Below are 60,948 nucleotides of genomic sequence, written 5' to 3'. Positions count from 1 at the left end.
GCGTTTCACTGTAAGGTATTCGGCGGCATGTGACTAATACAATTTGATTTGATTTGATTATTATATTACCGTAATTACGTTCAGTCCAGAGAGCATCATACATTTGTGAAGGTTGCATCATGTAACATAATATACCCAAATGTATTTCTTCCTCCAAGACGTGTCGAACTCATTATGTACAGAATATTCCAGTTTAACTGGCTTCGGACAAATGTTAAGTACAGACAAGTTCCAATAGGAATTTAGTCATGTCCACAGATCAGTGTCAAAATGTAGTTTGATGCACTCGGTAGGCCTTCTGTTTTATAATACATAACTTTGGTAATAAAGATCTGCCTACTAGGTGCAACATGATAGCCCTTATTTTATGGTTGCCAACAGTAGCCAAGATATATGGCTCTGATTTAGCCTACTGTTGTAATGCAAAGACGACGGTTTGAGCTGAGGGGTCCCAGAATGAAGTGCGCATTTCGTAGAAGGTTTTTGACCAGGGTCTGTACGTGGCAGAGAAAAAAATCTCTGCAGATCACTAACTCGGGTGTCTACAATAGATTTGCACATACTGTTAAAGGTGTAGGGTTATTTTACAATCACAAGGGAACGAAAAGGTAAGCGTACATATGCATACTGTCAAATCTATTTTTAAATCTGTGTGTTGCACAGAGGAGCGTAGCATGTAATTCCTGTAACATGATGTGTAGGCCTATTGTTGTCAATAACAACTGACCCCTTTTTTGGGACATTCTTGTTGCTAAACCTGTGATTTCAGCAAAATAATTTAATGAACTCGTGAATTGGGTAGGCCTTATACTGGCGTGCTCTTATTTTGCGCATTCGCTTGCTTTACATGCCTTGTTGGCAACTGTAGCTGCAGCAACAACATATCAACACTGACAGAAAGTTTTGGAAGGTTTAGCCAACATTACAGAATTCCATTATAACCATAGGGTTTTGAGGGGTAGGTAGGCAATATGTATTTAGAACGTAACATTGGCAGTCACCTTTCTCTCAACTGTTTTAATGACATAATTTTTTTCAAAACTTTTTCACAAGAAAGACCCTGATGTGTTCAAACGGGGATTTATAGAATAGTCGCTGTCTTGGCTGACGTCTCAGGCATTGTAACCGAGTAAAGTACTGTAACAAGAACCCATGGTCGCAGACGTCAGTTCAACGTCTAGATTTGTTGTCAGCTAACGTGAATTCAATGTGAAAAAAAATATGAAATGCCCTTACATTGATTACTTTTTGCAAATCCAGTCAGTTTTCCATGTTGGTTCAATGACATCACATAGATCATTTTGGTTGAAAGACATGGACACAACGTTGATTCAACCAGTTTTTGCCCAGTGGGAAGACTGAGTGAAAAGGGTCAATACCTTTGGGATATTTTTATCAGTATATTTCTGACATTTTATTACACGAAAGGAGTAGACTACTCCAGATAAGCATGTCCTTAATTTCATAATACAGAGCTAGAATATTCTCTGTAATCTGGATTTGAATTATCCTTGCTACCATATGGATCCAGGGAGATTTGGAGTGATATAGGTTCAAGACACGCGCCTGATGCATATTAGTAGAATATTCTAACTCCGGAAAGGGTATGTGTCAACATGCTGACATGTCTAATCCTTTATACTCAGGCATGAACGAATCCACATATTTTCAGAAATGTATCAGATCTGTAATCATTACCTGACCTGATTTATTTCAATACATCTCCTTACATGATATGTGAATCAATGTGGATCATAGATATTTTAATGTTTCATCATTGTATGTCTGATCGAAAATAGGCTAAATCTGATTTTATGAAACGTAAAATAATGTGTGATGGACGTTGTTCAGGCACCGGAAATCAACGCACTTCTTGACATGAAGGTGACATCTGAGCATACATTGCATCATTTTCAGTAGTAGGCTATACAAGGCACAAAAAGGCAACCTATTTCATCCAAGTTGCTACTTCCAAAGCGCATCTGGTTTTTCTATTTAAATAAATGCAGCATAGCAAATCCAGAGTTCCAATCCCAACACTAGAAAAAAAATGCCTGGAACGTAAAATATCGTTATTAACTGGTTCCCATGCTTCTAAAATAACGGTTCTGTTTCGGAACAGTATGGATCCCTTTATTTTCAGTTTCAGTTTCAGTTCCTAGAAAAATAAAATAATTTTCCGGTTTTCGGTTCTGTTCCCTGAACCGGTACCAACCCCTGCTAGTTACCACTTAATTTAAGGTTAGGCATAAGCTTGACAGTGTGCTTTAGGTTAGGTTTAAAATCAGATTGTAAGAAGGGAAATTAAAGAAATAGCCGAGTTTAGAATTTTGTGGCTGGGGTAAACAGTGACAATTTTTATCCAGAGGGAATAAAACATTATAGTGTCTGAAAGATTTATATAGATTTAATATTTGTTAAATTATTGAGCATGTCCTCAACGCAAATAAACATCACATTGTCCTTATTTAGCATATCCAAATCATGAGACAATATGTTATGTAGGCCTACTGTTAGTACTTGTCAACATATAGAGAAAATAAGATGTCCACATAGGTCTATCTATCGAGTCCTTATCCGGCCATACCATGTATGATATCCGGAGGGAATTCAAAAATGATATGTTCATGAAATAAAAATATGGATTTCATATGTGAACTCAGAAATCATACTTATTTTCAGCCTATCAAAAATAATTGCAAGATCCAGATATGGACCTCAGCCAAGAGATGCATATCTTGACTCAATATAGCTTCTTATCTTGAATATACAGTGGATATGTGTCAACATGAAGAGGGAAAATAGGATGTTACACATCTCTGGATATCGAATGAGTCCATATCCGGCCATAGGAAAGTGACAGTTGGACTACTCTCCAAATTATATGTATTCCAAAATCAAGGGCATTATTTTGGAGTTGGCCTCCCACTTTGCTGCTATAACAGCTTCCACTCTTCTGGGAAGGCTTTCACTAGATGTTGGAACGTTGCTGTGCGGACTTGCTTCCATTCAGTTTCAAGAGCATTCGTGAGGTCGGGCACTAATGTACGGTGATCTGGCCTGGCTTGCAGTCGGCGTTCCAATTCATCCCCAAACGTGTTCGATGGGGTTGATTGAGGTCAGGGCTCTGTGCAGACCAGTCACATTCTTCCACACCGATCTTAACAAACCATTTATGTATGGACCTCGCTTTGGTTGATTGAGACTGTTGTCTCATGTATGTTTTGTAACAGTTATTGTGGCCTTTGTGCTTCTCTGATTGCACGGTCACGTTGGCAACGATAGATATTGTTGTCCTTGTTCAATAAAGCCATTGGTCTCGACGATGTTCCTATCTGCCAGGACATTGCAGGATATCTAGGTTTACTCACTTCCCCTGGCTTTGTAAAGACGGGAATTTGTACAGCCTGATGGGGCCCCTTCTTCCTTGTTCTCACCCTCGAATGCAGGCTATGTTACTGTGTACTGTCTATCCGAGATTGCTAAATAATTAGCTACAATGGCTGCTTCTGATGATTCCTCTTTCCAAGATAAGCTGGATGAGGAAACATTTTTAGATTGTCTTTCACATACAGACTAATTAATTTGAGCTGGAATAAACTGAAAAGGAGTTCAGACGGGCGAGGAAAAAGAATTGCGAGACCAGCAAGCAGAGGCACCAGCCTAGACCAGCTGGACCAGGAGTTGTTTTGCTGTCTGCAGCTAGCAATATAAGGTATCTTTTAAACTAAGCAGTGTTGTAGAGTACAATTTGGTGATTGTTTCGAACACAACGGGACATGCTAGTACCACTACAAACCAAGCTATTAACGTTAACCTAGTTAGCTAGCTGTGTTTGCTATACCTAAAATATACTGTAGTCTAACGGTATAGGTAACTAGCTAACTAACCTAGCTAGCCTCAGTGCCTCACATTAGGAGCAAAGCTCGAGTATATAGGTAGCTGTGTCCTGGACTGGTCTCGGAGTAATGGCTGTGTTGAAAGGAGTGGGTGTGTCAAAAAGTTTATTCCAACCCGCACCTGATATTAATAATTTTCTGGTTGTAACTAACCTGATACAGCTTATAACTGGGGTGGGATTGAAAACCTACAGGAGGGTAGCTTTCTGGGAACAGGGTTGGAGAGCTCTGGGTTAGACACTCATGACTGAACGGTGTTGTCTATGCCAATGAAAGTGTTTCCATTGGTCAACTTTTTACACATTTAACTGCAATACAGCCTTATTCTAGAATGAATGAGAAAAAAAGTGTGCATCAATCTACACACAGAACTCCATAATGACATAGTGAAACCGGCCATGGGGTTGAGCCAGTTCCTGGAGAGTTTTACCACTAGTGGTGTCATCAGCAGGCTTGTTTGCGCTATCAACATACCTCTAGTCATTGAATTCCAAAAGTTCCGACAAACACCTTATACCTATAGGAATCCGACTTCAGCCATGTCAGTATCGTGGTCGAATTACCCTAGTAGATGATCCTTTGGATTGGCAAGGTGACCTCTGCTTGCAAGGTGGAGGCCAACTGGGCACCAGAAAGGGCAGCGCTGAGTTCCAGCCTAGGCATTGACAACTGCTTCGTGGGTGTGACCCTGGCCATGACAAAGGAGACATGGGTCTGGCCAGCATCATCCTCCACTCAGAGATAGGAAACCACTCCATAATCCTGCTCTGAAGTGTCACAGAACACATGAAGTTCCTGGCTTGGACCTAGTTGGTCATCATAGGGTGGGACATAACACCTTGGCATCTGGACTTCGGAGAGCGCCGACAACTGTTTCTCAACATATCCATCTTTCTACTAGGTCAGCTGGGTGGATTGGTTGATCCCAGTCCCTGTTGGTCTGTCACAGATCCCGGACTAAGACTTTGGCCCGGTTTGTGTAAGGCAAGATATACCTGAAGGGATTTTAGTGCTCAGGGCTGAGTGGCACTTGTATCCGGTGTGCAGCTCCATCTCAGACCTAGAGTGGGCTCTTGTGGATTGGTGCCAGACTGTGACAGCCATAATTCAATGCTACTTGTCCTAGCTTGTGGCGGGAGGTGCTGGATAACCTCTGCTGTGTTACTTGCGCTCTGTCAGGCCTCGAATCCCCCTTTGGACAAGATATTCCAGACTTTGTTGAGGAGTGCTTTTGCTTCAGCAGTGGATGAGAGGCTCTGTAAGCAGTTATCCACATAGAAGGCATTGTCCACTGAGTCCCATACTTCTTTGTCACTGTCTGGGTGCTCCCAGGCGTGTCTCTGCAGAGTGTATATGGCACAGCAAGGACTGCATGTGGTGCCAAAAGTTAGCACTTGCCATTCTTAGATTGTGGGTTCTGCGTCTCGATCCATATCTCACCCTATTACCCGTAACAGTGCGGTGTCGGAAGGCAGCAGACAAATCAGATAAACATGGCTTTGATGTCTCCACTGATGGCTGTGGAGTCCTGCCAGAACCGGAGAAGGACACCGAGCAAGAAAGGACCAAAGGTTGGTCCAGGCAGCAGACAGTCATTTACGCTTTGATCAGCATCCTGGAATGAACAGTTGAAGACAAATCGGTACTTACCATATTATCCAACAATACCAATGGGGAGGGAGATACCAGGATTCACTGGGTGGGTTTCCCTCTTCATGAGCGGTCACTTTGGTGACATCCTGCCTTCACAAGGTTATGAATCTCCCATTCATGAACTTCAGCAAGCTCAGGGTTCTTCAGTAGTCACCATTCTGTCCCACGGAGTAGTGGAAGTACAGCCCGTGTTGTGATTGACAGAAGAGGATGGTTGGGCACCTCTGAACTGTTTGTTCCCCTCCAGGACGGATGAGGCTATTCGTGCCTCCTCCAATTCTGTTCTTGCTTGATGCTGCTGCTGTGCCAAGTCTTTGACAATTCCTGTTCCTGTATAGCTTTACGGGCCTGCACGTCCAATAGGTGACATTGTTCATCAGTCTGTAGTTCCTCCTCAATTTCCTCCAATGCTAGTAGTTTCATTCTCTCTTGTAGGACAGCGGTCTGTGAATCTAGTGAATGGAGGCTGGCAGGGCCACTTCCTAAGGGGGTATCCACTGGCCGAACTCTCACTCAGTCTTGAGTCACTCCATCTAGAGTGCCTCGATGATTTCCCATGACTTGAGGGTTGAGCGGACCCCACCTTGGAGAGCTGGTCGAACTGTGCTGTGGGAGTTACCTCTTCCATGGGTTCTCCCAGTATACCACCCGCCTGTTCCTAAGCAGTTTCCGGTCTTTAGCTTGAATGGGATGTTTTATGGCTGAAACATACAGTTTTATGCATCGCTGCTTTGAGCCTTCGTGATGAGATGGCAAGATGGTGCTGACAGATAGGGCAGCTCTGCTTCTAGCTCCTAAGAAACTTTGCAGTATTTAATTTTTGTATGTGTTAATTCTTACATTATTAGCCCAGGAAATGTTTTGTCTTATTACATACGGCTGGAAAGATCTTTTTTATTTTAGAGCGATGGTAACTCGCCAGCATTATGAACGGGAATACAACTTTCCCGAATTGGATCCTTTGTTCGTTCCCCCCAGGACAATTTAACTGTTTCCAGAGGCTGATCCAAAACACTGCTGGCGGCGGAGAAGAGGTATTCAGAATGGACTGCCAACCATATTACCTCCCAAAAGAATTCCTGTTTATTCCCTCTCAAGCCGATACCATAACGGCCCTCAAAAAACTTCACTGGACTTTCTGCAAACTGGAAACCACATAGCCTTAGGCCACATTTATTGTAGCTGGAACAGTTTTTTTCCCCACTAATATTTATATATTCCATACTTTTAGGTTTGTGTGTATTGTGTGAATTGTTAGATATTACTGCACTGTTGGAGCTAGAAACACAAGCATTTTGCTACACCCACAATAAAATCTGCTTATCATGTGAATGTAACCAATAACAGTTGATTTAGTGGGCTTACCCTTTGGTAGGAGAAACCTCACCACATAATCCTTCAAATAACCTGATAGTTGTCTGCTCGTTTGTTGCCTGGTTCTCCTGGTGATGCTGGTAGTTGAGGATGAGTCTTTCTTCGGTGCTTTAGGCTTAGCTCATGAATCTTTTTTTATTCTTTCCAGGACTTTAGCCTCAGCTGCTATTTCCTCATCTTTCCTCCCTTCCAGTGGAGACAATTCTTCCTTCTCCTCCTCCATTTCCTTTTCACCTGTCTTTTTTTCAGTCATCATCTAGCTAGGTGGACCATTGAAAGATTATTGGAATCTGTGTGTGTAGCCAGACAGGTGGGATGACTGACAATGGTGAAGGGGAACAGGTTGTCATGGGTCAGGTGACAGAGGAATGGAGGAGCCTGAGGCAGGAAATCCTTTAACCACAAAGTGGTATATTAACGATCACACCGGTGTGATTAGAACGCTTATTTAGAACGGCCAGTTTCGAATGACGCAACAATCAACACTTTTTTCAGAAACTATTTACACAGACACCGTCCTTACAAAGTTATGTCCAGAATGTGAGCAGTTTCGTTTTGGATGCAATGTTCAGACATTCACAGAAGTATCTAAAGCATAACACAATCATCCAAACCGGAAAAATGTAGGCTACATTTGTCCTAGCGCTAACTGAGGAAAGATTGACTAAACACAAGCTGGTCATATTTGTATAACTCTCAGCTGACAGACTACAAAATGAATTAGCTAATAGAAATGACTATTTATAATTAATCACATCACGGGTGAGCTCACCATTGATCGAAATAATTGAGTAAAACACTCTCTAGAAATCGAAAGTAATCCGATGATGGGTAGTTTCTACGCGCTGCCATGCTTTTTTTCTCTCACAGAAACCAAAGATCTGTTGGTCTATTTATGGTATGCATGTTGAAGGGGGTGTTTCGTTTACCTTCGTTCACATCCCACCATTCACTTTCTGAAGTTTTCAAAAAATTTGTGAACCCTTACTCACTTACCTCATTTATACCAATTTGTAAGTCGCTCTGGATAAGAGCGTCTGCTAAATGACTTAAATGTAAATGTAAATAACATCTTTGGTCCGACAACCCACAATGCATTGTATGTCAACAAACATGGCTTCACACACAGCTGGAATCAGCTTAGTTCATCATAATCCGTACAACCTTCAAAAATGTATTTTACACACATAATATGTAACCATTACAATCTATGCAAGAATCAGAATGAGTGATTTGTCACCGGTAATTGAAAACATGTGAATAAAACCGTAAATGTGTAAGTACAGTGGGGCAAAAAAGTAGTCAGCCACCAATTGTGCAAGTTCGCCCACTTAAAAAGATGAGAGGCCTGTAATTTTATTGTAGGTACACTTCAACTATGACAGACAAAATTAGAAAAAGAAATCCAGAAAATCACATTGTAGGATTTTTAATGAATTTATTTGCAAATTATGGTGGAAAATAAGTATTTGGTCAATAAACTTTTGTTATCTCAATACTTTGTTATATACCTTTGTTGGCAATGACAGAGGTCAAACATTTTCTGTAAGTCTTCACAAGGTTTTCACACACTGTTGCTGGTATTTTGGCCCATTCCTCCATGCAGATCTCCTGTAGAGCAGTGATGTTTTGGGGCTGTTGCTGGGCAACACAGAATTTCAACTCCCTCCAAAGATTTTCTATGGGGTTGAGATCTGGAGACTGGCTAGGCCACTCCAGGACCTTGTGTTTGGGATCATTGTCATGCTGAAAGACCCAGCCACGTTTTAATCTTCAATGCCCTTGCTGATGGAAGGAGATTTTCACTCAATCTCACGATACATGGCCCCATTCATTTTTCCTTTACACGGATCAGTCATCCTAGTCCCTTTGCAGAAAAACAGCCCCAAAGCATGATGTTTCCACCCCCATGCTTCACAGTAGGTATGGTGTTTTTTGGATGCAACTCAGATTTCTTTGTCCTCCAAACACGACGAGTTGAGTTTTTACCAAAATGTTATATTTTGGTTTCATCTGACCTTATGACATTCTCCCAATCTTCTTCTGGATCATCCAAATGCTCTCTAGCAAACTTCAGATGGGCCTGGACATGTACTGACTTAAGCAGGGGGACACATCTGGCACTGCCGGATTTGAATCCCTGGCGGCGTAGTGTGTTACTGATGGTAGGCTTTTACTTTGGTCACAGCTCTCTGCAGGTCATTCACTAGGTCCCCCCGTGGGGTTCTGGAATTTTTGCTCACCTTTCTTGTGATCATTTTGACCCCACGGGGTGAGATCTTGTGTGGAGCCCCAGATCGAGGGAGATTATCAGTGGTCTTGTGTGTTCCATTTCCTAATAATTGCTCCCACAGTTGATTTCTTCAAACCAAGCTGCCTAACTATTGCAGATTCAGTCTTCCCAGCCTGGTGCAGGTCTATAATTTTGTTTCTGGTGTCCTTTGACAGCTCTTTGGTCTTGGCCATAGTGGAGTGTGACTGTTTGAGGTTGTGGACAGGTGTCTGTTATACTGACAACAAGTTCAAACGGGTGCCATTAATACAGGTAACGAGTGGAGGACAGAGGAGCCTCTTAAAGAAGAAGTTACAGGTCTGTGAGAGCCAGAAATCTTGCTTGCTTGTTATTGACCAAATACTTATTTTCCACCATAATTTGCAAATAAATTCATTAAAAAATCCTACAATGTGATTTTCTGGATTTTCTTGTCTCATTTTGTCTGTTGAAGTGTGCCTATGATGAAAATTACAGGCCTCATCTTTTTAAGTGGGAGAACTTGCATCATTTGGTGGATGACTAAATACTTTTTTGCCCCACTGTAATTACCGCACAAAACATTTTCTGATAGTGATTTATCGATACAAGTGGTGCGTGCCGGGCAGTCAAACACGTAAGCTCTCACTCCTACTCTGAGCCATTCAATTTGGTTGTTTATGGATGTAGCTAGTGAGCTAAGCTGTAGCATTAGCAATCTCATTCAAAAGGAGACGACTCACAAATGTGGATATTCTGGATCTTTTTTTAAATTATGACAATGAGTCTGAGTATGAAACTCAGGACTCAGATTCTGACAGTGAGGAGCTGCCTCCCCAACCTTGTAGTCATTGAGAACCCTGAATCTGAGGACTCCTTGTCCACTGATGAAGTCCCAGGTCCCTTTGAAGTTGCTGGTGGTGATGGAGGGAGACCGACAGTGGATGAAGTACAGGAGTTCTGTGGTCGCTGGAAGCTCGCCAGCCATTTCACCCCTCCTGGCCCTGCTGTTTGCTTTGAGTCCCAGTCTGGAGTGCAACGTCCCTTGCCATTTCCATCTGCGGCAGAGTGCTTCAAGTTGATTCTGACAGAGGAGCTGGTGGGAGACAGTTGAGGAGACCAATCGCTATGCCTTGGAGCTACAGGAGAAGAGGGAGCAAGGAATGAGGGGGAAACTTGCTGAATGGGTGACAACCACAATTAGTGAAATGTATACTTTCCTGGTGACAGTCCTTCTCATAGGGATAGTAAAGAAGAACTCCCTAAGAGAATACTGAAGCACAGATCCTATCTTTGCAACTCCCTTCTTTGCCTCCCTCTATTCCCAAGAACGCTTCCTAGTTCTGCTGCGATGCCTGCATTTCGTCAACAATGCTACTTCCATCCTAAATGACCCATTATCAAAAATAAGAAATGTTCTTACCAGCCTGACATCAGTATTTGGTCAGGTCTTTGTACCATACAAGAACCTATGCATTAATGAGAACCTGATTGTTAGGGAAAGGTAGGCTGGCGATCCGTAAATATATTCCCTCCAAAAGGCACAGGTTTGGGGTCAAGTTCTTTCTCATGTGCGAAGTGAAGACGGGATTTGTCCAGGATATTATAGCTTACACAGGGTCCACCACTGACATCCAACATTATGAGGGGCTTGGGGAGTCTGGGTCCGTGGTGATGACCACGCTGGCTCCTCATCTCAGCAATGGACACACTTTGTATGTGGACAATTGTTACAGCAGTCCCACACTCTTCCAGCATCTGCTCTTCAACAGCACAGGGGCCTGTGGCACAGTCAGGTCGAACAGGAAGGGGATGCCAATGGCCACATAGTTCACCGCCAACTAGCAGGTGAGATGATTACTGAACATGGTATTTTTTTGTAAAGAGATATACAGTTCACATTCAAATCACATACAGAAACTATTACCGCAATAAGTCACTTACTTTGACAGAAACGCAGCCTGAATTTGAACCAGGGTGTTTGTAGGGACGCCTCTAGCACTGAGATGCTGTGCCTTACACCACTGTACTACTTGGGAGCCAAGGCCAGGGTAGCTTTAAAATACAACGCAAGCAAATACTTCTCTGATGCTATTAGCATTGCTTTACAGAGCTAATAGAATAATGTAGCTAGCTACATAAGCACGATTGAAAATAACACCATAAAGGTTATGAAATTAGTAACGTTACCTCGCCTGTCCGTGGTTATAAGGAATATACACAAATATATTATGCTCCATACATACAGTGAGCTACAGTAGAAATGACAAACTATTATAATAGTTTTTATTATATTATAATAATGTAATTAGGCACTTACTTTGATAGAAACGTACACATTTCCAAAGTTGTTATTGGTAACGAAAACAATGACTGCGATGCAGGCAACAAACGGAACATTTGAACACGTGTTCCGATCCTATTCAGATGGGACATGTGCAAGTGTCTGCAGACTTGAACTGCGCAAACAATTTGCACAGTTCAATGTGATTAAATGTACTGTTGCGTAACAATTACATTCTGGAAAGGAGAGAATGTTCTAACATCACGTGCATAAAAAAACTCACACTGGGGAGACCGTTGGAGATATTTGGAACATGAAAGGTTAAGATTTATTTCACTTGCTTTGGCAAAGTAAACATATGTTTCCCATGCCAATGAAGCCCATTGAATTGAGGGGATAAAGGAAGAGGAGAGTGAAGAGGGAGACGAGAGTGGAGGAAGTGGAGGGAGAGGTAGAGCACATCCAAGAGGGGAGCCTACATTTCATGGATTGTCTCTGCACCAAGTTCCAGCATTCACCCTTGTACCACACCGCCTGGGCCTAAAGTGACAGAGACAGAAGTTTCGGAGTTGTTCTTAAAAGTGGTAGTAATTTATATCTGTTCCTGTGCTTGTAATGGATTACAACAGGAAAATGGGTGGGGTTGACCAACTGAGGAGCTATTTACAAGGATGCACAGGCGGAAAATGGTGGAAGTATGTGTTTTGGGGGAGGCTCAACATGGCCATCGTAAATGTCCACGTTGTGTGGGAAACCCCTGCAAAGGCCCTCTACCAGAAACCGCAGGCGCTGGTCCCTGAAGGCATTCAAATGCAGCTTGTGCATTCACTTTCTGATGTGGCAGAAAGAGGGGAAGCAAAAGTGTGGTACCAGGGTGTGTGGACCGAGTTGTAGCTCATTTGAAAGCAGGTGAAGTTTTGTAAAGGGTTGCGTCAATCGAATCTGGTATCAGGATCAATATTACACTGAGTCACCGATTGTATACTATGTTTTTTTATTAGCTAATCAATAAATGGTCAATGCAATTTTTGTATATACGGGTCTGCTATAACACCACGCAGGGTAGAACAGAGAACTGGCCAACACCCTAAAGATATCTTCTTTAAATACTCTGACAGTAGTAGTTCCTGCTTCCGATCTGGCCTGTCAGAGTAGAGATCAAGTGTGGTTTAAACTTACTCAACCTATGTTGATTGTTGGCGCCCAGGCTGGTCCCAGCCCCCGGGCACTCCCATTGACAGGTGTAGTTGTTGCTGGGCAGAATATCTATGCACTCATACCCGAAATACCGTTATCTCACATCTGGTTCTTGTTACTGCTAAGTTTGAGTTCTAACAAAAGACAGTCTGTTTAACTGCCTACGTTCTGTACGTGTCTCCCACAACTCATGATGGCTGCCTACACCTCAAGGCCAGACACAGCCCTTCCGCTAGTCACACCATATATTGCAAAATGTTGCTTTTAACATACACAGACACCCTCATGATAGGCCAAGCATATTTTCAATCCTCACAGTTTGAAGGGTGCAAGAGAGGGTGTGTGGTGTGCATTCGGAGTGGACGCAGGGCAAAGACTGGGAGATGTGTAGAAACCTTTGTGCACTCTATGTGTTCTGTGCCACTTTACAGGATGGGGCCGTGCTTCCAGAAGTTCCATGACATGTTGTCGGCTAAATGCAAACACTAAAGTGACTGTGTGAAATATGAATTTGTCCTACAAATATTTGGTCTCTGACCAGATGTTGTGTTTTGTATCTTCTCTCTTTATTCGGTCTCTATCTAATACTCTTTGCATTCACTGAATTGTTGTCAAAGCAGGCTATTATTATAACATTTTGTGTAAGGCCTAGTCTGTACTAAATCTTATTGAGAGAGGTTACCTACATTTTTAAATAGTATTTAGCATTTTTACATTAAGAATGGTTGTCAATCAAATAGCCTGCATTGTGTGGGTTTTGAAATACTTTCTGAATATTGTCCTTTGGTCACATTAAACATTTATAAATAATAATATATTCTACTTGGTACATTTTGAGTGAGTAATAGTCAAATTTACTAATTTTTAATACACTAGGGTTTTTTGTTGTTGCGTGTTAATAATTTTTCAATCGTGAGTGAATACAAAATGGAAGACAGAATTACTGTTATTCCTATTGACATGAATGTGGTGTTCATGAGATTTTGGCTCCATTAAATTGATTTACATATGGTGTTTCTATTCAAAGAAAAAAGTAATATTTTCAGTAGCCAATATATTGCCTGCCTAAAACATAATGTAATACATTTTAAGTCCTTCAAAATATAAACTACATATATTGATGGTAGAATATAAACTTAGACATTGGCTACTGTGGGTGGGGTCACAGTAATTCAAAGAATAGTGACAAAGGAAATAAAAATGCTAGGCAGAGCATGCCCAAAGGGAAATTGGAGCAGAAGAGACCATTTAAAAAAAAAATCTGCTGAAATTATGTTCTGCTCCTCGCTCCACACTCGCCCACCTACATGCTCTGGCATTCAAAAGCAGCCAACTCATGTCAATGAATAGAATCAGTGAATGAATGGCTGCAGCAACCATTACAAGGTCTGACAAGCCGCATAACAAAAGATGCCTAATATAGACAAAACAACAATTATGTCATTCAAACAAGATAAGTCATTCAAACGTAGTATCTTGAACAATTTAGTTTAAAAAAATATTTTTACTAAGTTGCTCAAACCAGATACTAACTAAATAATTCCTAGAGTCTAAGTGACTTATTTTTTTGCCTTGGGCTTCCATAAGAAAGTTCAGTGAATCCTCCTCTTTTAACAGTGGCCATCAAAAAAGCTTTCAAAGGTGTTTTTTCTCTCGACTGCATTCATAATGTTATAGGCTACAATAACTGGGCATGCACATTTCTCTCCCTATTTGGCACTCGCAATTTGAATACACCTCGAGGAATATTATGTTCTCGCACAGAATGTGACAGGCTGAACAATTGAATAGGTCAACTATTCTACTATGGAGTTTTCTCACTCCGCTGTTGCTTACTCGTGTTGTTGGCTGTGGAAAATTTTGTGTGGACAACATTTAAAATGTTTTTAGCTCTGCCTGGCTCTCAATTTGGATCATACGTACCAGGTCCTGGACGAATTTAACCCCTGGGGCTTACTGGATCTCAGCTCATAATAAATACTGGAAAGGTCACTCACTACCCTATCCTGCTCTGGAATGGTTCAGAGCTGTGTTCTTGTCAACTCAAGTAACACCAAGAAAATGTGAAAAAATATGACAAATTTGACCAGTGTGCTGCAGAGATGGAAGGGAGAAATCAGTCGGGCCTCCCTGTTGGGACCTCCTTAGGTGAAAGGGGTTGTGGGATGTATGTTCTAGCAGTGTGTTGTGAGGAATGAGTTAACATTAGGCTATGACAGAAATCTGGAAAGGTGAAGTCTGAGGCTTGGGTGGGTTGTCTCTGCATTATCTCAGCCTGGGGAGGGCGGTGTGCTTTGTGTATGATCATGCCCTTTTATCCAGCTTCACTGATTCACTTAAGCTGATGATATATTTCTACACAACAGTTTCACTGTGTGTTCATCCCAGCCCGAGGACAATGTTAAGTTGAAAGAAATATGATACAGTATAAGCCTGTTTGTATTAATGCAAAATGTACTGTAGTATTTTCACTTGTATCAGTACACAAAGAGTACGGTAGTGTATTATTTACTCTCTAATTGGACTTGTGAATTGGAGATTTCCCCTACTGGAATCTGACTGGCCATAGACAACCATTGCTTGTACAAGCCAGATGCTCTTCCATGGAACTTCTTTCAGCTGAGCTCCAACAGCATTAGAACATGCCCCAGATGGAGGCATCTGCTGAGTAAACTTTTCCTGATTTCTCAGTCAGAAACTTTTTACTATGTCCTCCAAAGTAAGCTCCTACTGCACACGGTGTCCTCTGTCCTTTCAACACCAATGGTTGCAATAATGACATCATATTCTTTGTAGCGGTGGCAAGGCAACAGTTTAGCAGTAGCTGCTAAATGAATATAGGGGGAAACCCCGCCAATGGTCAGAACTGCAGGACTAACCCATGACTAGCAAAACTGTGAGTGGGAGGTCAGAAGAACTCGAGGCGTGGGATGATGGTGCTGAATTCACAGTGCACAGTATTCAGTTACTCAGCAATTCCACATCTACACACTAGTTCGGACATTTGGTAAATACCATTTAGTACTGGTAAGCTGCTCTCTAACCAAATATCTGCCTTTATCATGAATGTATCAAATTCCACAATTGCTTTAGCTTTTTGCATTTCTTTTAATCTGTTAAATTTGAAAGACTGCCACAGTCATCTACGTAGTGCCTTAGCTCGAAGTCACTTCTGTTCCTCCTCCTCTTCCCTTTCTCATAGCATCTGTCATTGTCCCGGAAGGATCTCTTTTTCTGGGAAGTGACTGTTTCCCTCCATTCCTCACAAAAAAATGTTGGACTCATCTGGAAAGGCTCAAGGGATTGGTTTTATTTAGATTTTAAAAAACTACGATTTGCCAAAACAGCATTTTCCACACATATAAATCTATCCATACATTCTGCTCTCCACGGTCAGTGTAAACAATTTGAAGCATAATGTAGGACTAGTGACAAATATTTAAGAATGTTTAAATCTATTGTCAAAACTTTGTAAAAGCCTGACATAATCACTTTGCAATTATGCTTCAAATGAGGTAGTTTTGACTGTTGGGTATCTAACATACTGTGTTTCAGCAGGTCGTTGGCGATAATCCAAAATTAGAGTTGGATTAAGGAGAAGCTAGGAGTACAGTGGTTCAGACAGAGTGTGAAGTGAGCTGTGCTTAATTAGACAGACCTGCGGGTAAACAGTCCTCACTGAGGAATGTTGTGGTGAAGCAGCTGGGGAGAGTTTAGACACTCTGTGCAATGCTGCTTCACGCCCTGTATAACCCCACTGTAAACTCCCTCTCTGAACTATGTCATGTGTGTCTATGTCAACAGTATTTGGGATTTTATACAGGAAAGAGAAAGCGGAAAAGGTTATTTTGTCTTTGGTCGAAAGACTACTTCTATCAATCAAGTACTGTAATTTCTCTGTATGTGTGAGCCAGACAGGTTTACAGACTTCTTAACCATTAAGGAAGCAGATGTGACTGCTTTCTAATAATACGCTCTGCCCTGTCCCCTAACCCATGACCCAGACATACAATAGTTGGTAACCAGACCTTTTCCATTGAACATTTTAAGTAATTTAGCAGACACTCTTATTCAGAGCGACTTACAGGTGCAATTAATGTTAAGTGCCTTGCTCAAGGGCACATTGACAGATTTTTAACCTAGTCGGCTCGGGGTTTGAACCACCGACTTTTCGCTTACTGGCCCAATGCTCTTAACCGCTAGGCTAGCCGCCGCCCTTTAGCAGGGAATTTGTGAGTCTTCACCCAATGCTCTGCTACAGATGTAAGATCTTAATTTGAGTCAGTTTGCTACAGCAGGAAAATCATCCTGCAGCAACAGGAAATGTGAATCATACGGATTATAATGAACAAAAATTGTTATAGGGGTTGACCGATTTTTCGTAAGGGGAAAATCAAGTCTTGAGATTTCGAAGTGGACCATTCCAACTCTTTTTAAACCTCATACACTGCAAGTTAAAAATGTCCTCCGCTGCAAGAAAGTTCTCCTGCAACAGGGTGAACAAATTAAGATCCTATGATCAATGAAAAGACTGATTTATAGACTCACCCTATGAGTCATCATTTCTCATCAGTCATGTGGCGGCCCAGCCCTCGGTTTTGCTTTTGCAGCCATTTTTAGACTCGGATGACAAACCACCAGACTGCACAGGGCCTCCAGCTGGTGGGTAATGGCTAACAGAATAGTAAAAAGCCTGTTGGAAACTATGAACACACAGCACCGCAAGCTTTTTCATAATGAAGACATTGCCTGTTTTTTAAAAATATAGTTTCAACATCACATCTCTGATAGTACAGTAGCCAGTGTGGATCATTAAAATGGATATGACCGACTGACGTGCCTGTCTTAATTGCCCATGAGAGGATACATAAAGTTGTAATTGAATTAAATATAATGACTTAACTGATGTGATTGTATGATGTCATTGCAGGTCTTATCTACCAGTACAATGAGGAAACACCTGTCTCTCAGAGCCCTGGCTCTGGTTTGCTACTGCTTCTGGGGCATTCAGGCTGAAGTCTACACCTCTATAGGTAAACCTACACTAACGATCAAAAGTTTGGGGTCACTTAGAAATGTCCTAGTTTTCCATGAAAACCTACATGAAATGAGTTGCATATTGAATAGGAAATATATTCAAGATGTTGACAAGGTTATAAATAATGATTTACATTTTTTTTTAAATAATAATTGTGTCCTTCAAACTGCTTTTGTCAAAGAATCCTCAATTTGTAGCAATTACAGCCTTGCAGACCTTTGGCATTCTCATTGTCAATTTGTTGAGGTAATCTGAAGAGATTTCACCCCGTGCTTCCTGAAGCCCCTCCCACAAGTTGGATTGGCTTGATAGGCAAACTGCTCCCACAACAGCTCAATAGGGTTTAGATCCGGTGACTGCTGGCCACTCCATTATAGACAGAATACCAGCTGACTGCTTCTTCCCTAAATAGTTCTTGCATAGTTTGGTACTATTCTTTGGGTCATGGTCCTGTTGTAGGAGGAAATTGGCTCCAATTAAGCGCCGTCCACAGGGTATGGCGTTGCAAAATGGAGTGATAGCCTTCCTTCTTCAAGATCCCTTTTACCCTGTACAAATCTCCCACTTTAACACCACCACTAAAGCACCCCCATTGCCTCCACCATGCTTGACAGATGGCATTAAGCACTCCTCCAGGATCTTTTAATTTTTCTGATGTTCTTTGTGATCCCGAACACCTCAAACTTAGATTTGTCTGTCCATAACACTTTTTTCCAATCTTCCTCTGTCCAGTGTCTGTGTTCTTTTGTCCGTCTTAATCTTGTTTTTTTTATTGGTCTGTCTGAGATACGGCTTTTTCTTTGCAACTCTGCCTAGAAGGCCAGCATCCTGGAGTCGCCTCTTCACTGTTGACGTTGAGACTGGTGTTTTGCGGGTACCATTTAATGAAGCTGCCAGTTGAGTACTTGTGAGGCGTCTTTCTCAAACTAGACACTCTAATGTACTTGTCATTTTGCTCAGTGGTGCACCGGGGCCTCCCACTTCTCTTTCTATTCTGGTTAGGGCCAGTTTGTGCTGTTCTGTGAAGGGAGTAGAACACAACGTTGTACGATATCTTCAGTTTCTTGGCAATTACCAAGTACCCTTTACCATTACACATCTATAAGTAGGCCTATACCATTACCCTTGTATATGTGACATGACACCAGTCAACCTTAGTTTCTGCATGACCTAATTCCTGTCATAAATCATCTCATTTAGAATTCTTAAGTCTATAGGATATTGAATTCAGGATTCCTGCTTTTCCATGCATGTTGATGACGCTGCATTTGCTGTGTCCAATATGCTATTGAGAAGAGAGAGCTTCTTTGTCTTAGAGTTGACTGACGTTCTTTCTCTCGCCAAACCTCCAGTGTTCAACAGGCTTCTAAAAAGTATCCGGAAAACAATTAGCTAAGTCTCTGAACTCACCTCACATCTGTCCAGCATAGCTATCAAATGAAGGAAACACCTGCTATAGACAAGGCTTAGGATAGTTTACAGGATAAGCAAGTCGCAGCAGTTCTTTTTTTCGTCCAATTTCTAAAATAACATGGTGAGCATAATTTCACTGAAAGTGGCACCATCAGCCTGCATAATGTGAGTTAAAGTAATCTGTGTAATTTATATACTTACGTTGGCTGCCACTACCCTAAGATATAAATATTGCGTGAAGCTGTTTCGCTTTCCTTCTGGCAACAGCATTGAGTTCACTCTTGACTGTTTAGTGTTGCTCTGGAATTGAATTCTGCAAACCGCAGCATTCCCACCCCCCTTACCCCAAGAACCATGGGTATTTGGAGTGGTGTTGTGGTTGGACACATACCGGTAATTCTATACAATCACATACAGGTTGAAACTTTTCACTTACTGAAGTCTGTGTGAGGAAACCTTTTATTTTCCGGACAATGAAACCAAAACATATTCTACGTCCTCCACTTTCCCTCCAGGAAATGATGATCATGGCAAAATACTTGATCTGGTTGCCGAACACATTTATTGCATAGATGCAGTAGTCTATAACACAGAACACAAAAGCTTCAGTGTATTTAATGAGTCATCTCCAGTTTCATATTCACCATGGCCCTTTTTTTTCTCTTTCCACTTTCCATTAGGTCAAATGACAGACCTGATATACACAGAGAAGGAGTTGGTTCAGTCCTTGAAAGAATATATTCAAGCAGAAGAGTCCAAGCTTGCTGCTGTGAAAAGGTGAACACGACACTCTGTAACCATAGTGCTAATAAAGGCCACTTTGATAGCCATGTATTCAATTATGTTAATTTGCCAAAATAAGACTAGACAGAATAAGCCCATTTTGAGGAATTATCAATAATCAGATTGTAGCACGATTAGAGATCATTGTGTACTGTACTGAACCTGACAGTTTTTCCCCCCTGTGCTGTGTTGTAGCTGGGCTAACAAGCTGGACGTACTGACGCTTGCCTCCACCTCAGACCCAGAGGTCTACCTGGCCCACCCCGTCAACGCCTACAAGCTGATGAAGAGACTCAACACCGAGTGGTCCGAGCTGGAGAGCCTTGTGCTGCAGGACCCCTCAGATGGTAAGATGGGGTCGGTGGGAGGGAGAGGTTACAGCTTCTATATAGCTCCTCTGTGTGTGGGTGTGAGGAGGCTTGTGGAAAAGAAGGTGTGAGGCCAATTCTGATCCATCATGCTCCTCCCCGACATCTGCAGAGTAGAGTTGGCGTGAGTAGAGTGGAGCTGAGAGAGAACACAGGCTGTCTTCTTTCATGTGCAGCTGCATCTTTCCTCTGTTGACATTGGCCACGTCTGCAGTGTATGAGACCGCATACCACTGGTATGACAAAACATTTATTTTTACTGTTCTAATTCCGTTGGTAACCAGTTTATAATAGCAATATGCACCTCAGAGTTTGTGGTATATCAAATCAAATGTATTTCTAATTGTATATGACCAATGTAACATGGCTAAGGGCTGTATCCAGGCCCTCCACGTTGCCATATACCACATCCCATCGTGCCTTATTGCTTAATTCAGCTAGAAGTGTGTCCCTGGAGAGCTCTTAGCCACTGCGTGACTAGCATCACAGTTTACTCATTCCAAAAAGTGTTGGGACACCGTAAAGTCCATGGAGAATAAGAGCACCAGCTGCCCACTGCACTGAGGCTTGGAAACACTGTCACCACAGATAAATCTACGATAATCGAGAATTTCAAGAAGCATTTTTCTACGTCTGGCCATGCTTTCCACATGGCTACCCCTACCCCGTACCTTCCCTACTATGCAATCTGGTTTCCGAGCTGGTCATGGGTGCACCTCAGCCACGCTCAAGGTCCTAAACGATATCGTAACCCCACAGTACTGTGCAGCCGTTTTCATCGACCTGGCCAAGACTTTCGACTCTTGTCAATCACCGCATTCTTATCGGCAGACTCAATAGCCTTGGTTTCTCAAATGACTGCCTCGCCTGGTTCACCAACTACTTCACAGATAAAGTTCAGTGTGTCAAATCGGATGGCCTGTTGTCCGGACCTCTGGCAGTCTCTATGGGGGTGCCACAGGATTCAATTCTCGGGCCGACTCTTTCTCTGTATATATTAATGATGTCACTCTTGCTGCTGGTGATTCTCTGATCCACCTCTACGCAGATGACACCATTCTGTATACATCTGGCCCTTCCTTGGACACTGTGTTAACAAACCTCCAAACAAGCTTCAATGCCATACAACACTCCTTCTGTGGTCTCCAACTGCTCTTTTAAAATAGTAAAACTAAATGTATGCTCTTCAACCGATTGCTGCCCGCACCTGCCCTTCCGTCTAGCATCACTACTCTGGATGGTTCTGACATAGAATATGTGGACAACTACAAATACCTTGGTATGTGGTTAGACTGTAAACTCTCCTTCCAGACTCACATTAAGCATCTCCAATCCAAAATGTACGTCTAGAATCGGCTTCATATTCTGCAACAACGCCTCCTTCACTCATGCTGGCAAACATACCCTCGTAAAACCGACTATCCTACCGATCCTTGACTTCGGCGATGTCTTTTACAAAATAGCCTCCAACACTCTTCCCAGCAAATTGGATGTAGTCTATCACGGTACCATCCGTTTTGTCACCAAAACCCCGTATACTACCCACCGTTGTATGCTCTCGTTGGCTGACCCTCGCTACATATTCGTCGCCAACCCCACTGGCTCCAGGTTATCTATAATTCTTTGCTAGGTATAGCCCCACCTTATCTCAGCTCACTGGTCGCCATAGCAACACACATCCGTAGCACACGCTCCAGCAGGTATATCTCACTGGTGATCCCTAAAGCCAACACCTACTTTGGCAGCCTTTCCTTCCAGTTCTCTGCAGCCAAAGACTGGAACGAATTGCAAAAATCACTGAAGCTGGAGACTCATAACTCCTTCACTAAATTTAAGCATCAGCTGTCAGAGCAGCTCACATATCACTGTACCTGTACACAGCCCATATGTAAATAGCACACCCGACTACACTATCCCCATACTGTTAATACATTTTTTGCACCCCAGTATCTCTACTTGCACATCATCATCTGCACATCTATCACTCCAGTGTTAATGCGAACTTGTCATTATTTTGCCACTATGGCCTATTTATTGCTTTACCTCCTTAACTTTACTACATCTGCACACACTGTACACAGATTGTTCTGCTGTGTTATTGGCTGTACGTTTGTTTGTCTGTAACTCTTGTGTAACTGTTGTTTTTGTCGCACTGCTTTGTTGTATCTTGGCCAGGTCGCAGTTGTACATGAGAACTTGTTCTCAACTAGCCTACCTGGTTAAATAAAGGTGAAATCAAAAAATTAAATAAACATTCTCTAGTTGTCTTGACCTCACACACTACATTATCACACATCATAGCAGTGCACACCAGGCAACTCCAATGCAGATGTTCTGTGCTGTGATGCCTTCGACTCATTGTTTGGTTCCCTATTCCCTATATAGTGCACTACTTTTGACCAAAGTCCCTATCAAAGCCCTGGTCAAAAGTAGTGGGTAGTGTGGTATTTGGGACCTTTTCACTGCTTCGCTCTGTGTCCTTATCACTGTGTTCCCTCCTCAGGGTTCATCTCCAACATGACTGTACACAGGCAGTACTTCCCTGACGAGGAGGATGAGAAAGGTGCTGCCAAGGCACTGATGCGTCTCCAGGACACGTACAAACTGGATTCAGAGAGTTTCTCCAAGGGCAAACTGCCTGGTGAGGCTCTATCATCTCTATCATCTGAACAGTCACTGAAACTCTGCCATGGAAGATTCCAGAATCCTCCAGGTGTGTTCAGCACAGTGGCTGCACAGTGGCTGCATCCCAAATAGCTCCCTATTCCCTACATAGTGCAATACGTTTGATCAGAACGCTGGTCAAAAGTAGTGCACTATGTAGGGAATAGGGTGCCATTTGGGATGTAGACGGTGTGTGAGCTGAGCATTTCTCAGCCTGCCCTTCCACCACTACCAGACTGCAGAGAACGGTTGCTCTTTTGTCCAGCCAGATGTTTACCCTCTCCAGAAATGCAAGCTCAAACAGAACAGTTTTGATACCGGGAGCAAATGCTGTTTCCACACATTCACTGTGTATATATTTTATGACAAATGTGCATCTTATCCTAATATTGCACAACCCACCATGTCCGGGAGGGGAGGTCTGTCAGAAAAAGGTTGCAAAAGCAAATTGTTTTGATATGACCCTCTTACTGCTGCTATAGCAACGTCCACTACAGTATCATAACACCATTGTGGATTTATGGAGCACTCTTATGTAGTAACCTCGTAAGCAGTTGATAAACTGCTCATAAACAGCTGTCTTATTAATGGATGTTATTATGACATGCTACCAGGAGACCTCAAACAGAGCAGAATGGTGCTGTATTGACAAAAGGGTGCATTATACTATGCTATACCATACCTGCAGGCGTGCACCACAACGCCATCCTGACAGTGGATGACTGTTACGACATGGGGAAGACGGCGTACAACGAGGCAGACTACTACCACGCGGTGCTGTGGATGCAGCAGGCCCTCAGGCAGATGGATGCAGGGGAGGAGCACGTGGTGTCCAAGGCCGACGTCCTGGACTATCTCAGTTACTCCGTCTACCAGATGGGAGACCTGCCCCGTGCCATCGAGCTGACACGCCGCCTAGTGGCCATCGGTAGGACTCACACGCCCTGTTTCCGCTGTTTCATGTGTTTGAGGTGTTTGACAACAGGAGAGATGTCTTACTCTCTCATAGCATCTTTCACACACATTCTCACTTTCTCAATCTCTTCTACTCTCACTCTCCCTCACACATTCTCTTTCATGCATTCACTCTCCCTCACATACTGTCATATTTTCACATAATCACCCTCTCAAAACCTCTCGTATTTGTCCAAAGTTACAGGGTGTAACTCTGAGTGCTCACGGTTTGCTAATTTGAGCTGCATCAGGAATGTTGTTGTTTGTTAATGGCTGCAATTATGGAGTTCTGGTTACTTTGCTTAAATGTGAAGTTGAATGAACCGAACCCAAGGTCAACAACTAGTAAGATCTACCAGCATATTTACCAAGTAAAGAATCAGATTTAAAATAATAACATTAGCTGCTGTAGTTAGCTAGAGCAACATATTGTTGGGTAGTTGTCTCTATTTTGGGTATCTTTTTTTACAGCTGTCTGTGACCCCCAATCCCCAGTGTGATTGTGGCAGGAAAAGTGCTACTTTTAACTCTTCAAAGCCTTTGAAGTTAACAAAGGGAAATACCGTACTAGGGAGATGGTATAACATTTTTGTTTTAGAGGTTCCTGTAGCTGAATGCCTTTTTGCTATACTGAATTAAATGCTTTATCATGTCTCTCATCTCATAACATGTAATGTTGAAACGACTGACTCCAAACACCACACCGCATCTTATTTCAGACATTCAATGTTAGTGTTTAGGCCTATTTCCCTTGATACTCAAAACGGATTCATTTTGTATGGTTGAAGTAGCATTGCACAGAGAGAGACAGTTCCTTCTCACTCAAACCATTGACGAGAGTTAAATGTTGTTGAATTGTGCCGTGCCTTGCCATCACACAATTCCCTCATATTCCCCCATGTCCTGTTAATCTGCCAAACTGCATTACCCATGGTGTCCTTACAGACTCTAGCCACCAGAGGGCAGGAGGGAACCTGCGCTACTTTGAGAAGCTGCTATCCAAGCAGCTGAAGGAGCTGAACCAAGAGGTCCAGGAGCCGGCCACAGAGGAGCCCATCCAGCTGGGGACCTACAAGAGACCCAAGGACTACCTACCTGAGAGGGAGATCTACGAGGGCCTATGTAGGGGAGAGGGAGTCAAAATGGTGAGACCGACTGACTCTTATAACGCACAGACAGTGTTTTTAAAAGTAAGGAGCATGAGATGTAGCCTGTTCCCAGTGTGTGATATCATGTCAACTCCTTGTCACTCGTTGTCATGGTGTGACAAGGAGTGACATGGAGTTGAGAAGAGAGCAGAAGCAGACGGGGAGCTAAATGAGATGGTGTCAAAAGGGTGATTTCTAAAAGAGACAGTTATTGTGAGGGAACTTTTAGAGCGGTGCGGTAATTTGACAGGGTTTTGGAGAGGAGCTGTGAGTTCCGGTCTAACTTCCCACACCCTCGACCCATCCCACCCCATCCAGACCAGTGCGAGGCGCAGCCGGCTGTACTGCCGCTACCATGACGGGAACAGGAACCCTCGCCTGCTGCTCCAGCCCATGAAGGAGGAGGACGAGTGGGACAGCCCACACATCGTCCGCTACCTCAACGCCCTTTCAGACTCAGAAATTGAGAAGATTAAGGAGCTGGCCAAACCCAGGGTGAGAAGAGCAGAGTAGCAGCAAACCGGACCAGCAGGGCCACTATTACCTCACAGATGATCTATATTTTTTAGATATAACACTGTACTGTATGTTTCAGTGGTAGTATTGAAACATTGTATCATAAGGTGGTGAATGTCCAAGGGAAAATGAGATGTTACAAGTGCTGTATGTCAATATTTATTCCTACTTGTCTGTAAATCTTTGTATAGCTTGCGAGAGCGACTGTTCGAGACCCCAAAACAGGCGTTCTGACCACGGCGAACTACAGGGTGTCAAAAAGGTGAGTCATTATGGGTAAAGCAGGGTTTTGTGGTGCCCTCTGTGGTTCATGTTTAGGTATGCTTCATGTCTGGGTGAATGAGTGGTGGTGGTGTTGTGTCGAGTCAGTGGATCTGTTGTCCTTCAGTGCCTGGCTGGAGGGGGAGGAGGACCCTGTTATTGAGCGTGTCAACCAGAGAATCGAGGACATCACAGGCCTGACGACTCAGACTGCCGAGTTACTCCAGGTACACACCACATACTATATAAGACTGTACATGCATTCTACCTGTTAAGACACGCATATTACCTAACACTGGATACTATTTTCTGGTGGCCTACTGCAAGAATACCCCTGTTCACTCTTTGAAACTATACTGACAATCTTAACAGACACCTGGTTTTGTGTGACTAGTCTTAAGCTTCAGATGTTGTTAAATAATTCAGCTTCTTCTCTCTTTTCACTGAACAGATTGCTAACTATGGGGTCGGAGGACAATATGAGCCACATTTTGATTTCTCCAGGGTAAGGGTAACCTCTAGACGGCCTACAATTGCTCTCTGTTGCATCTGAGAAGGGATGCAACAGGCACGCAATGGTTTATCCTGCTGGGTTCTATGGAGAAAGTATGTTTTTACCTTGTATGTTGACCTGTGCTAAAAAAAATGACTTCCGTAGCACACACGTTTACGGTGTTAGCAGTCAACATGCAAGACATTGTCTAAGACAAATGTAGACCTATAAAGTTTTGTCGGGGGTTCTCCATCTCATTGACCATCCACTGCTAGAATGGTGTGTAATCTAAGAGAGGCCCTGAATTCCTATATGGTAGATTGACAAACGAGACCTAGGTATTATCTCAAATGGCACCATATTCCCTATATAGTGCACTACTTTTGACCAGGGCTCTTGGACGCGGCCCTAGATGAAGGGTTGAGTCACAGTTCAACCACGTCCATAACCCCCGAGTGCATCTTCCTATAAGGAGAAGAGTCTCTAGTAATAATATACAAGTGTAATTTAGAAAATCATCATATTTTTGGACATGATCAAGTTTGTCCATGCATGCTGGCTTTGATATGTGGTGATTGAGTTATGGAATTCTTTAAAAACACATTCAATACACGGTCAGAAGTTGTTTTATTTTATGTTTCTGGCACACAAAAAATCACAGCAGGATGAAGATTGCATTTTTAAACTCGGGCACAGTTTAAGGTTTTATAGTGAGTAATGTGTGTAGGTTTCTTCTGTCTGGAAGGTTTCAGACTGTGTAACGCAAGATTCCCGGGGCCACCGCCCATTTATAGACAGTGCACAAAGTATCAATTAACTTCATATAAATATATCCATATTAATCAAATCTAATCATCTACATTATTCTATATTATATTCAATATGCTAAATATTCAGTAGTAGCTCATATTGTGTGAAATTGGTTAGGTCTCACAAATTTTTCAATGACTATGTTAAGTCAAACAGTTGTTAATAATCAATTTAGTTATAGATGATTGATTTAGTGCCCTAGTGGCGGGATCCAAGAGTTATTCATTTCAGTCTGGGTTAAAAGTTATAAACATTTGTTGCAGCGTCCTCAGGACATCATGGTCGATGGAAATAGACTTGCTACCTTCCTGAACTACGTAAGTACATGTCTCTGTGTTTTTTCCAATGTGTGTTTTACTCTCAAATTTTATCTTCATAGAAAGATGAACCTGATGCTTTCAAAACATTAGGCACTGGAAATCGTGTGGCTACTTTTTTAAATTACGTAAGTATGCGAATCCAGTTGCTGCCGTCAATTTACAGTAGCAGTTACTGATTTTAGATTTTGACTCTTCTTTTTTGGGTCTCCATTTTGCATAATTATTGTTTTTGGCAGATCCATGAACTCTATTTGAATATTGGACTTCAATTGATTGACATTTCCATGTTTCTCAACCATTTGACAATCCGTGTTACCGCATATTCATACCATCACTAACCTAGTAGATGGTTGTCGGGGAAAAAAGGTGATCAAAAACAGGACATTTTCCCCTTGGAGTCTGTCAGTCAATTTCAGTGCATATTGCGTCGTGTTGTACCCCCCCCCCCCCCCCACAACATGCTCCCTTGTTTCTTGGTCCATGCTTAATACTGTATGCGTGATGTGAGTGTAAATAGAAGAAGAATGCCACGCTTTGCAAAACTACAGTGCTTTTGGGTCACTTAGTTTTCTGCTGCACTTCTGTATAGTTGAATGACTGTCTGTTATGGACTTGGTGTTGCTGTATAATGGTGTGTAATAAACATTATGTTTAGTGTCATTGAACAATTTGCCATAGTTTCAAGACACTTCTTTAGATCGTCAGTGGCCTTTACGTTGCTACATGTTATTGTTTTATTTAGATCGTCAGTGGTCTTTACGTTGCTACATGTTATTGTTTTATTTAGATAGTCAGTGGTCTTTACGTTGCTACATGATATTGTTTTATTTAGATCGTCAGTGGTCTTTACGTTGCTACATGTTATTGTTTTATTTAGATCGTCAGTGGTCTTTGCGTTGCTACATGTTATTGTTTTATTTAGATCGTCAGTGGTCTTTGCGTTGCTACATGTTATTGTTTTATTTAGATCGTCAGTGGTCTTTGCGTTGCTACATGTTATTGTTTTATTTAGATCGTCAGTAGTCTTTACGTTGCTACATGTCATTTTTTTATTTAGATCGTCAGTGGTCTTTACGTTGCTACATGTTATTGTTTTATTTATTAGATCGTCAGTGGTCTTTACGTTGCTACATGTTATTTTTTTATTTAGGTCGTCAGTAGTCTTTACGTTGCTACATGTTATTTTTTTATTTAGATCGTCAGTAGTCTTTACGTTGCTACATGTTATTTTTTTATTTAGATCGTCAGTAGTCTTTACGTTGCTACATGTTATTTAAAAAAAATTAAGATCACTTTATTCGTCCATTGGTCACATGGTCCAATAGAAATGTCACTTTGCTTTATCCCAACCCCTCTGAAAGACACAAGTACACATGTACAGGTTGGAGCAGGGGACTGCCACACTGGGCGCCAGTAACTTGTATCATTACGCGCCTGTTAAAACAGTGTATCCTTTTAAAGGCAGTACACATTTCTTACAGTATAGTAAACTGTATATCAGTAAAGCCAGCTGACAGGGTTGTGTTTTCCCTGACAGATGAGTGATGTTGAAGCGGGAGGAGCAACTGTGTTCCCAGACTTTGGAGCAGCTATCTATCCCAAAAAGGTGAGAGAGAAACCATTCACCTACTCTTAGACAAGTACAGCCCTCATCACTATAGGGCCATGTCACCAGGTCATGAAAAACTCTAGATGAAAGGCTCTAGATTTTCCTGGTCAGGTCACATGGTCAGGGAAATCACCTAGCCCTTTTCATCAAATATATGTAACCCTGGGTTGAGATGGCACACACTATCTTATAGTGGGCCATCATGTCGATGCAGTGGTGACTTACATGTACTGAACAGGTATGTCTCCTCTATGTGTGTCCACAGGGAACTGCAGTCTTCTGGTACAACCTCTTTAGGAGTGGAGAGGGAGACTACAGGACCAGACACGCTGCCTGTCCTGTGTTAGTGGGATGTAAATGGGGTGAGTTGGATGAAGAGTTTAATCCAAACTCACAAGCAGCGTCTGGTGTCAGTCATTTGATGTGTTTCTTTGTCTACTTCCTGTTCGGTGCTCCTTGTATGTATCTCTCACATAGGCTGCAATCAAACCTTCATAGGAATGTTACCTCAGGGTCGTTCCACATCAAAAACACAAGAAAGGAGATTGACACCCACCATCTCAGATTGGTTTGAAATCGTTTCTGTAGTTAGAAACCTGTAGGATTTGCATTCCTGAAACATTAGGTCAAAATATAATTTAGTCTTTGAGAATTGAAGATAGTTGATTGCACCCAAATTGGCCATTTTAATTTATATGATTCATATAATATTCAATAGATATCTGTTTTGGACCTACATTCTTCCAAGCAATGAGAAAGCCATGAGGAATCCCCCAAAAATTACGAAAGCCATCCCCACACCTCACACCAATCCCACCCCAACAACCAGTGTTCAGTATCAGTTCTCTGTGTTTGACAAGTAGTATGCAGCTGCATCTTGGAGTATTGTTTATTCATACTATGTAATGTATGTTCCCTGTGAATCTGGTGACGGTTATTTCCCCCTGTTCAGAGAAATTAGTCAGTGAAGTCACTTATTTCCTGTTAAACTTTGTGAAAGTACCAGGTTTTGACCACTAGATGGTTCTGTTCCAGCTATACTGTCACACCTTTTTACCAATTTTGCTGGTCACTTGTATATATTAAATGGATCACAACATTTTCTTTGCACCTTTGGGTATAAAACGAATTGCTCATGGTAAAAATACTATAAATGATGTGGTCCTACAAGCCAAGACAGTTCTACATGAAATAGATGTTGTTGATATTCTCTTAGCAGCCATTTTTGGATTCCTCATGTCTTACTTATTGGTAAGAAGAAGTTTGGTCCAATTTGGAGGTTGGGTACTATATTTATTGAATAATATAGGAATTCTATCAAATAAAATGGCCAATTTATGTATAATCGGTTAGCTTAAATTCTCAAAGATCAAATTATCGGAATGCTTATCTTATCTGAGATGGTGGGTTTCATGGCTTGTGGAAATGACGTGGAATAACCTGCAGTGTTTGTTTTTTGAAAGTCTGCCTGCACATACACTTACAGTGCCTTCAGAAATGACTTTTTTGTGTTATAGCCTGATTACATTCAGATTTTCTTTGTCACTGTCCTATACACAATGCCCCATAATGTCAGTGGAATTACGTTTTTCAAATTTTTACAAGTTAATTAAAAATGAAAAGCTGAAATGTCTTGAGTCAATAAGTATTCAACTCCTTTGTTATGGCAAGCCTAAATACATTTGCTTAACAAGTCACATAATAAGTTGCATGGAGTCTGCAAAAAAAAATGTGGCAAAGCAATTAACCATTTGTCCTGAATACAAAGTGTTCACTGAACAAAATGTAAAAGCAACATGTAAACTTTGGTCCCATGTTTCATGATCTGAAATCAAAGATAGCAGAAATGATCCATATGCACAAAAAGCGTATTTCTCTCAAATGTTGTGCACACATTTGTTTACATCTCTGTTAGTGAGCATTTCTCCTTTGCCAAGATAATTCATTCACGTGACAGCTGTTCCATGTCAAGAAGCTAATTAAACAGCATGGTCATTACACAAGTGCACCTTGTGCTTGGGACAATAAAAGGCCACTCTAAAATGTGCAGCTTTGTCACACAACACAATGCCACAGATGACTTAAGTTTTGAGGTAGTGTTCAATTGGGGTGTTGACTGCAGGAATGTCCACCAGAGCTGTTGCCAAATAATTGAATGCTAATTTCTCTACCATAAACTGCCTCCAACGTTGTTTTAGAGAATTTGGCAGTACGTCCAAGCGGCTTCACAACCGCAGACCACGTGTAACCACGCCAGGACCTCGACATCCGGCTTCTTCACTTGACGGCTCTTCTGAGACCAGCCACCCGGACAGCTGACGAAACTGTGGGTTTGCACATCTGAAGAATTCCTGCACAAATGGTCAGAAACTGTCTCAGGGAAGCTCATCTGCATGCTCGTTGTCCTCGCCAGGGTCTTGACTTGACTGCAGTTTGGCGTCGTAACCGACTTCAGTGGGCAAATGCTCTCCTTCCATGGCCACTGGCACGCTGGAGAAGTGTGCTCTTCACGGATGAATCCCAGTTTCAACTGCACAGATAGCAGTGTATGGCGTAATGTGGGAGACCAGTTTGCTGAACGTTGTGAACAGAGTGCCCCGTGGTGGTGGGGATATGGTATGGGCAGGCATAACTTACGTACAACAAACACAATTGCATTTTATCGATGGCAAATTGAATGCACAGAGATACCATAACGAGATCCTGAGGCCCATTGTCGTGCCGTTCATCCGACGCCATCACCTCGTGTTTCATGTTTGTGATGCTCTGGATCGACGTGTACAATAGTATGTTCCAGTTCCCGCCAATATCCAGCAACTTCGCACAGCCATTGAAGAGGAGTGGGACAACATTCCAATGCCACAATCAACAGCCTGATCAACTCTACGCTGCATGAAGCAAATTACTGGTTTTCTGATCCCTACCTTTTTTTTAAGGTATCTGTGACCATCAGATGCATGTCTCTATTCCCAGTCATGTGAAATCCATAGATTAGGGCCTAATAAATGTATTTAAATTGATTTAATTATATGAACTGTAGCTTAGTAAAACCTTTGAAATTGTTGCGTTTTATATTTTTGTTCAGTATACTGAAAACTATTGTCTAGGATTGATCCACAATCAATTTGACAGAACTTGAAGAATTTTGAAAAGAATAATGGGCAAATGTTGTACAATCCAGGTGTGGAAAGCTCTTACAGACTTACTCAGAAAGACTCTCAGCTGTAGTTGCTGCCAAAAGTGCTTCCAAAAATATTAACTCAGGGGTGTGAATACTTATGTAAATAAGATATTTCATTTTCAATAACTTTGACATAATGTCTAAAACATGTTTTCAGGTTGTCATTATGGAGTGAGTATTGTGTAGATGGGTGAGATTTTTTTGTTGCCCATTTTGATTTTAGGCTATAACACAAGAGAATGTAGAATAAGTCAAGTGGTATGAATACTTTCTGAAGGCACTGTACTTCTGGAATAGGAAGCATCTACCTGTGAGTGGAGTCTTCCTGGTAGTTGTAGGTTTTAACAGAGCCCTAATCTCACACATTGGAGATACTTGAGACTTCCACTGAATTGAGACTGACATTGACATACTGTACTTTATTTTATCTGTTGCCAGTGTCCAACAAATGGATCCACGAACGAGGTCAGGAGTTCAGGAGGCCATGTGGCCTGACAGAAGTGGACTGAACTTGACCTCTCACCCCTGACCCCTGGCTGGAGGAGTACACTCCACCTGCAGTGCCTGAACTTTTGATTGAACACACACACACACACACACACACACACACACACACACACACACACACACACACACCTACTGTGGTATCCATTATGGCTTTTAACAATGATCTGAAGCTTGGGAGTCTGCAGAAACTATGCAGATAAAGAGAAATGGATATGTAGCGTTAAAGTCTCTGATTTCTTGTTTCGTTTACATGTTTGTTTAGCATTCAGATGTTTCATACAAAAATGACTTATGCATAACCACATACTGACTGCACAACCCTATCAGAACATACTGCTTCATCTTATTCCTGTTCATTTACATTTTGTATTTATAGACTTCTTAAATTATTACACTGTATGATTGTGACATTTTTAAAAGATGGAAAATGTGGAGCAGAATAAACGGTGTATTTGATTAAAAGTGCAGTAGGCCTACATTCACTATTGTGATGGCTGATCTCTTGACGGCTCTGTCAAATGTACGTTGTTATGAGGTTTTGCCCTAACCTATTTTATGATGACATTTTTCTAAATTAGCCTAAAATCGGCGAAGGCTCATGATTTAAATCGGACTGCCTGATAAATCCCATCAACGTTGCCTGCATGATCTAAGTGCAAGAAAAAAGGACTAGTCATCCGATATGAACCACTTCAGGAGTTATACACTAGAGGGTCAGTCTGTTTGTGCTATCCTGCCAACTCCTTGTCAGTCATTGTCAAACAGATATGAGACCAGGCTACATAAGGCCTATATTGTAATCTTGTGAACAAAGTTGTTTAACATTACTGTTTCATAATGTCATCACCTCCACCATTGAGAAAGGCTATTCATGTATGTAACCGGGCGTGATTGGGAGTCCCATAGGGAGGCACACGATTGGCTCAGGGTCGTCGGGGTTTGGCCGGTGTAGGCCGTCATTGTAAATAAGAATGTGTTCTTAACTGACTTGCCTAGATAAATCAAATGGTTTAAAAAAACATGTAAAGCCATGCCACCATCACCACCTAGTAAGGATGACATGTTTTCCAGATTAACACATCCCAACTGTTCACAACAGAGAATTGTAGCAAAGCGGTGATGAGGGTGCCATTTTTCCGACACATGGGGCGTGTGCCTCTGCCAAGGCGTTGATGATGCATGCCAGATCTTACAACGCCTGGATAGGTATTTTAAGTGTCATATGTTATAGCAATGTGGTGTCCAACAGGAAAGTTGATGACCTGGTACGCAACCATTGGTGGATGGATGCCATGTCTGAGCAGGGGAACTTGACCAAACTCTATGGGCGTGTTCAACATTGCAGTCGAATTTAAAGACGAGTCGAGACTGACTAGTCAAATCACCAACAAAATAACTATTCAATATTATTTGTAGATCAGTCGGTCACAATTTACCCATGCTACATCACGGTTTTGACACTCTCAAACATGGCCTCTCACTTTGCGAAAGTCAGTCAGACATTCACTATTAAAATGTGAAGCCTTCTAAGCACCACACTGAAAACATGGAGTGTTTTTCCGCATGTCACATTGATTATTTAAAACACTGTTTGCTCTGACAAGAGCTCAAGGACAGGGACACATTTCCGTGCAGACTGCGATTTGGTAACATCTCAGCCTTTACCCTCTAACTCATTACAGCAGTGTTGGTGTCAACATTTTCCATGTCCACCTTCCTAATATTGACTTGCACCCCGTCAGGGCATGGACTGCAAGGTGGTGAAAGCCTTCCACAGGGATGTTGGCCCATGTTGACAATGCTTCCCACAGTTGTGTCAAATTGGCTGGATATCCTTTGGGTGGTGGACCATTCTTGATACACACGGGAAACTTTTGAGCATTAATAATAACGGAGCAGTGTTGCAGTTCTTGACACACTCAAACTGGTGCGCCTGGCACCTACTGTCATACCCCATCCAAAGCCACTTAAATCTTTGTCTTGTCCATTCACCCTCTGAATGGCACACATACACAATTGTTTTCTCAATTGTCTCAAGGCTTAAAAATCATTCTTTAACTTGTCTCCTCCCCTTCATCTACACTGATTTGAATTTGAATTAGAAGTGACATCAATAAGGGATCATAGCTTTCACCTGGATTCACCTGGTCAGTCTGTCATGGAAAGAGCAGGTGTTCCTAATGTTTTGTGCACTCAGTGTATATGGGAACCCATGTACAATAGATGAGATCAGCTGTGGGCCTACAGGTAAAGGTCTCATTCCCTCCTCTCTGCCATGATATCGTCAAGCTGTCTTGTTCCATAACTTGCCCTTACCCTACTATGACTGTGGGGCAGCTTACCATGTGCTTTTATTTTAGTATTGACTGAACACAGGAAAGTTAATTTACCGCACAAGTCTAATTTACTGTCCCTCCACACTCATAAATACCTTTCTCTCTACCGCTCCCTTAGCCTTGTTTGGATATTATGTCAAATTGCTGTCAAAATTCCCTAGAGATCCTCTCATGACAGGTTTGTAATGTTGATGAGGGTGCACTTTGTGGTTCATTTGAGACAAACAGATGACACCCTAACCGTGTAAATGTGTTGGGTAAGAGAGTTGAAGAGTTTGTGTAAGAGGGACTCAGCCTATGATTCATGTTGCTAAGCATGGCTTTATGTCTTCTGGTGTTTCACCATAAATGAAGCCATGTCCACACCCTGTCATTAAAGGATTAACAGAAGCCCTTGGTGGTATCTCCATAACCCTGGTTCAGTTCATCGCTAAATACGCAGTTAAACTAAACGCACTTCTACTTAGGTGTTATGACACATAGACCATCAGGGAGTTACAGTAGTAGGGATTTAGCGCCTACATGGTTTTGCACAACTTCCTGGCACTTTACTACCTCTCTTACAAATGCTGTAGACAAGAGATAGACAATGTGGCTAGCACGCTCTTACTAGTGCCATAATCTGTGGCCTTAAACTGTACAGTAGGTTACTCAATTGAGATTAGTGCGAATGAAAAGATCCTCTGTTTGCCATGACTGGGCTTTCTGAAAAGTGTAGGTGCAGGTGACTCGAGATGTAAAGGGTTTGACAAGACTCGTTGACGTGGACATGTTTGGCTTCTAGGCTGACTTTGGAGTAGTGTCTTTCAGAACGTAGTCGTTGTGTTTTACCACATTATTTCTGCGTTGGACTCTCGTCTTGGAATCTGACAAGCATACGATTGTATTTGCTGGTTCAACATCAACATTGGCTATTCCTTAAAGTATATATAACATATACATTGGGTATACCTAAATGTATATATAACATATACATTGGGTATATTTGGAGTTTTACTAAAATAGGGCGAGAGCTGTGCGACTGGCCAGGAAATGGAATCAAATAGTCTTCGCCGTGTGATTTTATTATTGCTGATAGGCTGGACTTTCTGTGCTGAAGAGACTGAGTTCTACTCCTCTACAGGTAAAGTTATGTTACTTTTTAGATGCACATTCACTGAATCAAAACTTTTAAAGTCAGGATTGAGGTCATTCGCAGATTTGTGATTAAAGAGGATTCACTGTGAGTGTATGTGCACCTCTGTGTCTATGAGCGTCAGATGACATTCATTGGGGAACGGCATTTTCCCCTTCCTGACAGATCACATGATGGATCTGCTAGTCATTGAGCGGAGTCTCATCCAGAGCCTCCGAGATTTCATCACAGCACAGAAACAATGCATAGACCGATTTAACAGGTGACCGTGCAGAGGGTAGTGGGTTTATGGGAAATCTCCACTTTGTCACATAATATTCAGCAATTAACCTCATCTATCCATTGAGGAATCAGAAGTGCCCAGTTTCTGACTTGAAAGTTATATCTTTTGGCACAATCTTCTAGTCTAAGTCCTCTACAAAGAGAGTTGGAATCAATTTGAGTTGTTTTATTGATCTTCTTGGCAATAAAGAGAAAAAAACGGAATACTCCTAGACTGCTGTCGGAAATCTTCATACTATGAAAAAAAAAAATGTAAATGTAAATGTGTGGTTTCGGCCCCATTCTGGCCTTCACCAGGGTAGGTGGACATGTAGATATAGTATGTGGCTGTTGAAAGAAAATGAACATTTTCCAACCAAGTTACTTGGTTTTTCAAAACAGAATGTATTTTCTCTTTTTTTTTTGTGGCCTCTGGTGCCATAACTCCTACATACTCTGCTGCTGGTCTTAGAAATGGGCTTTCAGTTAATCATATTTTATAATAATCAAACACAGTGTTGTTGAAGCCTGTGGAAATGCCTCTGGAGACTTCCCAGAGGATCTGGAAAAACACATCAGCAACCCTTTCACTGCATTCAAGCTGGTGCGAAGACTGAGGCTGGAGCGGAACATCGTGGAACAAGTTACCAAGACATGTTCTTCATATATTGCAGGTAGTGATCTAATATCTTCAATTGAAATGAACATCATTAGATGTATACAGTATCCACATAGTATCTATCTGCTTGATAGACACACTTCCGCTGTTGATGTGCGTTTGTTAATACACCCTCATGTTTTTATGGATTGATGATGCAGATACAGTTGAAGTCGGAAGTTTACATACACTTAGGTTGGAGTCATTAAAACTCGTTTTTCAACCACTTCACAAATGTATTGTTAACAAACTATAGTTTTGGCAAGTCGGTTAGGACATCTACTGTGTGTATGGCACAAGTCATTTTTCCAATAATAGGGGTCAGAATCCAGTGGGTCAGAAGTTTATATACACTAAGTTGACTGTGCCTTTAAACATCTTGGAAAATTCCAGAAAATTATGTAATGGCTTTAGAAGCTTCTGATAGGCTAAATTACATCATTTGAGGCAATTGGAGGTGTACCTGTGGATGTATTTCAAGGCCTACCTTCAAACTCAGTGCCCCTTTGATTGACATCATGGGAAAATCAAAAGAAATCAGCCAAGACCTCAGAAAAAAATGGTAGACCTCCACAAGTGTGGTTCATCCTTGGGATGGGTTAACCCTAACCCTAACTATATCCACATAACCTGAAAGGCTGCTCGGCAAGGAAAAAGCCACTGCACAAAAACCACAATAGAAAAGCCAGACTACGGTTTGCAACTGCACATGGGGACAAAAATCATACTTTTGGAGAAATGTCCTCTGGTCTGATGAAACAAAAATAGAGCTGTTTGGCCATAATGACCATTGTCATGACCATTGTCAAAAGGGGGAGGCTTGCAAGCCGAAGAACACCATCCCGACCGTGAAGCACGTGGGTGGCAGCATCATGTTGTGGGGGTGCTTTGCTGCAGGAGGGACTGGTGCACTTCACAAAATAGATGGCTTCATGTGGAAGGAAAATTATGTGGATATATTGACGCAACATCCCAAGACATTAGTAAGGAAGTTAAAGCTTGGTCGCAAATGGGTCTTCCAAATGGACAAGACCCCAAGCAGACTTCCAAAGTTGTGGGAAAATTACTTAAGGACAACAAAGTCAAGGTATTGGAGTGGCCATCACAAAGCCCTGACCTCAATCCTACAGAAAATCTGTGGTCAGAACTGAAAAAAGTGTGTTTGAGCACGCAAACCAAACTCAGTTACACCAGCTCTGTCAGGAGGAATGGGCCAAAATTCACCCAACTTATTGTGGGAAGCTTGTGGAAGGCTACCTGAGACGTTTGACCCAAGTTAAACAATTTATAGGCAATGCTACGAAATACCAATTGAGTGTATGTAAACTTCTGACACACCGGGAATGCGATGAAAGAAATAAAAGCTGAAATAAATCATTCTCTCCACTATTATTCTGACATTTCACATTCTTAAAATAAAGAGGTGATCCTAACTGACCTAAAACAGGAAATCTTTACTAGGATTAAATGTCAGGTATTGTGAGAAACAGAGTTTAAATGTATTTGGCTAAGGTGTATGTAAACTTCCGACTTCAACTGTATGTTCACCTTATTATAATTATCGGTTGTATAAGTGAGTCTTAAATAACCTTGTTCAAACTAACTCAAGCTTACACAAGACCCTTGGTCATGACATATTAAGTGTGACTATAAGACCCAAGTTGTGTCCCAAATGGCCCCATATTCCTAATATAGTGCACTACTGGTCAAAAGCAGTGCGCTAGGGAACAGTGTGGCATTTTGTACGCAGACTTATTGAACCTTTACACAACTCCATTACTAAATCAGTTATGTTTGCTTGGATATGATCGTGTTAAGAAGTGACGAGACCCAGTGTCCATTAACTCTTGTTCCATTTTTTCCTGCCGTGTTTAAACCTTTCCATAAATCTAGATTTCCTGGCTAATGTATCATTGGTCTCCCAGCGGCTCCCCAGTGAGAAGGACATGGATGGGGTTGCACTGGGTCTTATACGTCTACAGGACATATACAGACAACTGCAAATCATTACAGTGGATGTGTCAGGTGAGACTAAACTGGGAACTGTACATCTAGGAACATTTGGTAAATAATCACTCTGGTAAATCAGACCATTGCAATTTAAGGCTCCTATGAATAGTCATTTTTTTCTAGGCATTTTCTCTTGATAGCAATATACCTAAAAAGATCATTCAATGGCCACAATTGCTTGATGATTTCTGTAAGATTAATCATTATTTTGCTTTATTGGGCAAAAAAAAAGTCATATTTTAGTAGTATCTTTCCTTTAATGTAACATTGGGCTTATCACTAGGAGTGGTGGATAGGAGTCGGGCGCAGAGAGCAGAGGGTTCGGTGAAATGTAATTATTTATTCTCCGGCACAAACGGTCACGCCAAATTACAGGGCGCATACCACTGACCAGCCCAAACACAGGACAAGTAGTCCGGAGAAAACAAAACGAGAACACATCCACAACCACCAGAGTAACAAAATAATCCTGCACAAACCTAATCGGGACTAACAGGTTTAAGTAGACAAAAATCAAGAAACACAAAAAGGAACCGGTGCAACTAATAAAACCATGCACTGGGTGATCCGGGTGGAGGTGGTGGAAGTCCCTCAGAAGTGTGAAGGGTCCAAAATGTCCCCCACTGGTACCCAGCACCTCTCCTCCGGACCGTACCCCTCCCAGTCCACGAGGTACTGTAGGCCCTTCACCCTGCGTCTCGAGTCCAGAATAGCACGTACTGTGTACACCGGGGACCCCTCGGTCCAGAGGGGGCGGAGGGACCTCAGGCACCTCACCGTCCTGCAGGGGACCAGCCACCACTGGCCTGAGGAGAGACACATGAAACGAGGGGTTAATACGATAGTAAGTAGGAAGCTGTAACCTATAACACACCTCGTTTATCCTCCCCAGGACTTTATTTATTGAGTAGAGTGTTGGAGGCTATTTTGTAAATGACATCGCCAAAGTCGAGGATCGGTAGGATGGTCAGTTTTACGGGGGTATGTTTGGCAGCATGAGTGAAGGATGCTTTGTTGCGAAATAGGAAGCTAATTCTAGATTTAATTTTGGATTGGAGATGTTTGATGTGAGTCTGGAAGTAGTTGTCCACATATTCTAAGTCAGAACCGTCCAGAGTAGTGAAGTTGGACGGGCGGGCAGGTGCGGGCAGCGATCGGTTGAAAAGCATGCATTTAGTTTTACTTGTATTTAAGAGTAGTTGGAGGTCATGGAAGGAGAGTTGTATGGCATTTAATCTCGTCTGGAGGGTTGTTTAACACAGTGTCCAAAGAAGGGCCAGAAGTATACAGAATGGTGTCGTCTGCGTAGAGGTGGATCAGAGACTCACCAGCAGCAAGAGCGACATCATTGATGTATACAGAGAACATACATTTAGTATTACTTTCTTAGCTACAGTATACATATCTTCCTGGCATATTACATAATATATGCAGCAGCATACAATGCATTTTTGGTCTTGGACAGGAAGTTAGCGTGCCTGTCCTTTGTGGGGCAAATTTTGTCATCAAAGTCTGGCATTGTCTGGATTTATGGTGCTTTCAAAACAACTGGAGGACGGGTTTACAATTCCAAGTTGGATGACCATTCAAAACGTATTTTCCCAGTCGGAGCTCGTTTATTCCTGACTTCCCAGTTAACTTGAGTTCAAGATTTTGCAGTTCCGAGGTGAACAGTTGTTGTGATCGTGGCACAAATCATGCTTCATTGACAGCAGGGCCAATGTTGAATGTTAATCTTTTTTACATTTGGAAATGAGCCCATTAATCCCAGATTTGGGACCACACAGTCACTGTCACTGATTCCTTCCAAACCACTTCATTATTTCTCTTCATATGACAAGGATTAAAAATGATTTGCCAGTAGATTATTGACTTGATTCATGATGATGACCGCTAGCTAAGATTGTGAAAGTATGATGTTGACATGATCATTCCAATCAAAGCTACTGTAGATATAACGTGATTTGACATTTTATCTGTGGCCAATGACCTTGAGCCTTCTTGGATGGGCACTTCTAATGTAACTCTATGGCAGACCCCGAAGGGCTAGAATGTTCAAGGACTCTTCGTACGCTTGGCAGTGATGTAAAGTCCCCATGAGTGACAGAACTCTGAGCCAATCACGGCGCAACTCTCCGTATTTTCTGCTGACTTGCCCCATCACCAGAGAAAGCACTGAGCTAGGCTGAAACATCTGCATTTTGGAGCTACTTTACTTAAGAAAACAAAAAATATTATTTTTTACATTGTTTGCAAACTGATATGTGACGCGTAGTAATTCCAAAATAACATGGAAAAAATGCCAGCATATGAGGGGCTCAAAACATGTGGGATCAAATTCAAAATTTCATCAATCTATTTTGTATGAAACAATTTATACCTATAGAGGTCCTACAATTCCAAATCAAATAGCTAAATGATACATTTTACAGCCATCATAAAGCAATTCCACATTAGCAATTCCATGTCGATATTGTGATCAATGAGCGTAGATCTACAGAGGTTACATTTTTAAAGTTCTGCCATTTAGTCTTATGCTGCCTCCAATAGTCTGTGTTTCTTGTACAGTATCTGACCAATATCCTTTTAAATAAAATACATTTTTTTTTAAATACATTTTTAAGGTTGTTGCTGTGTTCAGAGCGGTCTTAAATGAAAAGTGCTGTACAAATAAAATGTAGCATGATTTGCTTTGCTTCACAGGACAGGTAAATGTGACACCCTTGGATCCAGATGACTCCTTCCACGTTGCCATGGTGGCCCTGCAGAACCACAAGTTCCAGTATGCCCTGCTCTGGCTCCAGGAGACCTTCAGGCAGCTGGAGGATGGCATCCCAGCCCTGGTGACCAGGAGAGAGGTTCTGACCTACCTGGGTCCCCTAGCCTTTCAGATGGGTAACCTGCCTTTAGCATTGGAGCTAACGCAACAGTTGCAGGAACTGGGTATGTGGCCTATGTCACATAAAGGAGCAGTTGTTTCTCTTATGCACTGGTTTCAAAAACAATACAGTGATCATTAATCTCTAGAGAGTGAACCCCTTGAGAGTTAGCTAAGATGTGCTACATAACAGTGTGCGTCTGTCAAAACACTTCCTCCCCTTAGACCCCAGTTGCACGCAGACCAAGGTGCACCTGGCCTACTACAGAACCCTGAGAGAGAGCATCCGGTGTGGGAGCCAGACACAAACACCCCCATGGCCCTTAGATGCACCAGTGGACATCTTAACACTAATCAAACCAGCAAGCGAAACCTCACACGAATCTCTTTGCAGAGGGGAGGGCGTCAAAATGGCAAGTCCCTCGTACTCAATTGCAAATAGCAACATACTATGAATGTAAATGAACAGTCTGTCCTTAACATCCCGTAACAAAGCTGGCCATAGTTCAGCGTTCACACAAGATTAGCTTCTGAGGTGCCAACATGAACTTTTCCATGAATTCTATACTCATTGTCTACCTGTCTTGTGAGTGTATGAATAAAAGATGCTGTGTCTGTGATGGTCAGACCCCGAGGAGACAGAGGACATTGCGGTGCAGGTACAGCACTGGTAGAGGCAACCCTCGACTCATCTATGCACCTATAAAAGAGGAGCAGGAATGGGACCATCCACTAATAATACGCTATCATGACCTTGTATCTGAAAGGGAGATTGAGACCATAAAACACCTATCCCGATCAAAGGTACTGTGGCTTGATTTTAAACTACTAAGAATATATTCACAAGTGTCTATTTTTTGGACTCAATTTTGTGTTGTGCATTGTCACCAAGCTTGACAGAGCAAAGGTGTCAGACCATGTGACAGGGGAAAGATTTTCAGCTGAAACCCGTGTGGCTAAAAGGTTGGTTGTTTTCATGTTGTTATAAAATAGTGCCTTTTGATTAGTGTATTGAATTCCGCCATGCATTAAGCAGACAGGATGTAATGTGTAACTTCTATTTGAATAGCTACTTACTGTTTACACAACAAAGACTTTGTTTTTTTCTATACATCCTCTGTTTTTGCAAGTTCCACTTGTAAAAGCTTGACAATCAGGATCGATCATAGACCAAAGATTCTGTGATATCCTCTGACCTTATGTGACCCTATGACTTTATCTAAACCCATTGTGTTGTGTGGCCAGTGCATGGCTGGCTGACGAGGACAACCCTGTCATCTCCCGTGTTACCCAGAGAATGGCTGACCTGACTGGGCTGGACATGGAGGCAGCAGAGATGCTCCAGGTAGGTGACAGCTAGAGGCAGAGCTCAGGGTTAAGCCCGGGTGTTGGCTGGAGGGTACGGATAGGGTTAAGGGATTAGGGTGTGGAATTTTTCAAATGTCTCAAATGCCAGATTTTTTCCAGGTTGCAAATTATGGGATTGGGGGCCAATATGAACCACACTTCGACAACAAGGTAAGCATTAAAATAATTTGATAATGGCATGTGTTGTTGGTTCAACAAGCATATTAAGTCATATTCTCATGCTCCACAGTTGACCAATGACACAGACTACATGACGAGGGGTGGCAGGATCGCAACGATCTTAATCTATGTAAGACTGCTGTATATCGACATCTCTGGTTAAAACGCGACAAAGTAATGAAACGTGTGACTGTGTTGTACATAATGTCTCCCTCTTCTGATCCATGTCAGATGAGTGATGTGGAAGTGGGTGGATCGACTGTGTTCCCTGATATAGGTGCTGCTCTACGACCGTACAAGGTACATTCAAAGCTGACTAATCATCATCATCATTCATGGTTACATGGGTAGTGACAGAAAAGTTAAACACTACAGGTGTCCATGTGCATTGTCCAAAAGCCAGTGATGCAGAACTCAAGCCCGCCGCTTTATGGTTTTCCCTGGCCCTGAACTGGTTGATTAATGCTACTGATTGGCAGGACAGTACATGTACCTAGTTTCTCAGGTAGAAATCAGTCTCATACGCTATAGGTGGTCCTTAATGAGCACTGGAGCTGTGCATCTCTGCCCTAAACCAGTAAACATGTGAGTAGTGCTTGTAGATCTGGATTGAGGTATATCCGTGAACTCATTGTTACCTGTGTAATCTGCTATAGGGTTCAGCGGTGCTGTGGTACAACCTTTTGCAGAATGGAGAGGAGGACGCGAGGACCTTACACGCTGCATGTCCTGTATTTGTGGGCAATAAATGGGGTACGTTCCCATCAAAACCTATGCCTCATAGTATGGACGATTACATTTAAAAAAAAGTTAGAACACAGTTTTTTGTCATGACGAAAGACAAAATCTCATCACTTATTATTACAATTTTATTGAAATTAAGACATAATAATCCATATAATATAAAAAGAAGGATTAAAAAACATATTGAGATGTAATAATCAAAACAAATGTATTCAAATAATAAATACAAAATATATTTTGTAATGTAAGTAACCGGTATAATAATTTGCCAAGACACAAGTACATTGTACATTGATAGTACATTGATGGTACTTTAAAGCAGAAGGGTACAGAGAAAACTTGAGCCATAACATCTGTTGTATGTTAACAGCATTATATTCAGATGGGAAAACAACCTATCAGCTGATCAGTACATAATAAAGGGAAAATGGTATAAAGTGATAAGATCATTAGATAATATAATGGGTAAATGAGAGATTACAAAAAATGAAATGAACAGAACTTGACTCTTATTTCTTCCCTGGTTTTAGTTGCCAATAAATGGGTGAGGGCCCACGGACAGGAGTTCAGGAGAAGATGCTCTTTGTCCCAGATGGACTGAGACTGGAGCCAGGATGGATTCTCCCCTCAGTTTACCTACACATTGCTGCACATTTCCCCATTGTTACTCTCCTTGGCCTCAGCTGGCCACCTGGGGGAGGGACCCACTGAATCACACGAAAGCACCTTACAAGTGTTTGTGCAGTGAAGCAGGACAAGATGTCAACAATACCAATCTGACATTTGAACTGTGTGGCATTTTTTTTACAGTGATTGTCGAAAATGATATTGTTTGCGGGTAGTCCATAGAGTAGTTTACGTGATTGATTAGATCTGCATGATCAATTTAAAATACATTGTAGAAGACAGAGTAATAAAATATTTGGACCAAGAATCACTGTTCCTCTATACATACTACAGAATATATTTTGCTTGCTGTTTTGATTTTAGCATCCACTTAATCTGCAGCACACACACACACACACACACACGAGAAAATAGAAGAGGTAAAAACTAATGTAGAGGAATTGCTACTATGCCTGTTTCTGCTCTCATGCCTAATGGAATTTTTGGCATGAAAATGACAGCAATGCTGTTAACAAGAGCCCTAACAGATTTGGAACCAGGTTACAAAAATACACAATGTCCCATTGATGCATTGCTGTGCAGGTAAAGGCTGCATTCAGAGATGCTATACATGACTCTGAGTCTGTCTTCTCCACATCACTCCGTATAGACAAACGTCAAACTAAAATCCAACAAGGCATGTGTAAATGGGTGAAGAGGGTGGCTGTTTCTGGATGGCGCCACTGCCGATGTGAAGACTAAGCACAAACAAACATTTTTTGCACGTGCTTTTGGCGCCGCCGACGCACCAGATATTTACATCTTTCTCTGAGACTACACAGTATATTCTCGTCCTCCACTGTGAAGGAGAGACAAAGAACGTGTCTGGCCTGCACAGAGCCCTGACCTCAACCCCATCGGAATACCTTTAAGATGAATTGGAACGCCGACTGCGTGCCAGGCCCAATCGGCAAAATTCAGTGATCGACCTCACTAATGCTCTTGTGGCTGAATGGAAGCAAGTCTCTGCAGCAATGTTCCAACATCTAGTGGAAAGCCTTCCCAGTAGAGTGGAGGCTGTTATAGCAGCAAAGGGGGGGACAAACTCCATATTAATAATCAATGATTTTGGAATGAGATGTTTGACGAGCAAGTGTCCACATACCTTTGGTCATGTAGTTTATATCGAGACCAATTCGACTACAGACAGTAGCCAATAAGTAGCAAAATATAATATTATTGAAATAGGCCTATAGCCTAATGTATTTCTACTACCGTTCAAGCGTTTGGGGTCACTTAGAAATGTCCTTGTTTTTAAAAGAAAAGCACATTGTTTTGTCCATTAAAATAACAGCTAAAATAACATCTCATTGATCTGAAATACAGTGTAGACATTGTTAATGTTGTAAATTACTATTGTGGCTGGAAACGGAAGATTTTTGATGAAATATCTACATAGCCGTTTTCAGCAACCATCACTCCTGTGTTCCAATGGCACGTTGTGTTAGCTAATCCAAGTTTATCCCGCACGTCACCAAGAACAAAACATATGGAATGAAGAACACACCTGCCAGACAAGCAAAACCAGGTGATTCAACACATGTGCAAATGGCACTGTTAGTTGTTTTTATCACCATCGTCCAATTCAAATTACGCCCATGAAATCAAATGCATTGCTCTGATGCAACCCAATGACCGACTTTGGACAAATCATCCATTTTTACTGGTTTCCACCAGTTAACACAGCCACAAAGTCAACATTTGCTAGTCTATATCGTAAAAATTCATGAAAACATACATTTGCTTTTTGGTCTTAATTTAAGGTTAGGGTTAAACATAATGTGAGATTAATGTATTAAGATTAGGATTAGGTTTAAAATCATATTTTAAGAAGAGAAATTGTAGAAAGACCGATGTATGGATTTGTGGTTGTGGTAAATAGTGACGACCATGTTCACTCACGTTATTGTAGCACATGTAAGAGAATCTCCACACGTCTCCATGTCCGATTATAGCTCCGATAACCTTTAAAATGGTCACGTCCTGACCAGATAAAGCTTTTATTTTCTATGGTAGAGTAGGTCAGGGTGTGACTGGGGGGTTGTTCTAGTTTATATTTTCTATGTGGGTTCTAGGTTTATTTTCTATGTTGGTGATTTGTATGATTCCCAATTAGAGGCAGCTGGTTATCGTTGTCTCTAATTGGGTATCATACTTAAGTAGCATTTTTTTCCACCTGTGGGTTATGGGATATTGTTTATGTTTAGTTGTCTGTTAGCACTGCATTGTTAGGCATGTTTAATTTATTCTTTATTTGTTTTGTCTTTACTAAAGTTTCACTTCATTCTTTAATAAATATGTGGAACGCTACATACGCGTTGTTTGCATTTCTTCTCTTTGCAGGTCATGAGGCTTGATACTTTTTCGGATGTGTAAGTAAAGTTCTCCTTAGATTTGAGAAGTTGTAGCTTACGTTGGCACAGTCTGAAACCTATATAGACAGATGGGGACAGACAGGGGATGTGTGCAAACAAAACCCACCAATCCTGCTGTAAATGGGGTCAAGCGAGAGCGAGAGAGAGAGAGAGAGAGAGGTGGGCTGACCAGCCCACATAAAAAATACATTTTACCCCCTAGTTATCTATTTATTTTAAGGCTTTCCTACTTGTATATTTAAACCCCAGTGGGCTTGTGCTTACTATTGACTTTTGTAGTACACTATAATACACACTGTAGTATCCTTCGATCAATTGTATTACTTACTTTATAATTTTGTAGTATACTGTAGAATACAGTATAATATCCCTCGATCATGTAGTGTTTACTTTATAATATATAATATTAATAATATATAATAATATAATAATAATATAATAATAATATATGGCATTTAGCAGATGCTTTTATCCAAAGCGACTTACAGTCATGTGTGCATACATTCTACGTATGGGTGGTCCCGGGGATGGAACCCACTACCCTGGCGTTACAAGCGCCATGCTCTACCAACTGAGCTACAGAAGAATTAGAATTTTGTAGTACAGAAAGTATTTGATACCCTTTGACTTATTCCACATTTGTTGTGATATAGCCTGAATATAACATGTATTCAAATGTGTTACATTTCCTCACCCATCGACACAAAATACTGCATAATGATGAAGTGAATACATGTTTTTAGAAATGTTTGCAAATGTATTGAAAATTTACATACAGAAATATCTCAAGTATCCCTCTGAGGTTCCCCCTTGAATTCAGGCTGTAACACAACACAATGTGGAATAAGTCAATCGGTATGAAAACTGTAGTATCCCTTGATTGATAGATTTGATTTGACTATGGAAAAACACAATACAACCACAACGGTGTATACAATGCATTTAGAAATGTGTTGCGAATAACACAACAAAAATATTCTGTTATATATTCTGTTATATATTATTATTATTATAATGTTTTTCTGTCAGCTGTACTATGGTGAGATCCTTGTTTGAATACATTCATGTGAAGACGCTACAGGTAATACCTACAATTGAAGTCGGAAGTTTACATACACCTTAGCTAAACACATTTAAACTCAGTTTTTCACAATTCCTGACATTCAATCCTAGTAAAGATTCCCTGTTTTAGGTCAGTTAGGATCACCACTTTATTTTAAGAATGTGAAATGTCAGAATAATAGTAAAGAGTGATTTAGTTCAGCTTTTATTTCTTTCATCACATTCCCAGTGGGTCAGAAGTTTACATACACTCGATTAATTAGTATTTGGTAGCATTTGCCTTTAAATTGTTTAACTTGGGTCAATCCTTTGGGTAGCCTTCCACAAGCTTCCCACACTAAGTTGGGTGAATTTTGGCCCATTCCTCCTGACAGAGCTGATGGAACTGAGTCAGGTTTGAAGGCCTCCTTGCTCGCACACACTTTTTCAGTTCTGCCCACACAATTTCTGTAGGATTGAGGTCAGGGCTTTGTGATGGCCACTCCAATACCTTGACTTTGTTGTCCTTAAGCCATTTTGCCACAACGTTGGAAGTATGTTTGGGGTCATTGTCCATTTGGTAGACCCATTTGCGATCAAGCTTTAACTTCGTGACTGATGTCTTGAGATGTTGCTTCAATATATCCACATATTTTCCTTCCTCATGAAGCTATCTATTTTGTGAAGTGCACCGGTCCCTCCTGCAGCAAAGCACACCCACAACATGATACTGCCACCCCTGTGCTTCACGGTTGGGATTGTCATGTATTGTCATATATTGTCATGTCTTGTCCCTGTGCTTTCTCTTCTATTCGTTTCCCCCTGCTGGTCTTATTAGGTTTCTTTCCCTCTCTCTATCCCTCTCTCTCTATCGTTCCGTTCCTGCTCCCAGCTGTTCCTCATTCTCCTAACGACCTCGTTTACTCTCTCACACCTGTCCCCTATTTTGCCCTCTGATTAGGTCTCTATTTCTCTCTCGGTTTCTGCCTCTGTCCTTGTCGGATTCTTGTTTGCTGTTCGCTGTGTCCTTGTTCCGTCCTGTCGTGTTTTGCCTTATCTTCAGATGCTGCGTGTGAGCAGGTGTCTCTGTCCGCTACGGCCCGCGCCTACCCGAAGGGACCTGCAGTCTGTTGCCGCTTATCCTGCAATTCCCCTCAACGACTAGAGGATTTATGTTTTCCCCGTTTGGACATTTCCTGTGAAGGATTGAGGATTATGTTATCTCTGTTTGGACTTTAATAAACTCAGTTTTTGTTAAGTCGCTTTTGGGTCCTTACTCACCTGCATAACAGGGATGGTGTTCTTCGGCTTGCAAGCCTCCCCATTTTCCCTCCAAACACAACGGTGGTCATTATGGCCAAACAGTTACTACTAATCATGTCCGCAAAAACCCACCCGTGAAATCCTACAATAAAGTCTGCAGAAACACTACAGTGAATAACATAGAATATAAATATAGTAATACTAGACCATAGTATTTTGTCATGTGGGAGAGGATGTGTGGTTTCGTAAATGTGTGCATGTGCGTGCTTGCTGTGAAAAGAGAGGGGAGGAGAGAGCGAGAGAGAGATTGAATGGCAATTTGCAATTTCCTTGTTTAAGTTTCTGGGAAACTATGTCAAAGTCCTCACTATTGGCTACACACTTCGAATACAATTTTTAATTAGGGCTGAGAGAATCACATTATCTGTCTTATTATGCGACCTGACAAAAAAAGCTATGAATAAATCTGAGAATGTCTTGTGTAAAATGACATAGGCTTCACTACAACTAGCAAAACAATGGTCGCTGACTAGTTTGATTCATGTTTCCAAAGTGATTGATGGTTTACAAACATATTTACCTTCTGAAGCCCATGCAGGAATTTAATCGACGCTGTCATGCAGCACTATGCCTTCAACCAGCTGAGCAATCTAACAACCAGCCAGCTTTCAAATGACCCAAAGCGCAAAGTATAAATATCAAACTAGAGGCAATTAAATGAAAAACAATGTTAAAATGGTCCAAATTAACCAACAGTCAATTACACTGCATCTAAGTATGTGATTTAAAGGGTACCAAATTCTTACATTCCAGTGCTGGGACTTTGCCACGATGCCCTTCATCCGCAGTTGGAAGTGATGTTCCAGGGTCCATCCTTGTAGCCAGAAATCATTGCTCCTTACTCTGTATCTTTCCTGTACTCTGTCACACCCTTCCTGTACCCTGAGTATTTCCTGCACCCTCCAATGGGCAGGTGAAAGCAGAAACTCGAGTGTCAAAGTGTCATGTATCTGTATACTGTCCCAAAAATACACTGAGGAACACCACCCTACTGTATTATTGAGTTGCACCTCCTTAAGCCCTCAGAACAGCCTCAATTCATCGGGACATGGACTACAAGGTGTTGAAAGCATTACACATGAATGCTGGCCAAGTTGACTCCAATGCTTAACCACTGTGGTGTCATGTTAGCTGAATGTGCTTTGGGTCGTGGTGTCACACCCTGATCTGTTTCACCATTATCCCCTGTATTTTTTCCTGCGTTTTCTCTGTGTCTGCTGCCAGTTGGTCTTGTATTGTCAGGTCGTCCCAGCGTGTTTCCTGGTTTTCCCTGCTGTCTAGTTTTTTTTGTTTCTAGCTTTTCCGGTTCTGACCGCCCTGAGACTGCCTGCCGTTCTTTACCTGGGTGATTCTGACCTGGTTTATGAACTTCTTCCTGTCTGCCGTCCTATACCTGTTGGACTCTGTTCTGGTTACGAAACTTTGCCTGTCCTCAACCTGCCCTATGCCTGCTCCCCGTGTTATAATAAATGATCTGAGAGCTGAACCATCTGCCTCCTGTGTCTGCATCTGGGTCATACCCTGAGTCATGATAGGTGGACCAATCTTGATACACACTGGAAACTATTGAGTGTAAAGAAAACCCCAGCAGCGTTGCAGTTCTTGACACTCAAACCAGTGTGCCTGGCACCTATTACCATACCCATGTTCAAAGGCACTTCATTATATTGTCTTGCCCATTCACTCTCTGAATGGCACACAATCCATGTCGCAAGGCTTAAAAATTATTATTTAACCTGTCTCCTCCCCTTCATCTACACTGATTGAAGTGGATTTAACAGATGACATCAATAAGGGATCATAGCTTTCATCTCGATTCACCTGGTCAGTCTATGTCATGGAAAGAGAATGTGTTCCTAATGTTTTGTACACTCAGTGTATTAACCTCAAATAAACTTCTTATTTATGCATCAAATAATTGGCTCCATTTGCTTTCATTATTTTATTTTGTATTTTTTTTGTTGGTACTGAATGTTGCTGCTAGGACCTTTTCATCCCACCTAGACACAAAACAAAAGCACAACATGAAAACTGTGTTTCAACTCCCTCCAAAGATTGTCTATTGGGTTGATCTGGAGACTGGCTAAGACACTCCAGGACCATGAAATGCTTCTTACGAAGCCACTCCTTCTTCAAACCAAGCTGCTTACCTATTGCAGATTCAGTCTTCCTAGCCTGGTGCAGGTCTACAATTTTGTTTCTGGTGTCCTTTGACAGCTCTTTGGTCTTGGCCATAGTGGAGTTTGGAGTGTGACTGTTTGAGGTTGTGGAGAGGTGTCTTTTATACTGATAACAAGTTCAAACAGGTGCCATTAATACAGGTAACGAGTGGAGGACAGAGGAGCCTCTTAAAGAAGAAGTTACAGGTCTGTGAGAGCCAGGAATCTTGCTTGTTTGTAGGTGACCAAATACTTATTTTCCACCATAATTTGCAAATAAATTCATTAAAAATCTTACAATGTGATTTTCTGGATGTTTAAAATAATTTTGTCTGTCATAGTTGAAGTGTACCTATGATGAAAATTACAGGCCTCTCTCATCTTTTTAAGTGGAAGAACTTCAACAATTGGTGGCTGACTAAATACTTTATGGCTGCAGCTTGCAGCTTGGCATCAGCAGATAAGTGCCAATCTGGTACAGTTTTGCAAAAAGATATGCTTCAAGGAACATGTTGCGTATGTGAATAGTTTGCATTAATTGGGGGAGAGATTAGCCTCACACTACTGATGCCTGGAGCCATTTAACTGATTTAAAAAACAGTACCTAAACTGTTATGTTAACAGCAAAAATATTGTAATCAGATTACAGCAGTGCTTAATATGTAAATCGTGAGGTGCCAGAGCAAAATGTGAGTGTGAGAGTGTGGTAATCTAGCGAGCTCTGAGGGAACAGAAAAATCATCTTTATAATAAAGCATTGCATGCATATATCATCGCATTTGCGTAGTGGCATAGAGCAGTAGAGTAGAGGCAATTAGAGAAGTTGCACACATGGAGAAGATTTTTTGTGGCCTTTTATAAACTCATTTCATACAATGCTATGTAATTTTACATGACAGGGGACTTTAGCATAATCTTTTTGAATGCCGCATTCAAAACATGGGAACTCGGGAATGGGAAATCTCCGACTTCCGACATCAGTGCATTCAAGACAACTGGGAAGTTGGGAAAAACTAGCTCCGACTGGGAAAATTTGTTTTGAACGATTATTCAACTCGGAATTTCAACTCAGGCCTCTGTCTAAAGCTCCGACATTTTTAGACCTGAAGATCACTGACGTCATTATTCCACCTCGTTTGTTCCCCGAGTTCCCAGTTGTCATGAAAGCACCATAATTCCAAACAAATGATTGAAATGACAGGCTACTTTGACACTGAGAATCTGAGATCAATAAAACTACCTTGTCTTGAATCCATCAATAATCCAAATAAGATGGTGCCAGAGCAGAAGGTAGACGTTTTATGGGCCCCAACCAATTGTGTTTTTTTGTTCGTTTATCTGCGTTGTTTATAACTTATTTTTTTGAACTATTTTTTTAACTATTTTTACTTTTTGTACATAATGTTGCCGCTACCGTCTCTTATGGCCGAAAATAACTTCTAGACATCAGAACTACGATTACTCACCACAAACTAGCAGAATCCTTTTTCTTCTTTCATGCCTCTGACAAGCACGAGGTGGAGGATATACGGCTCCCTCGGGAACAGGCCCCGACCCCAGTGATCTGCATGAAGAGGAGGCATAGAAAGAGAGGCCGAAGGGCGGGCTGCCTTCTGAGGAGTCGGGGGCGATCAAATAAACCCCCACTCCCCTCAATTCTGCTAGCAAACTTGCAATCTTTGTAAAAATAAAATGGGCAAGTTATTGGGATGATTAAACTACCAACGGGACATTAAAAACTGTAACATCTTATGCTTCACGGAGTCTTGGCTGAACGACGACAATATCAACATACAGCCAGCTGGTTATGCAATGTACCGGCAGGATAGAACAGCGGTGTCTGATGAGACAAGTGGCGGCGGTCTGATGCACGATATCTAAGGGAGTCTCGAGCTATTGCTCGCCTGAGGTAGAGTTTCTCGTGATAAGCTGCAGACCCCATTAACTACCGAGAGAGTTTTCATCTATATTCTTTGTAGCTGTATCAGCATGTTAATTGTCCAACCAGAGGGAAAAGAACTGGACCACCTTTACTCCACACACAGAGATGCAAACTAAGCTCTCCCTCACCCTCCATTTTCAAATCTGACCATAATTCCATCCTCCTGATTCCTCCTTACAAGCAAAAATTAAAGCAGGAAGCACCAGTGACTAGATCAATTAAAAAGCAGATGCTAAGCTACATTGCTGTTTTTCTAGCACAGACTGGAATATGTTCCGGGATTCCTCCAATGACATTGTGGAGTACACCACATCTGTCATTGGCTTAATCAATTAGTGCATCGATGATGTAGTCCCCACAGTGACCATACGTACATACCCCAACCAGAAGCCATGGATTACAGGCAGCATCCACACTGAGCTAAAGGGTAGAGCTGCCGCTTTCAAGGAGCGGGACTCTAACCCGGAAGCTTATAAGAAATCCTGCTATTTACATTTGTGGAAAGTGATTTACATTTGTGGAAAGTGATTTACATTTACAAATACATGGCATGATTTTGATCACATAGGGCAGGGGGGTTAGGATAACTCACGAAGATGCAACTCAAATTAACTTTGTTCACTTATACTCAAATTTTTACATTGAAAAAAGTGAAAATTATTTTTAATGCCATGAGAGGTACCGGATCCGGCCAAATAGCTCCCATATCTAAACAGTCCTGTTCCTTTTGAAAAACTAGATGATTAGTTCTCAGATTACTTTTAAAAATAACTTCCTGTGTGTTTCAGCCCCATTCTGGCCTTCACCATGGTAGTTGGACATGTAGATACAGTACGTGGCTGTTGAAAGAAAATTAATATTTTCCAACTGTAATCTAGGAGTTACTTGGTTGTTTTGTATTGAAATATTTTTCTCTCTTTTTTTAATTTTCTTTATTTTGGCCTCCGGTGCCACAGATCTACTCTGATGCTAATCTTAGAAATGGGCTTTCAGTTAATCATATTTTTTAATAATCCAACACAGTGTTGTTGAAGCCTGTGAAAATGCCTCTGGAGACTTCCCAGAGTGTCTGGAAAAACACATCAGCAAACCTTTCACTGCATACAAGCTTGTGTGAAGACTGAGGCTGGAGTGGAACAGGTTGCCAAAACATGTTCTTCATATATCAAGATACACTCTGCTAGATATACACTCTTCCACTGTTTATTTAAGATTTGACTTTAGGAGGGATGGTCTTTATTTTCAGTGTGTACGTGTGCGTTTTAGTACAACTTCATGTTTTTATGGATCAATGACGCGGCCTCCCCTTTGGACATGAAGAACAAGAGTGCTGCCATTACTTATTGACTTGGTCTGCATGCAGTTTGAGCATGTGCTTCTGACCTTTAGTTCAGACCGACAGAGAGGGGTCAATCCGGCTGATTCTGGCCCACAATATGGGTACTTGTTCCCCCAAAATATGAATTGCACCTCTCCCACACTGCTTGAGATCTGTACTGTACTTTACACTGGAAATCCCACAGGCCTCCGCTATGGAACTTTTAAATACCCAGTGTTAGTCTTTATGTATCACATTGTATAGGGCTGTGCTTCCCAATCTTATTTGTTTACTCTACCACCAACTGAATTTGGCTCTCCCTGGTGTACCACTGAAGTACCCCCTGATGTGCATTTTACCAGTAAGCCTGTGGTCTCATGAGTCTTCTCAAGTACCCCCTATGGCTAGGCCAATTACCCCTAGGGGTCCTAATACCCCTGGTTGGGAACCACCGGTATAGGGGTCCCCTCACATAGGGCGTCCTCCACAAAGTGATCTTCTTTTTTAAATATCACAGATATGATCTACAAGGCTTGTAATAGAATCTATGTTCATCTTATTATAATTATTGGTTGTATAAGTGTGTCTTAAATAACCTTGTTCAAACTAACTCAAGCTTACACAAGACCCTTACTAAACCAGTTATGCTTGGTCATGACATTTTAAGTGTGACTACAAGACCCAAGTTGTGTCCCAAATGGCCCCATATTCCTAATATAGTGCACTACTGGTCAAAAGCAGTGCGCTAGGGAACAGTGTGGCATTTTGTACGCAGACTTATTGAACCTTTACACAACTCCATTACTAAATCAGTTATGTTTGCTTGGATATGAACGTGTTAAAAGTGACTAGACCCAGTGTCCATTAACTCTTGTTCCATTTTTTCCTGCCGTGTTTAAACCTTTCCATAAATCTAGATTTCCTGGCTAATGTATCATTGGTCTCCCAGCGGCTCCCCAGTGAGAAGGACATGGATGGGGTTGCACTGGGTCTTATACGTCTACAGGACATATACAGACAACTGCAGGTCATTGTACTGTTGGAACGTGAACCTTCACCCCAGTCTGAGGACCTGAGCACTCTGGAGCAAGTTTTCATCAAGGATCTCTCTGTACTTTGCTCCATTCATCTTTCCCATGATCCTGACTAGTCTCCCAGTCCCTGCCATTGAAAATCATCTCCACAGCATGATGCTGCCACCCCCATGTTTCTCCGTAGGGATGGTGCCAGGTTTCCTCCAGGTGTGACGCTTGGCATTAAGGCCAAAGTGTTCAATCTTGGTTTCATCAGACCAGAGAATCTTGTTTCTCATGATCTGAGAGTCTTTAGGTGCCTTTTGGCAAACTCTAAGTGGGCTGTCATGTGCCTTTTACTGATGAGTGACTTCTGTCAGGCCACTTTACCATAAAGGCCTGATAGGTGGTGTGCTGCAGAGATGGTTGTCCTTCTGGAAGATTCTCCCATCTCCACAGAGGAACTCTGGAGCACTGTCAGAGTGACCATCGGGCTCTTGGTCACCTCCCTGACCAAAGCCTTTCTCCCCCGATTGCTCAGTTTACCATGGCGGCCAGCTCTAGAAAGAGTCTTGGTGGTTCCAAACTTGTTCCATTTAAGAATTATTTCCCAGATCTGTGCCTGGACACAATCCTGTCTCTGAGCTCTACGGACAATTCCTTTGACCTCATGGCTTGTTTTTTTCTGACATGAAGTGTCAATTGTGGGACCTTTTATGCAGTAGACAGGTCTGTGCCTTTCCAATCAATTTCATTTACCACTGTTGGACTCCAATCAAGTTGTAGAAACATCTCAAGGATGATCAATGGAAACAATGGAAACAGGGTGCACCTGAGCTCAATTTCGAGTCTCATAGCAAAGGGTCTGAATACTTATCTAAATAAGGTATTTCAGTACATTTTGCAACCAATTCTAAAAATGTGTTTTCGCTTTGTCATTAGGTGTGTGTAGATTGATGAGGATTTTGTTTTATTTAATACATTTTAGAATAAGGCTGTAACGTATCAAAATGTGGAAAAAGTAAAGTGTTCGGAATTCTTTCTGGAAGCACTATATGGCCCTATATATAGATTTCCGAGCCTACCTTTTTCAGGTAATACATTCAATGCACTATTAGTTTTATATTTAGCTAATTAATGATGTGTTATGCATAATAAGCTTCTAACGTATAGCGTCTGTCACAATACGCAAGCACCTGTGCCCCTGTGCTATCCTTAAAAAAATGCTCCTTAGCTCTTGGAGTCCCATGCAGAAACAGCTAGACTAGAATAGTTTGCTGGACATTATTATTTTGTAGCATTTCTTATACTAATGGACTATTCAAAGAGGGAGACAAGCTCTTTTTTGCTGAATGTTAAGTGCAGCAGCCAACTGAACTCACGGGTAGTTTGGAAGAAGAGTGAACGGGTGATGGCGATAGGCTATAGCAGTTATTTATTCAGACCCATAATAACCATTCAATCTTTGTGAAGAGAAGTAAAAGCCTTCTGCATCTAATTATAGTTCTATATTATTCAATAATGTCATTATAATGATGAAGATAAGGACAATGAAACATATTTAATTTAACTGCTGAAAGTGAGGAAGTAATGGAATAACACTAGAGCGAGAAAGAGGAGGTAGGCTAATAACATTAGGGGAAATGTTATAAAATGTATATGTGAGCCAGTGTACTAATTATGCAAATAGGCCCTATTATATTTAAAAATGAATGAATCAATCAAATTCGCTAGCCTGTACTTCTTACATTTTAGGCTGCAGGTGGTGCACCAGAATCACATGTTCTCTGTCTTTATCATGGTTTGAACAAAGTGCATAATTCCCGTCCATATAATACAGTATGATACTATACAAAACAGTAATACAGTTCACACCCCAAAAGATTAGCCTACTGTTAGTAGTTTCATTAATTTACCTAAGAGAGCATATAGCTAGTTATATCTGTGGGTTTTTATTTTTTTTCTGTCGTGCATAATGTGCTAGTAGCCTATGTCATATAGCCTATGTATTGGATAACGGCACAATCATTTGGGCTTTTTGGGGGGCTTATTAAATGTCTTTAATGTAGGTCTCATAAAATGCATTTAATATACGGCTCATTATGCTCAGGTAGCATCAGGATTTGATTTTCTTCCTGCTCAAAAGTTTAATCAAATCCAGACATATTTTTATGCTTTTATATGCTTTATAATGCTTTTGAATGACACTTCTGATTTTTGGTGAGAAATATCGGGTTCTTGGGAAGAAAAGTGATTTATTCTCAAGATATAATTTTTTTTAAATACCGGGAAAATATTAAATCCTATATCGATATCTCTGGTTAAAATGTGACACAGTGCTGAAACATGTGACTGTGTTATATATAATGTCTCTCTCCTCTGATCTGTGCGAGAAGTGGGTGGATTAACTGTGTTTCCTGATATAGGTGGCTGCTTTATGACCACACAAGGTACAGTCAAAGTTGATTCATCATCATTCAGTGTTATATAGTTAGTGTCATGACGTTCCTGAGGGGATCCGAATGGGTCAGATCAGCTTGGCAATGGATGACAGTAACCAGTCCCTCTCACCCACAGTAGAGGAGAGGAGGGAGCTACTGCCGGGTTTACAGCTCACAACCTGTTGTAAATTAAAGGAGAAGAAGACTCTCTCTCTCCCCTCGAGTATTAACCAAAGGAATGTACTTTGTTAATAGACCATTCCCGCTGATAATCTACCACGTTCAAAAAGGGAATACTGGAAAAATATTCCAAACAGAGAACGTGGGGAATGGTCAGTGGTGATCTATAGAAAACGAATGTCATATTGTTTTCTTATTTTGTGATGTCATATAAAGTGTTATAAAGGAAATACTGTAACTTGAAAAGCATATACACTACATGTACGAAGTCTCCATCCTCTGTTGTACATGAAATTTGCTAAAATTATGAAAGTACTTTTGATAAGTTATGGATGCGATTTTAGGAGCTTTGAGATCATTTGTCTCATATAAACTATGCATACTAAGTAGCCACGTCCCGAGTGAGGTCAGAGAGCGTGTCAGCCTGATGGAACTGTCCCTTTCAACCAGAGTGCATAAAAGGATTGGTAAAGAAATGAACATTTAGACAAAGAAAGAAGGGGAGTTGCAGCCCATGTGGTTTGAATACTGAATCTCATAGACCAGAATATTGCCAGGTTTGAACCCTGAATACCAACACGATTTGGAGAAGAAAACTCCCCTCTCAGAGAATCACTGGTACAGCTGATTAGCTATCCTAAGAAGTGTATCTAGAAAAGTGAATGTAAGTGGTACCACTGTACTACTCTTCTCAAATCACTGTAGTATGCTACTCTCATATCTTCAAAGGAGCATCGTACAGAGTGAACAACAGTAGAAGAGATGGGTCCGGACCCTTTCGGACAATCAGAGCATTACAAGTGTGGCGCTGAAAGGCCTATCACCCGTCCTAAGGAGGGCTGGTTCTGACAGAGATAAACGGCGAACGAAGGCATTAACACGTAAATACATGACTGATTTCTTACTCCAAACGGGTGGTGGTTCGTGTGCAAAGTATATAATTACAGTGAGGAATAGTTTCTCAAATCGATCAACATTTAAGTGTTTCTTTCTCTTTCTCCCCGTTCCCTCTCAATGCCGCTAGGGACCTTTTCCTGGTGTATTAAGTGTGTATGTTATCCTGTGTTATCATTAAGTTAGCTAATAAATACATGAACCAATTTTTGTATTAGTGAATCATAAGTAAGGCTGGGGTTTTTGCAGATGATGTAGGTTATGACTGTTCAGAATGATAATATGATAAGAGGTTATGATTAATACATTGACTGATTTATGGATGTGATGGTTAAATATGGTAACTCTTTAAACAACCGCTCTCATGGTGCCCCAATTCCTAATGAGTCAATTGTTAAGTGATTAATTTAATCGGGTAACAATTCAACGTAGTTAGTTGATTCGATGAATAACAGTCATCAGTAAAGTCACAACATTAGTGACAACAACGTTAAACACTACAGGTGTCCATGTGCATTGTCCAAAAGCCAGCGATGCAGAACTCAGGCCCGCGGTTCTGCTGCTTTATGGTTTTCCCTGGCACTGAACTTTTTGATTAATACCACTGATTGGCAGGACAGTACATGTACCTAGTTTCTCAGGTAGAAATCAGTCTCATACGCTATAAGTGGTCCTTAATGAGCACTGGAGCTGTGCATCTCTGCCCTAAACCAGTAAACATGTGAGTAGTGCTTGTAGATCTGGATTGAGGTATATCCGTGAACTCATTGTTACCTGTGTAATCTGCTATAGGCTTCAGCGGTGCTGTGGTACAACCTTTTGCAGAATGGAGAGGAGGACGCGAGGACCTTACACGCTGCATGCCCTGTATTTGTGGGCAATAAATGAGGTAAGTTCCCATCAAAACCTATGCCTCATAGTATGGACAATTACATTTTTAAAAAAGGTTGAAAATCATTATCTGTAATGACAAAAGACAATTTCTCATCACTTTTTATAACAATTTTATTGAAATGAAGACATAATAATCCATATAATAACAACAGAATCAATAATAGACATATTGAGATATAATAACCAAAACAAAAGTATTCAAATACAAGTAGAGTACATTGATTGTACATTGAGTATATTGATGGTACTTTAAAGCAGAAGGGTACAGAGAGAACTTGAGCCATAACATCTGTTGTATGTTAACAGCATTACAGTCAGATGGGAAAACAATCAGCTGATCAGTACATAATAAAGGGAAAATGGTATAAAGTGATAAGATAATAAGATAATTAGATAATATAATGGGTAAATGAGAGATTACAAAAAATGA

General features: G+C 41.5%; 2 protein-coding genes across 4 annotated transcripts; both read left to right on the top strand.

Annotated features, from left to right (window-relative positions):
- The first annotated feature begins 455 nt into the window (after positions 1-455).
- LOC123999158 (prolyl 4-hydroxylase subunit alpha-2-like) lies at positions 456-33,185 on the top strand. Of its 3 annotated transcripts, none has more exons than XR_006832397.1 (16): positions 456-608; positions 17,589-17,691; positions 19,790-19,886; positions 20,088-20,239; positions 22,764-22,901; positions 23,613-23,852; positions 24,824-25,023; positions 25,345-25,521; positions 25,734-25,804; positions 25,931-26,030; positions 26,255-26,308; positions 27,486-27,551; positions 28,964-29,032; positions 29,301-29,397; positions 32,655-32,796; positions 32,831-33,185. XR_006832397.1 is itself a non-coding variant. In XM_046304628.1 (16 exons), exons 2-16 carry the CDS (start codon positions 17,607-17,609, stop codon positions 32,723-32,725), a joined length of 1,671 nt encoding a protein of 556 aa, XP_046160584.1. In that variant the 5' UTR covers positions 456-608; positions 17,589-17,606; the 3' UTR covers positions 32,726-33,185. The 3 variants fall into 3 exon arrangements, 2 of the variants coding, with proteins under 2 accessions (XP_046160584.1, XP_046160583.1); XM_046304628.1 differs by adding an exon at positions 27,370-27,423 and having other exon boundaries at positions 32,655-33,185; XM_046304627.1 differs by lacking the exon at positions 27,486-27,551 and adding an exon at positions 27,370-27,423 and having other exon boundaries at positions 32,655-33,185.
- Positions 33,186-35,640: 2,455 nt separating this feature from the next.
- LOC123998799 (prolyl 4-hydroxylase subunit alpha-2-like) lies at positions 35,641-47,248 on the top strand. Its single transcript, XM_046303948.1, has 14 exons — positions 35,641-36,182; positions 36,360-36,456; positions 36,972-37,129; positions 39,007-39,138; positions 41,827-42,066; positions 42,227-42,414; positions 42,629-42,805; positions 42,894-42,964; positions 43,247-43,346; positions 43,469-43,519; positions 43,599-43,658; positions 43,760-43,828; positions 44,185-44,281; positions 44,803-47,248. The coding sequence occupies exons 1-14, from the start codon at positions 36,092-36,094 to the stop codon at positions 44,871-44,873; spliced, it is 1,602 nt and encodes a 533-aa protein (XP_046159904.1). The 5' UTR covers positions 35,641-36,091; the 3' UTR covers positions 44,874-47,248.
- The last annotated feature ends 13,700 nt before the right edge of the window (positions 47,249-60,948 follow it).

This window comes from Oncorhynchus gorbuscha, linkage group LG16 (genome assembly GCF_021184085.1).
Source record: "Oncorhynchus gorbuscha isolate QuinsamMale2020 ecotype Even-year linkage group LG16, OgorEven_v1.0, whole genome shotgun sequence".
NCBI classification, from domain to species: domain Eukaryota; kingdom Metazoa; phylum Chordata; class Actinopteri; order Salmoniformes; family Salmonidae; genus Oncorhynchus; species Oncorhynchus gorbuscha.
This window is presented reverse-complemented; position numbering and strand designations above follow the sequence as displayed.

What these genes read in the sequence shown, in the direction of transcription:
- LOC123999158 (XM_046304628.1), top strand. Translation starts at nt 17,607, where the DNA reads ATGAGGAAACACCTGTCTCTCAGAGCCCTGGCTCTGGTTTGCTACTGC. An exon ending in AGGAGCTGGCCAAACCCAGG is followed by an intron (nt 25,522 to 25,733) that starts GTGAGAAGAGCA and finishes ATCTTTGTATAG; the next exon opens with CTTGCGAGAGCGACTGTTCG. An exon ending in TTGCTACCTTCCTGAACTAC is followed by an intron (nt 27,424 to 27,485) that starts GTAAGTACATGT and finishes TTATCTTCATAG; the next exon opens with AAAGATGAACCTGATGCTTT.
- LOC123998799 (XM_046303948.1), top strand. Translation starts at nt 36,092, where the DNA reads ATGGAATCAAATAGTCTTCGCCGTGTGATTTTATTATTGCTGATAGGC. An exon ending in TGAGTTCTACTCCTCTACAG is followed by an intron (nt 36,183 to 36,359) that starts GTAAAGTTATGT and finishes CCTTCCTGACAG; the next exon opens with ATCACATGATGGATCTGCTA. An exon ending in AACCACACTTCGACAACAAG is followed by an intron (nt 43,520 to 43,598) that starts GTAAGCATTAAA and finishes CATGCTCCACAG; the next exon opens with TTGACCAATGACACAGACTA.